Here is a 72,089-nt window from a genome sequence, read left to right as displayed (position 1 = left end):
TCTATCTCTTGGGAAGTACAAGAAGTTATCCCCCAGATATTGTGGGCCATATCTGATTACAAAGAAAGTAGGTGACTTAGCCTACGAGCTTCTTCTGCCTCCTCATCTCAAAGTTCATAATGTATTTCATGTAAGCCTTCTAAAGAAATATGTGCCAAGCCCAAATCATGTACGTGATGATGAAATCCTAACCTCTTCAAAACCCAAGGGTAGATGGAACTCCAACCTGAAGAAATTCTTGATGTTCGAGAAAAGATTCTCAGGAACAAAATTCTCAGAGAATTATTGGTAAAATGAAAGTTCTATCCTTTTAAAGATGCCACCTGGGAGAATGAAGCCGATCTGTGCGGGATTACCCGTAGTTTACGAGATGAGGGCATCTCGTGTTTTTCAAGTGGGAGAGAATGTAAGATTCCTCCCCAGCCTCTCAAGATGTCCAGCATCTTTTTCTGTAATCAAATCCCTCTTCAGAAATATAAAAGATCTTGTTTCTACCAGCTTTTGCCTAGAGAGAGAAAATCTTCTAGAGAAAGGTTATTCAATTTTTAAATATTTTTGGATGAAAAAATATCTCTTCTTATTAAAATAAGTTCCCCCGAAACAAAAGTTCAAAAAGATTTTCAGAAGGTGCATTAGAAATTAAGTCTAATCTGTTCAAGAGGCATTATCCTAGGGGTCAAGATTTTTTTAAAATTTTAAATTAAGGTTCCTATGGACCAATAAGATTCATCCAAATGTAGGGAGGAGATAAATAGAAGAATAAAAGGAAAATCCCCCAAAAATGAGTAAATACTCACATATATGAAGAGTTGACTAAGGACATGGTTAATAGTTAAAAAAGAGAGATATTTAGATGAAATGATGCATTTTTGACACCTCGGTATGGGGGAATCACCCTCATGAAGGAGGCGTCTATTTCACATGTATGGGAGAGTTTTAAACTCCCAAATAATGAGATATTTTTATCTCTCCTCTCTCCTGTTTCAACTAAATCCAAAAAGTGGACTAAACTGACCCAAAAATAGTCAAAAATTGACCAAACTGATCTGGAAAATTCTAGAATTAGTTGGCTTGGTTAGAAGCTCACTTTTTCCTATAAATAGAAGCCTTCCCCATTGTTGAAGCTTAATAGTGTTTTTGCACTACCTACTTCTCCCAAGCGCTAAAAATTGTGAACTTACTCATAATTCATTAGTTTTTGACCTTCCCTCTTCTAAAGATTGGTGTGGCCACTCTTGTTTCAAACAAGAGTTGAACCCTCAAACCATCAAGCCAAAGGAAAGCTCTCAAATTCCTTCGTAAGTTGAAAATTCTCTCTTTTTTCTATTCATTTTATGATTTTTTATAATTTTTATCTTCTCTAAATTGAATATGATGCTATGCCTCATTGAAAAAAGGCATTCCCCTCGCTTCTTTAGTAAATCCAACCATTCTTTATTGTAGATGAATGATTAATGGATAAAATCAAGTTTTTCATAATGTTTCTCTTTGATAAGTAGAAAATGTTTACATTAGAATGATTTAATTCTCTTGGTGAACTTCTAATTAATTTTAGAGAGTTAAAAATTAAAAAATGGTCAGCCATACAAAGGAGGTTATGGCAATTTTTTTTAAAATTGTGTAAAATAAGTTTTACTTTTTTTTAAATTCAAAAAGAGTAATCCCCATCGTATATGTATTCTTAAAGTGTTATTTTTCATCCTAGGTATAGGAAAATGCATACTAAAAATATTTTAATAAAAAAATATTACTTTCTTTAGAATTAAATTCTATGTATAGAAGGAAGCATATTGAAATTTTTATTTTGATTAGAAAAGTATTATTTTCATCATAAATGATTTTTATGCATAAATGGAAGCATAAAAGAAATTCTTTTATATTAAAAGAGTGATTTTCATCATAAATGATTTGTATGCATAAACATATGCATAAAAGATATTTTTTATATTAGAAGTGTGATTTTCATCATAAATGATTTTTATGCATAAATGGATGCATAAAAAAAATTCTTTTATATTAAAAGAGTGATTTTCATCATAAATGATTTGTATGCATAAACATATGCATAAAAATATATTTTTTATATTAAAAGTATGATTTTTATTAAAAATTATTTTTATACATAAATAGATGCATAAAAGAAATTCTTTTATATTTGTATGCATAAACATATGCATAAAAGATATTTTTTTATATTAAAAGTGTGATTTTCATCATAAATGATTTGTATGCATAAACATATGCATAAAAGATATTTTTTATATTAAAAGTGTGATTTTCATTAAAAATGATTTTTATGCATAAATAGATGCATAAAAGAAATTCTTTTATATTAAAAGAGTGATCTTCATCATAAATGATTTGTATGCATAAACATATGCATAAAAGATATTTTTTATATTAAAAGTGTGATTTTCATCATAAATGATTTGTATGCATAAACATATGCATAAAAGATAATTTTTTATATTAAAAGTGTGATTTTCATCATAAATGATTTTTATGCATAAATGGATGCATAAAAGAAATTCTTTTATATTAAAAGAGTGGTTTTCGATCTGTATGCATAAACATATGCATAAAAGATATTTATCAAAAGTGTGATTTTCATCATAAATGATTTTTATGCATAAATGGATGCATAAAAGAAATTCTTTTATATTAAAAGAGTGATTTTCATCATAAATAATTTGTATGCATAAACATATGCATAAAATATATTTTTTAATATTAAAAGTGTGATTTTCATCATAAATGATTTTTATGCATATAAATGGATGCATAAAAGAAATTCTTTTATATTAAAAGAGTGATTTTCATCATAAATGATTTGTATGCATAAACATATGGATAAAATATATTTTTTTATATTTAAAGTGTGATTTTCATCAATGATTTGTATGCATAAACATATGCATAAAAGATATTTTTTATATTAAAAGTGTGATTTTCATCAATGATTTTTATGCATAAATGGATGCATAAAAGAAATTCTTTTATATTAAAAGAGTGATTTTCATCATAAATGATTTGTATGCATAAACATATGCATAAAAGATATTTTTTTATAAGTGTGATTTTAATCATAAATGATTTTTTTGCATAAATGGTTGCATAAAAGAAATTCTTTTATATTAAAAGAGTGGTTTTCATCATAAATGATTTGTATGCATAAAAGATATTTTTTAATATTCAAAGTGTGATTTTCATCATAAATGATTTACATATGCATAAAAGATATTTTTTTATATTAAAAGTGTGACTTTCATCATGAATGATTTCTATGCATAAATGGATGCATAAAAGAAATTCTTTCATATTAAAAGAGTGATGATTTTGATGATGATAAAAGTGTGACTTTCATCAGAATTAGATTTTATGCATAAATAAATGCATATAGAATTTTTATATTTAAATAAGGGTTCTCTTAGTCCTCTGTTTAATTTTTGCAAAAATTGAAAAAATGAATAAGTAGATAATCTGTGAGAAGAAATGCTACTGTTTCAAAAAAATTTATATGGTAATGAGAAAATTCAATTAAACTATTGAAGTCGGAGATCGAGATAATTATTTTATTCCTCATAGGAAATTCATGTTTTAGAAATCTGTAAGCAAATATTTGACGAACGAAATTTAGAAAAAGAGAAATTGAAATATTACCTTTCGAGAAAGATAGTTTAGGAAGAACCTTTCCAGACCCAAACTCTGATTCAGACTATTGACCAAGACCTAATTCCTTCGTCAGTTTCAATCAATGATGATGTACCCAGTTCAGGAAAAATGCTCTCAAATCTCCCACCGAATCTGAAACTAAGTTAAGACTTTTGATTTTGATCTGAGGATCAAGTTAACAGAATTAGAGGAATTCTGTTTGGAATTTAGATCTGGATCTAGAAGTATTGGGATACGGATTTAAGATTTATTCATGGTATTCAATCAAAATCAAAACTGAAAATTTGCATAGAAACCCTGTTTTCTTAAAGGACTGTCTTACGCCAGAATGCTGGGAGGGAGCATTTGGCATATATGTTTATCTAAGGGAAGTTTGGTTGCAACAGCTGGCGGGGAGTGTTGAAGGGACAGCTCACGCGACAAAAACCTGGTCTTGACCAGCCTCGGTATGGTGAAAAATGGTGTGGTTCCGGTACGAGCTTCCGGTACGATGGTGGGCGAGGGCTGACGAAGCGGTCCCTGAGTGAAGTACCAGGACACCTAAGGAGGATCATGGAGGGTTCTGACCAGGTGATGCACGGGCTCGCGGTGCTTAGGACACCCATACGTATGTCGAGGAAGATATATATATGTATGTTGACAAAATGATTATTGTAATCTGTTTACTGGATCTTGTTGTTGACCAGTTGGTCCCAACGGAGAGTCCAGAGTGGTACTGTTTTTGTGAAACAAGGGATTGAATGGAAATTTTGAGTTATGAAATCTGTGACCATATCTGTTTTGTCAATGGATTATTTTTATATTAAAGTTTTAAAGAGGAGTGTGTGCGTATCTGTTTTCTAAAGCTAAAGTTAAGAAAGGCATTCAATTATGAGTGGGTGAGTACTTGTTTGGTTCTACCGATTCCAGCGGTAGGGTGGTGGCCAACCCATAGGCCGGATGGCTGGATTCAGTAGAGTTTTAATAATCAAACTGAAAAATCTCAGGATTATGTTAGGATTCGAGTAGTTAGTTAATTCCCTGACAAATTTCTCAATTGAGTGGATCAACGGCTATGCCTGATCTTGATTAGGAAAAAAGCGTTGAAATCGCTCAGATGATCAAATTATATCAGTGATAGTATCCTTCTATCTGGTTTATTCAGGTGAAGGATAGTTTAGATTTGATCTCGTTATAGAAAAATTCGTTAAGAAAATTCAAAAAGGTGGAATTGTCCCCGCTTTTCGGGCATGGGAAATTTTCCCAGTTTCAGTTTTCAGAGTGACCACCAGCCTAGTCTCGTGCCCGGACATTCGTGGGGGCGAGGCCCCGACGAGTGAGAAACCCTGTCCCGTGCATGAGGGGACTGCTTCCACTGTCTGTTAGCAAAACCGGGAGTTCCGGTGTGCGGAGGGGGCAGAGGGATCCTACAGTTGGTATCAGAGCAGAAATTGCCTAAATTTTTAATAGATTTCTGGGAAAGAAATGTTTTTCACTTGTTAATACTATGTGAATGAACTTCAAAAATTAAAAACTTATAAATTGAATTGGAAATTTATAGATGGACACCCCGAACCTATCTGGAATTCCTAGACTCTCTCAGAGTTAGGATATGATAGCTTTTGCATTTGATCACCTCATCAACTCTGCTACGACCCGAATGAGCAAAGTGAGACTCGCTCGCCATTTTGAGAGTCTTTACTTTCCTGATCCTCTTGAGCGACGTCAATATATGTGGTTCTGGAGGACGGTGGCGTATTAATATCAGTACCAGTCAGCGTCAGAGGCTCAGGCAAAATATTCCTTGGCCATGATTCTGATAAGACTAGGGCTTGTTCAGCATGGTCAACTCTTTGATCATTCACCCAGGAACTTCAGAACTTCATGCCGATTTTTTAGATTTCTTAGCCGCTTTATCCGGAGAAATAGAACTACAGCACATCTTTGTGTAATGAATCATGTGTACAATGGTATGTCTTCTTCACAGTTTCGCTTCTTTATATGATTACGACTGAGGCAGTGATTCTGGAGCCGAGCTGCTCTATGTACATATTGCAACTTTTATATAAATATAGAAATGTTTTCTAGAGAAAAATTCCCTGTTGTATAAGTGATTGTTTTACGGACGATCTGATAAAGAAAAATCTGTTAATCGGACATATGTCATAGATCTCCAATAAGATCATTGTCTTGTTTAAGAAATTGTTTTTCGAACCTCTTAAGTCTTAGGATCTCGTGGATGATATCAAAATAAAAATTTAATAATATATAAATTTTTGGCAGAATCATGAGAGGAGAAAACCGTGGCCGTCAGCCAGACCCTCTCTCTAAAGATGACGAGCTTGACCCTGATGTTTGCAAGGTTCTTGGACTCTCAGCCAGGACCAAAGGAGAAGGGGAGAACCTGGGCGAGGCTGTGGAGAAATGGGTGGAAGCCATGGAAGAATATTTTGACAATGAGCAGAGAAAAATGGCTCTTGCCCGGCTGAAAATAGTGGAGACAGCCAGGGTAGCATGGAGGAACCACTGTGACACCAACCGTTTGGATAGAAATACTCAGTCCTGGAACGACCTAAAAACCTATTTAAGAAAGAGATTTTGTTCCCCTAGATTTTTGGAAATCAAAATGAACGAATTCATAGAGCTAAAGCACGGGAGAAAAACCATCGAGGAATATCACCAGGCCTTTGCTCTTCTACTCAAATATTCACCACCTCTATGAAGAACAACTCATGACCAGGTTCATTCGAGGAATGAACGAACCCTTGGACACAATGGTCAAAAATGCCAAGCCAGTGTCCATGACTGAAGCAGTAAGAATGGCAAAGGATTTTGCCAAAGCCTTTGTAGTAAAGGTCCCGCCAAAGCCTGCACCCTCTAACTTTAAAAGATTCCAAGCCCAGGGAGGTACTTTAAAATTTCCACCCCCGAAGAGGCAGCAAGGCCCGAATCAGAATCAGGATGCAGGAAGATTCCGAAGTGAAGGAAGACCCTTCCCCCAGAATACTTTCTCAAGAGCCCCACCTCTTTCAAGAAATCAGAGGGATGAACTCAAAAGTGAAAACCGATGTTTTGGATGCCAAGGTTTTGGTCACCAACTGAAAGACTGCCCGACTCCTGCCATGTCAAGGGGACAGGGAAGTCAAGGACCCCGAATTCAGAGACCAACCCCTTCATACCACTAGTCTAATCAGGGTCGGTCTTGCCCCCCAAGCCAGGGAAACCCCAGAAGAACTCTAGCTCAGCCATCTGCCTCTGTCCAAAGTAACCTCAAAACTCCTTCCCAGAATTGGGGCAACCAAAGAGAAAGAGTTCCTTCTGAAACTGCAGCAGCCAGAGCAGTCACAATTTCAGATGTAGTAGAAGAGGAAAGAGGGCAGATCTATGCTGTAATTGAAAACCAAGGACCTAACCGTCAGTTCTCAGTCATCCATACTCCAACAGAATATCAGGGTAAGCCTTTTAAGCTTTTTATTGATTCAGGCAGTTCTCATTCATTCACTGAAGCACTGGGTTTGAAGAACTAGGGGTAGCTGCCGGCTGGGGTCCGTGTGGGAGCTGAGCTCACCCCACGGAAGCTGTGGAGGCAGCGGCGCCACGTAAGCTAGTCTTAGAACACAAATCAGGAAAACAATTGGCCAGTGGGAAGACTCTTTTCACTCACCATGAGACAGATCTTATCCAGTTCAATCTAGATGGTAATGTAACCGAGTTCAAAGTCTTACCTCTGGAAGTTTTTGACGGGATCCTTGGAATGGATTGGCTCCACAAAAATCAAGCTGATATACACTGTCACAATGGAACCATTTCCTTCCATGACCCTCATGGAAACAAAGTTCAAGGAACTGGAGTTTCCGGATCCCCAGACCTTCAGATAGTAAAAGCTTCTAGGTTGCTGAAAGGACTTAGAAAGAAGCAGCAAATTTATGTTGTCAAAATGAACCCAGTAAACTCAAAGCTTAAGGCTAAAGAACCAGAATGGTTAAATGAATTTGATGATCTATTCCCAGCAGAGCTATTTGAAATGCCTCCAATTCGGGAAGTAGATCATGTAATTGAATTGACCCCTGGAGCTCAGCTAGTAGCCCTGCGCACGTACAAAATGCCAGTTCTTGAAGCCATCAAACTCAAGGAACAGCTTAGATAGCTGTTAGAACAAGGGTTTGTAAGACCCAGTGTTTCACCTTGGGGTGCGCCAGCTCCCTTTCAGAAAAAGAAAGATGGAACGCTTAGACTCTGTGTGGACTACAGAGGTCTAAATCAGCTGACAGTCAAGAATAAGTATCCTATCCCAAGAATTGATGAGCTTCTGGAAAGGCTAAATGGAGCCCAGATCTTCACAAAGATAGATCTCAAATCTGGGTATTACCAGATCAGGATCAATGAGATCAAGATATACCGAAAACAGCCATCAATACTTGCTATGGACATTATGAATTTACTGTCATGCCGTTCGGATTAACTAATGCCCTAGCTACATTCAATCGCCTAATGCGCAGGTTATTCTCAGAGAATACTTGGATGATTTTGTTCTAGTTTTCTTTGATGACATTCTGATTTACTCAAAGAATGCAGCTGACCATGAGACTCATGTCCGAAAAGTTCTTGAGATTCTAAGGAAGCACCAAAGCAAATGCACTTTCTCTACTGACCACGTTGAATACTTGGGATTTCTGGTATCCAAAGATGGAATTTCTCCAAATTTTGCAAAAGTCCAAGCAGTTATAGATTGGCATGAACCAAAGAGAGTGAAAGAAGTTAGAGGATTTTTTGGATTGACTGATTGGTATAGAATTTTTATACCAAAATATGCTCTCATAGCTTCCCCTTGACTAACCTTCTCAAAAAGAATACCCCATTTCAGTGGTCTGCCAGGTGCCAGAGTACTTTTGATAAGCTGAAGACCGCCTTGGTAACCAGTCCCGTTCTGAAGCTGCTAGATTTCTCTCTACCCTTTGAGGTAGTAACTGATGCAAGTGGTTTTGCCCTGGGACTTGAGTCTGGCTTTTTTGATATCACAACAATTTTTGGGTCACGATATGGAATTACTTTCAGTAGTCTATGCCTTAAAGTTGTGGAGACATTACCTACTGGGAAAAAGATTCACTTTGATGAGACAGACCATCTGAGTTTAAAGTGGATCTTCACTCAGAAGGACCTTAACATGTGCCAAAGAAGGTGGATGCAGACCTTACAGGAGTTTGATTTTGAAATCAAGTACTGCCCAGGAAAAGAAAATGTGGTAGCAGATTCCCTCAGCAGAAAAGCCTCCTTGCTTGCAATTACTGTGGTATCAAATCCTTAGATTATTGAAGCAAGAGAGAAGATCATGCAGGATAGATTCTCTGGCCCTATTGCTATCCTACTTATGCAGGAAAGCAAAACTCCATAGGAGTTAAACAGAGTTCAAGGGTACAGCCTGGATTATGTATTATAATCGCAGGCTATGCATTCCCAATGATGAGGGAACCAAGGATCAAATTCTGAATGAAGCCCATGACAGCCTTAAAAACCTACATGTCTGTAAAGAAAAGCTTCTTTTGGCCTGGTCTGAAAAAGGATGTACTGAATCATGTACGTCAATGTATGACATGCCATAAAGTCAAAGCTGAAAGAGTAAAAATGCATGGGAAGTTACATCCATTGGACATCTCCCAGGTGAAGTGGGAATGTATCAATATGGACTTTATTCTGGATTACCTTCAGTGCAATCAGGTTAGTGTAATCAGGTTACAACTCCATTTTTGTGGTAGTTGACAGACTAACCAAAGTTGCCCATCTGATCCCAGTAAAAGAAACCTACACTGTAGTGGATATGGCCAGAGTGTTCCTCAAAGAAATCTTCAGATTGCATGGCCTACCCAGGAGAATAGTAAGTGATTGAGATCCCAAGTTTACTTCAAGGTTTTGGACTGCATTTTTCGAAGCAGTGGGAACTTTCTTAGATCTCAGCACAGCTTATCACCCTAAGACCGATGGTCAAACTGAAAGGTAAACTAAGTAATCGAAGATATACTTCGGTCATGCTGTGGGCAGGGAACCCAAGAAGTGGCTAAGCTATCTGCACCTAGTCGAGTTCGCCTACAATGCTTCTTATCACCGAAGTATCGGGATGAGCCCTTTTAAAGCTCTGTATGAACAAGATTGCTTAACTCCATTAACTTGGTCCGACCCATTGATTAGGGTCGAGATGTCCAGACAGATGCTTGACGACATGGAGCAGCAGATGCTGTCAATTTGTAAAGATATTAAAGCTGCCTAGGATCAACAGAAGAAGTATGCAAATAAGAAGAGGACAGACAGAAAGTTTGAAGAAGCAGATATGGTCTTCATCATTAGAGTACGGCCCAAAAGAAGTTCTCTATCTCTTGGGAAGTACAAGAAGTTATCCCCTAGATATTGTGGGCCATATCTGATTACAAAGAAAGTAGGTGACTTAGCCTACGAGCTTCTTCTGCCTCCTCATCTCAAAGTTCATAATGTATTTTATGTAAGCCTTCTAAAGAAATATGTGCCAAGCCCAAATCATGTACTTGATGATGAAATCCTAACCTCTTCAAAACCCAAGGGCAGATGGAACTCCAACCTGAAGAAATTCTTGATGTTCGAGAAAAGATTCTCAAGAACAGAATTCTCAGAGAATTATTGGTAAAATGGAAGTTCTATCCTTTTGAAGATGCCATTTGGGAGAATGAAGTTACGGGACTACCCCCAGTTTGCGAGATGAGGGCATCTCGCATCTTCAAAAATATAAAAGATCTTGTTTCTACCAGCTTTGGCCTAGAGAGAGAAAATCTTCTAGAGAGTAATAATTCAGTTTTTAAATATTTTTGGATGGAAAAATATATCTTCTTATTAAAATAAGTTCCCCCAAAATAGAAGTTCAAAAAGATTTTCAGAAGGTGCATTAGAAATTAAGTATAATCTATTCAAGAGATCTGTTCAAGAGGCATTATCCTAGGGGTCAATTTTTTTTGAAATTTTAAATTAAGGTTTCTATGGACCAATAAGATTCATCCAAATGTAGGGAGGATATAAATAGAAGAATAAAAGGAAAATCTCCCAAAAATGAGTAAATACTCACATAAGATGAAGAGTTGACTAAGGATAAGGTTAATAGTTAAAAAAGAGAGATATTTAGATGAAATGATGCATTTTTGACACCTCAGTATGGGGGAATTCCCCTCATGAAGGAGGCACCTATTTCACATATGTGGGAGAGTTTTAAACTCCCAAATCATGAGATATTTTTCTCTCTCCTCTCTCCTGTTTCAACTAAATCCAAAAAGTGGACTAAACTAACCCAAAAATGGTCAAAAATTGACCAAACTGATCTGGAAAATTCTAGAATCAGTTGGCTTGGTTAGAAGCTTACTTTTTCTTATAAATAGAAGCCTTCCCCTTTGTTGAAGTTTAATAGTGTTATTGCACTATTACCCTACTTCTCCCAAGAGCCAAAAACTGTGAATTTACTCATAATTCATTAGTTTTTGACCTTCCCTCTTCTAAAGATTGGTGGCCACTCTTGTTTCAAACAAGAGTTGAACCCTTAAACCATCAAGCCAAAGGAAAGCTCTCAAATTCCTTCGTAAGTTGGAAATTCTCTCTTTTTTCTATTCATTTTATGGTTTTTTATGATTTTTGTCTTCTCTAAATTGAATATGATGTTATGTCTCATTGAAAAAAGGCATTCCCCTCTCTTCTTTAGTAAATCCAACATTTCTTTATCCTAGATGAATGATTAATGGATAAAATCAAGTTTCTCATAATGTTTCTCTTTGATAAGTAGAAAATGTTTACATTAGAATGATTTAAATACTCTTGGTGAACTTCTGATTAATTTTAGAGAGTTAAAAATTGAAAAATGGTCAGCCATACAAAGGAGGTTATGGTGATTTTTTTTAAAATTGTGTAAAATAAGTTTTACTTTTTTTTAATTCAAAAAGAGTAATCCCCATCGTATATGTACTCTTAAAGTGTTATTTTTCATCCTAGGTATAGAAAAATGCATACTAAAAATATTTTATGTAAAAAAATGTTACTTTTTTTAGAATTAAATTCTATGTATAGAAGGAAGCATATTGAAAAATTTATTTTGATTATAAAAGTGTTATTTTTATCATAAATAATTTTTATGCATAAATGGATGCATAAAAGAAATTCTTTTATATTAAAAGAGTGATTTTCATCATAAATGATTTGTATGCATAAACATATGCATAAAAGATATTTTTTATATTAAAAGTGTGATTTTCATCATAAATAATTTTTATGCATAAATGGATGCATAAAAGAAATTCTTTTATATTAAAAGAGTGATTTTCATCATAAATTATTTGTATGCATAAACATATGCATAAAAGATATTTTTTTATAATAAAAGTGTGATTTTCATCATAAATGATTTTTATGCATAAATAGATGCATAAAAGAAATTCTTTTATATTAAAAGAGTGATCTTCATCATAAATGATTTGTATGCATAAACATATGCATAAAAGATATTTTTTTATATTAAACGTGTGATTTTCATCATAAATGATTTGTATGCATAAACATATGCATAAAAGATTTTTTTTTATATTAAAAGTGTGATTTTCATCATAAATGATTTTTATGCATAAATGGATGCATAAAAGAAATTCTTTTATATTAAAAGAGTGGTTTTCGATCTGTATGCATAAACATATGCATAAAAGATATTTATTAAAAGTGTAATTTTCATCATAAATGATTTTTATGCATAAATGGATGCATAAAAGAAATTCTTTTATATTAAAAGAGTGATTTTCATCATAAATAATTTGTATGCATAAACATATGCATAAAATATATTTTTTTAATATTAAAAGTGTGATTTTCATCATAAATGATTTTTATGCATATAAATGGATGCATAAAAGAAATTATTTTATATTAAAAGAGTGATTTTCATCATAAATGATTTGTATGCATAAACATATGCATAAAAGATATTTTTTATATTAAAATTGTGATTTTCATCATAAATGATTTGTATGCATAAACATATGCATAAAAGATATTTTTTAATATTAAAAGTGTGATTTTCATCAATGATTTTTATGCATAGAAGTTCTTTTACATTAAAAGAGTGATTTTTATCATAAATGATTTGTATGCATAAAAGATATTTTTTTTATAAGTGTGATTTTCATCATAAATGATTTGTATGCATAAACATATGCATAAAAGATATTTTTTTATAACTGTGATTTTCATCATAAATTATTTTTATGCATAAATGGATGCATAAAAGAAATTATTTTATATTAAAAGAGTGGTTTTCATCATAAATGATTTGTATGCATAAATATATGCATAAAAGATATTTTTTATATATTAAAAGTGTGATTTTCATCATAAATTACTTGTATGCATAAAAGATATTTTTTATATTAAAAGTGTGATTTTCATCATGAATGATTTTTATGCATAAATTGATGCATAGAAGAAATTCTTTCATATTAAAAGAGTGATTTTCATCATAAATGATTTTTATGATGATAAAAGTGTGACTTTCATCAAAATTAGATTTTATGCATAATAGATGCATATAGAATTTTTATATTTAAATAAGGGTTCTCTTAATCCTCTGTTTAGTTTTCGTAAAAATTAGAAAAATGAATAAGTAGATAAGAAATGCTACTGTTTCAAAAAATTTTAAATGGTAATGAGAAAATTCAATTAAACTATCGAAGTCGGAGATCGAGATAAATGATTATTTTATTTGTTATAGGAAATTCATGTTTTAGAAATCTGTAAGTAAATATTCGACGAACGAAATTTAGAAAAAGAGAAATTGAAATATAACCTTTCGAGAAAGATAGTTTAGGAAGAACCTTTCTAGACCCAAACTCTGATTCAGACTATTGACCAAGACCTAATTCCTTCGTCAGTTTCAATCAATGACGATGTGCTCAGTTCAGGAAAAATGCTCTCAAATCCCCCACCGAATCTGAAACTAAGTTAAGACTTTTGATTTGGATCTGAAGATCAAGTTAACAGAATTCGAGGAATTCTGTTTAGAATTCAGACCTGGATCTAGAAGTATTGGGATACGGATTTAAGATTTATTCATGGTATTCAAACAAAATCAAAACTGAAAACTTGCATAGAAACCCTGTTTTCTTAAAGGACTATCTTACGCCAGAATGCTGGAGGGAGCATTTGGTATATATGTTTATCTAAGGGAAGTTCGGTTGCAACAGCTGGCGGGGAGTGTTCAAGGGACAGCTCACGCGGCAAAAACCTGCCTAGGTCTTGACCAACCTGGGTATGGTGAAAAATGGTGTGCTTCCGGTACGATGGGCGAGGATCGACGAAGCGGTCCCCGAGTGAAGTACCAGGACACCTAAAGAGGATCCTGGAGGGTTCTGACCAGGCGATGCACGGGCTCGCGGTGCTTAGGACACCCATACGCATGTCGAGAAAGATATATATATGTATGTTGACGAAATGATTATTGTAATCTGTTTACTGGATCTCGTGACTAGCTGGTCCCAAACGGAGAGTCCAGAGTGGTACTGTTTTTGTGAAACAAGGGATTGAATGGAAATTTTGAGTTATGAAATCTGTGACCATATCTGTTTTGTCAATGGATTATTTTTATATTAAAGTTTTAAAGAGGAGTGTGTGCGTATCTGTTTTCTAAAGCTAAAGTTAAGAAAGGCATTCAATTATGGGGGGTCGGTGATGAGTACTTGTTTGGTTCTACCGATTCCAGTGATAGGGTGGTGGCTAAACCATGGGCCGGATGGGGTTAGGCTGGAATCAATAGAGTTTTAATAATCAAACTGAAAAATCTTAGGATTACGCTAGGATTCGAGTAGTTAGTTAATTTCCTGATAAATTTCTCAAATGAGTGGATCAACGGCTATGTCTGATCTTGATTTAGGAAAAAAGCATTGAAATCGCTCAGAAGATCAAATGATATCAGTGATAGTATCCTTCTATTTGGTTTATTCAGGTGAAGGATAGTTTATTCAGGTGAAGGATAGTTTAGATTTGATCTCGTTATAGAAAAATTTGTTAAGAACAAAAAGGTGGAATCGTCCTCGCTTTTCGGGCATAGAAAATTTTTCCGGTTTCGGTTTTCGGAGTGACCACCAACCTAGTCTCGTGCCCAGACATTCGTGGGGGAGGCCTCGAGTGAGAAACCCTGCCCCGCGCATGAGGGGGCTACTTCCGTTCTCAGCAACCACGGGAGTTCCGGTGCGGGGAGGGGATCCTACAGTTGGTATCAGAGCAGCAATTGCCTAAATTTTTAATAGGAATCTAGGAAAGAAATGTTTTTCACTTGTTAATACTATGTGAATGAACTTTAAAAATTAAAAACTTATAAATTGAATTGGAAATTTATAGATGGACACCCCGAACCTATCTAGAATTCCTCGACTCAATCAGAGTCAGGATATGATAGCTTTTGCATTTGATCACCTCATCAACTCTGCTATGACCCGAATGAGCAGAGTGAGACTCGCTCGCCATTTTGAGAGTCCTTACTTTCTCGATCCTCTTGAGCGACATCGGTATATGTGGTTCTGTGGAGGACGGTGGTGTATTAATATCAGTACCAGTCAGTGTCAGAGGCTCAGGCAAAATATTTCCTTGGCCATGATTCTGATAAGACTAGGGCTTGTTCAGCATGTTCAACTCTTTGATCATTCACCTAGGAACTTCAGAACTTCATGCCGATTTTTTAGACTTCTTAGCCGCTTTATCCAGAGAAATAGAATTACAACACCTCTTTATGTAATGAATCGTGTGTACCATGGTATGTCTTCTTCACAGTTTCGCTTCTATATACGATTACGACTGAGGCTGTGATTCTAGAGCCGAGCTGCTCTATGTACATATTGCAACTTTTATATAAATATAGAAATGTTTTCTAGAGAAAAATTCCCTGTTGTATAAGTGATTGTTTACGGACGATCTGATAAAGAAAAATCTGTTATCGGACATATGTCATAGATCTCCAATAAGATCATTGTCTTGTTTAAGAAATTGTTTTCCAAACCTCTTAAGTCTTAGGATCTCATGGATGATATCAAAATAAAAATTTAATAATATATAAATTTTTGGCAGAATCACGAGACGAGGAAACCATGGCCGTCAGCCAGACCCTCTCTCTGAAGATGACAAGCTTGACCCTGATGTTCACACACAGGAGAAGGGGAGAACTTGAGCGAGGCTGTGGAGAAATGGGTGGAAGCCATGGAAGAATATTTTGACGTCACAGGCTACAATGAGCGGAGCAAAATGGCTCTTGCCCGGCTGAAAATAGTGGAAACAGTTAGGGTAGCATGGAGGAACCACTATGACACCAACCGTGTGGATAGAAATACTCAGTCCTGGAACGACCTAAAAACCTATTTAAGAAAGAGATTTTGTCCTCCTGGATTTTTGGAAATCAAAATGAACGAATTCTTAGAGCTAAAGCAGGGGAGCAAAACCATCGAGGAATATCACTAGGCCTTTGCTCTTCTACTCAAATATTCACCACCTCTATAAAGAACAACTCATGGCCAGGTTCATTCGAGGAATGAACGAACCCTTGGACACACTGGTCAAAAATGCCAAGCCAGTGTCCATGGCTAAAGCAGTAAGAATGGCAAAGGATTTTGCCAAAGCCTTTGTAGTAAAGGTCCCGCCAAAGCTTGCACCCTCTAACTTTAAAAGATTCCAAGCCCAGGGAAGTACTTCAAACTTTCCACCCCCGAAGAGGCAGCAAGGCCCGAATCAGAATCAAGATATGTAGGAAGATTCCGAAGTGAAGGAAGACCCTTCCCCCAGAATCCTCTTTCAGAGGGATGAACTCAAAAGTGAAAACCGATGTTTTGGATGCCAAGGTTTTGGTCACCAACTGAAAGACTGCCCGACTCCTGCCATGTCAAGGGGACATGGAAGTCAAGGACCCCGAATTCAGAGACCAACCCCTTCATACGAGTCCGTCTCGCCCAAGCCAGGGATACCCCAGAGGAACTCCAGCTCAGCTATCTGCCTCTGTCCAGAGTAACCTTAGAATTCCTTCCCAGAACTGGGGCAACCAAAGAGAAAGAGTTCCACCTCAGACTGCAGCTAGAGCAGTCACAATTTCAGATGTAGTAGAAGAGGAAAGAGGGCAGATCTATGTTGCAATTGAAAACAAGGGACCTAACCCCGTCAGTTCTCAGTCATCCGTACTCCAACAGAATATCAGGGTAAGCCTTTTAAGCTTTTGATTGATTCAGGCAGTTCTCATTTATTCATTTCCCCTGGATGCTTGCATAAGCTAGTCTTAAAATAGAAATCAGGGAAACCTATGCAAGTTGAATTGGCCAGTGGGAAGACTCTTTTCACTCACCACCATGAGACAAATCTTATCCAGTTCAATCTAGATGGTAATGTAACCGACTGTCAGTTCAAAGTCTTACCTCTGGGAGTTTTTGACGGGATCCTTGGAATGGATTGGCTCCACAAAAATCAAGCTAACATACACTGTCACAATGGAACCATTTCCTTCCATGACCTTCATGGGAACAAAGTTCAAGGAACTGGAGTTTCTGGATCCCCAGACCTTCAGTTAGTAAAAGCTTCTAGGTTGCTGAAAGGACTTAGAAAGAAGCAGCAAATTTATGTTGTCAAAATGAACCGAGTAAACTCAAAGTTTAAGGCTAAAGAACCAGAATGGTTAAATGAATTTGATGATTTATTCCCAGCAGAGCTAAAATTGAAATGCCTCCAATTCGGGAAGTAGATCATGTGATTGAATTGACCCTTGGAGCTCAGCCAGTAGCCCTGCGCACGTACAAAATGCCAGTTCCTGAAGCCATCAAACTCAAGGAATAACTTAGACAACTGTTAGCACAAGGGTTTGTAAGACCTAGTGTTTCACCTTGGGGTGCGCTAGTTCTCTTTTAGAAAAAGAAAGATGTTAGACTCTGTGTGGACTACAGAGGTCTAAATCAGCTCTGATAGTAAAAAATAAGTATCCTATCTCAAGAATTGATGAGCTTCTGGACAGGCTAAATGGAGCCCAAATCTTCACAAAGAGGCTAAACGGAGCCCAAATCTTCACAAAGATAGATCTCAAATCCGGGTATTACCAGATCAGGATCAATGATCAAGACATACCGAAAATAGCTAGCAATACTTGCTATGGGCATTATGAATTTACTGTCATGCCGTTCGGATTAACTAATGCCCCAGCTACATTCAATCACCTAATGCTAGACATCCTCACAGAATACTTGGATGATTTTGTTCTAGTTTTCTTTGATGACATTCTGATTTACTCAAAGAATGCAGCTGACCATGAGACTCATGTCCGAAAAGTTCTTTTGAGATTCTAAGGAAGCACCAACTCTTTGCCAAAAAGAGCAAATGCACTTTCTCTACCGACCACGTTAAATACTTGGGCTTTCTAGTATCCAAAGTTGGAATTTCTCCAGATTTCGCAAAAGTCCAAGCAGTCATAGATTGGCCTGAACCAAAGACAGTGAAAGAAGTCAGAGGATTCTTGGGATTGACTGGTTGGTATAGATTTTTTATACCAAATTATGCTCTCTTAGCTTCCCCCTGACTAACCTTCTCAAAAAGAATACCCCATTTCAGTGGTCTGCCAGGTGCCAGAGTGCTTTTGATAAGCTAAGACCGCCTTGGTAACCAGTCCCGTTTTGAAGCTACCAGATTTCTCTCTACCCTTTGAGGTAGTAACTGATGCAAGTGGTTTTGCTGTGGAAGGTGCACTCATGCAGGAAGGTCATGCAGTGGCCTATGAATCCCGAAAGCTCAGAATGCATGAGAGGAATTATGATGTTCATCACATGACCTGGAATTACTTTCAGTAGTCTATGCCTTAAAGTTGTGGAGACATTACCTACTGGGAAAAAGATTCACTTTGATGACAGACCATCAGAGTTTAAAGTGGATCTTCACTCAGAAGGACCTCAACATGCGCCAAAGAAGGTGGATGCAGACCTTACAGGAGTTTAATTTTGAAATCCCTGATAAATTTAGTTAATTCCCTGATAAATTTCTCAATTGAGTGGATCAACAGCGGCTGTGCCTGATCTTGATTAGAAAAAAAGCATTGAAATCGCTCAGATGATCAAATTATATCAGTGATAGTATCCTTCTATCTGGTTTATTCAGGTGAAGGATAGTTTAGATTTGATGTCGTTAGAAAAATTCGTTAAGAAAATTCAAAAAGGTGGAATCGTCCCCGCTTTTCGAGCATGGAAAATTTTCCTGGTTTCGGTTTTCGGAGTGACCACCAGCCTAGTCTCGTGCTTGGACATTCGTGGGCGAAGCCCCGAGTGAGAAACCCTACCCCGTGCATGAGGGGGCTGCTTGCGCTGTCAGCAAAAACTGAGAGTTCCGGTGCGCGGAGGGGACAGAGGGATCTTACAATTACTGACAACTTTTAATATTTTTGAAAAGAATAAGACTTAGTAATGTAATTATGATAGTATAACTATCTTTTAACCTTAAATCCAATTTATGGATCTAACTCATAAGATTACCATAATTTACTAGTATATAAGTATAAAAAATCATTTTCTTAACCTCTAGCTTCACAAGCCTAGAGTTTGATTTGTGAATTGAGAATTTCTGCATGAGAAGCATCAATTGAATAGAGAATTGGTCATAGGAATGACCATTCTTTGGGGGAGAGAGAGATAAACATAAAAAGCATCCTAATTAATGTAAATGACCATTCTTTGGGGGAGAGAGAGATAAACATAAAAAGCATCCTAATTAAGCATAAATGTAAACTTTTCTTAATTATTCATTACAACTCTTAAGAAAAGCTTGATTTGCATTATAAACACTCAATTTAGAAACTTCTCAAGCTTGAGAGGGGTTGAGAAGTGAAAACATCGAGAATAGTAGAGAAAAAAACCATGAAATTACACCTTACCTCTTGATTTTGCTTGCTTCTCTATCTTAGAAGAAGCCCCCAACCAATCAATTGGTTAGTGTGTTGAGAGGAAAGCTCCAAGGATGGTTGAAGAGAGAGAGAAGCTCCACTCTCTCCAAAAGTAGAGGATTTTTAATATCATTATTTTAATGTAATACTGGCATGGTATAGCTCAAAGATGAGAATACAAAATAATGAGGGTCTATTTACAGGTGAGAGAGGCCACTAATTGAGTCCAACTAAGTTCTAGAATTTTTCAGCTTCAGTTTGGCTAAATTTGGACAAGATTTGGACCAGTTTGGCTCCCTTTTTGATCTAGTTTGTTCTAGGAGAGAGGAGAGATAAAAATATCAACATTTTTTGAATTAAAAACTCATCCACATGTGTGAATTAGGCATCTACCTCAAGAATCTCCCCCTTCTTACCAAGGTGTCAAAAATTCATCATTTCTCCAAAATATCTTATTTGTTTTAGTAATATCTCATAGCTTTTAACTAATAAACCTTGTACTCAGTCAACTCTTCATCTTATGTGAGCATTTACTCATTTTTGGATATTTTCTTTTATTCTTTGGATTTATCTCATCCCCACACTTGGATTAATCCAATTGGTCCATACGAACCTAAATTGGACCATAATCTAGAAATTTCTAAATCTTGACCCTTAGGCTAAGGTCCTTTATACATATTTTAAATTAATTCCAATTGCACATTGGAAAGTTCTTTTTGAATTTCTATTTCAGGGGAAACCATTTTAGACGCTAGGAGGATTTTTATATCCAAAAATATCTCAATTTTGGATTACCTCTCTCTCTAGATATTTTCTCTCTCCAGGCAAAAATAGAGTAAAACAGGATCTTTCTTCTATTTCAGAGAGGGGAATAATTACAAGATTAGAAGGGGAGGTTCTTACAGCTGTACACCTCAAAAAACTGGAGGGAGGAATCTTACACGCTATTCATTTACATCACATTCTTTCATATACACATCCACATCCATTTACATCACATGCTGAGAGATCCCTGCACCCGAAAAGCACGGGCGATTCTTCCACGGATAATTTTATTTTGACTTAGTCAAGAGCCTTAACTAAACAAATTGATCCGACCCAACCCGTAAGTCACATGGTCATATCAAGGAAAAGACTTGCACTTGGACCATAGAGACCAACACTTTTTTCCTCATCGAGAGGTACAGTCGTTGATTCTTTTCCATAGAACAAGGACTGTCCGGGATTTTCTTCATCTATCGTATCATAACAGAATTGAGTCTCATTTTAGGGATCCACTAGTCCAACCTAACCCCATCCAGTCCTGTGGGTTAGCTAACCATCGAACCACTGTAGTGATGGGATCCATTTAGGAATTTGGTTAGGTTTTGTCCCGGGTACCAGGGAAAAGAGTTCCCAGGCCCCCTAGCCGGAACTTCATCAACATTTAAGGCTAGTCACACGACTTACACACCCAATATGAAATTTTCTTTTTTATAGATTCAACTGTCTTTAAAACAATCTTTTAATGAAACCATAGTGTCACTGATCATAATCCTCTAGAATATCCGGTTGAATTCTAATTTCCAATCATTCCTTCATCGGTGTACCTATGGCATCATTGGCAACCAGAACGCTCACCACCTGTCCACTCAGAGGCCTTTTCAATAGTTCCTAGCTCATAGTACCCGAAAATATATTCACTTATAAAAATCCAGATGGACTCTCCGTTTAAGATCAGCAAATTCAACCAACAGGTCCATATAAAAGAGCTATGGACTCATCCGTTGAGGAACAGCAAGGTTAATCAACTAGATCCATGCACGAATTCAAAAAACATCTCTTACTCCTTGTTACACTATCTTCCTCGACGCACGTGTGGGTATCTTTGGTGACCCAGAGCCCGAGCACCGTATGGTCAGCACTCTCTAGGTCACCTAGCGCTTCACTCATAGGCTGCTTCCTTGGTCCCTCATCCTTCATACCGGAAGCTCACCATTTAAATCAAACCGAGGTTTGTCAAGACCTCGATCGACCGTGCTAATGCTGCGAGACGTCCTCCATTGACTCTCTGCCAAGTGTTGCAACTTTATCAGTTAGGTCTACGACCTCATTCACAAGACGCTCAAAATGCTTCCCCAACATTATTGACATAAAAGAGTCATTTAAAAATAGGTTATAAATACAATTTCTATAATGAACTCTCGTCTTTCCACATTGTTCCACATCAGTCCACATTATTTAATCCACGTCTAATTCATATGTATTCCCATTCTCAATCAATCACAGCATTTTCCATCTCATCACATCTTTCCTCATTTATCCTCATCACATCATTCCCATTCTCATCCAATCACATCATTTTCCCATTCTCATCCAATCACATCATTTTCCATCTCATCACATCTTTCCTCATTTATCCTTATCACATCTCATCCACTCGCATCTATCCATATCCACATCTCATCACATCACATTCATTCACATCTCGTCCATTCATATCTACCCCGATCCACATCACATCACATCTATTTCACATCACATCTCATCCATTCACATCTATCCTGATTCACATCACATCACATCACATCCAATCACATCACCATTCACATCACATCTCATCCCATTCACATCTTATCACATCCATTCACATCCTAATTTCTCAAATGAATTAAATTCAATAGTCCTCTTTTGAATGAAAGAATTCATGGGATTTACAAAAATCAATTCTACCCATATTTCCACTTTTGATAAATATTCATAAATTGAATTATACTAAAAATTTCTCTTTTTTCCATTTAATTTCTTGAATCTCAAATATCATGGGAATTCCTCTATTTACATTTAATTGTTTGAATTCTAAATGTCATGGGAATTCCTCTTTTATCATCAAATAAATTTATCTAAAATTCCTCTTTTCTTTAATAAAAATTTCCATTAATTCAATATGCCAAGAATTTCACTTTTACTATTTAAATGATTGAATTCCAAATGTCATGGGAATTTCTCTTTTATCATTTAAATATTTCTCATGCATAAAATAAATTTATCTAAAATTTCTCTTTGAATTTAAATAAAATATCCATTAATTCCAATATGCTAAGAATTTCATTTGTACTATTTAAACAATTGAATTCCAAATGTCATGGAAATTCTTGTTTTATCATTTAAATAAAATTACCATAATTTTCTCTTTTCTTAATTATTTAATTATACACAAACCTTAAAAATTAGTTTTCCATTGAATGTGATGAAAATCATTCTTTTAGCCTAGGATCTTCAATCATAGAATTTGGTAGGAAGTCCTCTTTTCACGTTATGCATAAGAATGCATAATGTATTAATTTCTTAAAAAATTTACCATAGCTCCGTTATTACTGATAATTTTTAATATTTTTGAAAAGAATAAGACTTAGTAATGTAATTATGATAGTATAACTATCTTTTAACCTTAAATCCAATTTATGGATCTAACTCATAAGATTACCATAACTTACTAGCATATAAGTATAAAAAACCATTTTCTTAACCTCTAGTCTCACAAGCCTAGAGTTTGACTTGTGAATTGAGAATTTCTCCATGAGAAGCATCAATTGAATAGAGAATTGGTCATAGGAATGACCATTCTTTGGGGGAGAGAGAGATAAACATAAAAAGCATCCTAATTAATGTAAATGACCATTCTTTGGGGGAGAGAGAGATAAACATAAAAAGCATCCTAATTAAGCATAAATGTAAACTTTTCTTAATTATTCATTACAACTCTTAAGAAAAGCTTGATTTGCATTATAAACACTCAATTTAGAAACTTCTCAAGCTTGAGAGGGGTTGAGAAGTGAAAACATCGAGAATAGTAGAGAAAAAAACCATGAAATTACACCTTACCTCTTGATTTTGCTTGCTTCTCTATCTTAGAAGAAGCCCCCAACCAATCAATTGGTTAGTGTGTTGAGAGGAAAGCTCCAAGGATGGTTGAAGAGAGAGAGAAGCTCCACTCTCTCCAAAAGTAGAGGATTTTTAATATCATTATTTTAATGTAATACTGGCATGGTATAGCTCAAAGATGAGAATACAAAATAATGAGGGTCTATTTACAGGTGAGAGAGGCCACTAATTGAGTCCAACTAAGTTCTAGAATTTTTCAGCTTCAGTTTGGCTAAATTTGGACAAGATTTGGACCAGTTTGGCTCCCTTTTTGATCTAGTTTGTTCTAGGAGAGAGGAGAGATAAAAATATCAACATTTTTTGAATTAAAAACTCATCCACATGTGTGAATTAGGCATCTACCTCAAGAATCTCCCCCTTCTTACCAAGGTGTCAAAAATTCATCATTTCTCCAAAATATCTTATTTGTTTTAGTAATATCTCATAGCTTTTAACTAATAAACCTTGTACTCAGTCAACTCTTCATCTTATGTGAGCATTTACTCATTTTTGGGTATTTTCTTTTATTCTTTGGATTTATCTCATCCCCACACTTGGATTAATCCAATTGGTCCATACGAACCTAAATTGGACCATAATCTAGAAATTTCTAAATCTTGACCCTTAGGCTAAGGTCCTTTATACATATTTTAAATTAATTCCAATTGCACATTGGAAAGTTCTTTTTGAATTTCTATTTTAGGGGAAACCATTTTAGACACTAGGAGGATTTTTATATCCAAAAATATCTCAATTTTGGATTACCTCTCTCTCTAGATATTTTCTCTCTCCAGGCAAAAATAGGGTAAAACAGGATCTTTCTTCTATTTCAGAGAGGGGAATAATTACAAGATTAGAAGGGGAGGTTCTTACAGCTGTACACCTCAAAAAACTGGAGGGAGGAATCTTACACGCTATTCATTTACATCACATTCTTTCATATACACATCCACATCCATTTACATCACATGCTGAGAGATCCCTGCACCCGGAAAGCACGGGCGATTCCTCCACGGATAATTTTATTTTGACTTAGTCAAGAGCCTTAACTAAACAAATTGATCCGACCCAACCCGTAAGTCACATGGTCATATCAAGGAAAAGACTTGCACTTGGACCATAGAGACCAACACTTTTTTCCTCATCGAGAGGTACAGTCGTTGATTCTTTTCCATAGAACAAGGACTGTCCGGGATTTTCTTCATCTATCGTATCATAACAGAATTGAGTCTCATTTTAGGGATCCACTAGTCCAACCTAACCCCATCCAGTCCTGTGGGTTAGCTAACCATCGAACCACTGTAGTGATGGGATCCATTTAGGAATTTGGTTAGGTTTTGTCCCGGGTACCAGGGAAAAGAGTTCCCAGGCCCCCTAGCCGGAACTTCATCAACATTTAAGGCTAGTCACACCACTTACACACCCAATATGAAATTTTCTTTTTTATAGATTCAACTGTCTTTAAAACAATCTTTTAATGAAACCATAGTGTCACTGATCATAATCCTCTAGAATATCCGGTTGAATTCTAATTTCCAATCATTCCTTCATCGGTGTACCTATGGCATCATTGGCAACCAGAACGCTCACCACCTGTCCACTCAGAGGCCTTTTCAATAGTTCCTAGCTCATAGTACCCGAAAATATATTCACTTATAAAAATCCAGATGGACTCTCCGTTTAAGATCAGCAAATTCAACCAACAGGTCCATATAAAAGAGCTATGGACTCATCCGTTGAGGAACAGCAAGGTTAATCAACTAGATCCATGCACGAATTCAAAAAACATCTCTTACTCCTTGTTACACTATCTTCCTCGACGCACGTGTGGGTATCTTCGGTGACCCAGAGCCCGAGCACCGTATGGTCAGCACTCTCTAGGTCACCTAGCGCTTCACTCATAGGCTGCTTCCTTGGTCCCTCATCCTTCATACCGGAAGCTCACCATTTAAATCAAACCGAGGTTTGTCAAGACCTCGATCGACCGTGCTAATGCTGCGAGACGTCCTCCATTGACTCTCTGCCAAGTGTTGCAACTTTATCAGTTAGGTCTACGACCTCATTCACAAGACGCTCAAAATGCTTCCCCAACATTATTGACATAAAAGAGTCATTTAAAAATAGGTTATAAATACAATTTCTATAATGAACTCTCGTCTTTCCACATTGTTCCACATCAGTCCACATTATTTAATCCACGTCCAATTCATATGTATTCCCATTCTCAATCAATCACAGCATTTTCCATCTCATCACATCTTTCCTCATTTATCCTCATCACATCATTCCCATTCTCATCCAATCACATCATTTTCCCATTCTCATCCAATCACATCATTTTCCATCTCATCACATCTTTCCTCATTTATCCTTATCACATCTCATCCACTCGCATCTATCCATATCCACATCTCATCACATCACATTCATTCACATCTCGTCCATTCATATCTACCCCGATCCACATCACATCACATCTATTTCACATCACATCTCATCCATTCACATCTATCCTGATTCACATCACATCACATCACATCCAATCACATCACCATTCACATCACATCTCATCCCATTCACATCTTATCACATCCATTCACATCCTAATTTCTCAAATGAATTAAATTCAATAGTCCTCTTTTGAATGAAAGAATTCATGGGATTTACAAAAATCAATTCTACCGATTTTTCCACTTTTGATAAATATTCATAAATTGAATTATACTAAAAATTTCTCTTTTTTCCATTTAATTTCTTGAATCTCAAATATCATGGGAATTCCTCTATTTACATTTAATTGTTTGAATTCTAAATGTCATGGGAATTCCTCTTTTATCATCAAATAAATTTATCTAAAATTCCTCTTTTCTTTAATAAAAATTTCCATTAATTCAATATGCCAAGAATTTCACTTTTACTATTTAAATGATTGAATTCCAAATGTCATGGGAATTTCTCTTTTATCATTTAAATATTTCTCATGCATAAAATAAATTTATCTAAAATTTCTCTTTGAATTTAAATAAAATATCCATTAATTCCAATATGCTAAGAATTTCATTTGTACTATTTAAACAATTGAATTCCAAATGTCATGGAAATTCTTGTTTTATCATTTAAATAAAATTACCATAATTTTCTCTTTTCTTAATTATTTAATTATACACAAACCTTAAAAATTAGTTTTCCATTGAATGTGATGAAAATCATTCTTTTAGCCTAGGATCTTCAATCATAGAATTTGGTAGGAAGTCCTCTTTTCACGTTATGCATAAGAATGCATAATGTATTAATTTCTTAAAAAATTTACCATAGCTTCGTTATTACTGATAATTTTTAATATTTTTGAAAAGAATAAGACTTAGTAATGTAATTATGATAGTATAACTATCTTTTAACCTTAAATCCAATTTATGGATCTAACTCATAAGATTACCATAACTTACTAGCATATAAGTATAAAAAACCATTTTCTTAACCTCTAGTCTCACAAGCCTAGAGTTTGACTTGTGAATTGAGAATTTCTCCATGAGAAGCATCAATTGAATAGAGAATTGGTCATAGGAATGACCATTCTTTGGGGGAGAGAGAGATAAACATAAAAAGCATCCTAATTAATGTAAATGACCATTCTTTGGGGGAGAGAGAGATAAACATAAAAAGCATCCTAATTAAGCATAAATGTAAACTTTTCTTAATTATTCATTACAACTCTTAAGAAAAGCTTGATTTGCATTATAAACACTCAATTTAGAAACTTCTCAAGCTTGAGAGGGGTTGAGAAGTGAAAACATCGAGAATAGTAGAGAAAAAAACCATGAAATTACACCTTACCTCTTGATTTTGCTTGCTTCTCTATCTTAGAAGAAGCCCCCAACCAATCAATTGGTTAGTGTGTTGAGAGGAAAGCTCCAAGGATGGTTGAAGAGAGAGAGAAGCTCCACTCTCTCCAAAAGTAGAGGATTTTTAATATCATTATTTTAATGTAATACTGGCATGGTATAGCTCAAAGATGAGAATACAAAATAATGAGGGTCTATTTACAGGTGAGAGAGGCCACTAATTGAGTCCAACTAAGTTCTAGAATTTTTCAGCTTCAGTTTGGCTAAATTTGGACAAGATTTGGACCAGTTTGGCTCCCTTTTTGATCTAGTTTGTTCTAGGAGAGAGGAGAGATAAAAATATCAACATTTTTTGAATTAAAAACTCATCCACATGTGTGAATTAGGCATCTACCTCAAGAATCTCCCCCTTCTTACCAAGGTGTCAAAAATTCATCATTTCTCCAAAATATCTTATTTGTTTTAGTAATATCTCATAGCTTTTAACTAATAAACCTTGTACTCAGTCAACTCTTCATCTTATGTGAGCATTTACTCATTTTTGGGTATTTTCTTTTATTCTTTGGATTTATCTCATCCCCACACTTGGATTAATCCAATTGGTCCATACGAACCTAAATTGGACCATAATCTAGAAATTTCTAAATCTTGACCCTTAGGCTAAGGTCCTTTATACATATTTTAAATTAATTCCAATTGCACATTGGAAAGTTCTTTTTGAATTTCTATTTCAGGGGAAACCATTTTAGACACTAGGAGGATTTTTATATCCAAAAATATCTCAATTTTGGATTACCTCTCTCTCTAGATATTTTCTCTCTCCAGGCAAAAATAGGGTAAAACAGGATCTTTCTTCTATTTCAGAGAGGGGAATAATTACAAGATTAGAAAGGGAGGTTCTTACAGCTGTACACCTCAAAAAACTGGAGGGAGGAATCTTACACGCTATTCATTTACATCACATTCTTTCATATACACATCCACATCCATTTACATCACATTCTTTCATATACACATCCACATCCATTTACATCACATGCTGAGAGATCCCTGCACCCGGAAAGCACGGGCGATTCCTCCACGGATAATTTTATTTTGACTTAGTCAAGAGCCTTAACTAAACAAATTGATCCGACCCAACCCGTAAGTCACATGGTCATATCAAGGAAAAGACTTGCACTTGGACCATAGAGACCAACACTTTTTTCCTCATCGAGAGGTACAGTCGTTGATTCTTTTCCATAGAACAAGGACTGTCCGGGATTTTCTTCATCTATCGTATCATAACAGAATTGAGTCTCATTTTAGGGATCCACTAGTCCAACCTAACCCCATCCAGTCCTGTGGGTTAGCTAACCATCGAACCACTGTAGTGATGGGATCCATTTAGGAATTTGGTTAGGTTTTGTCCCGGGTACCAGGGAAAAGAGTTCCCAGGCCCCCTAGCCGGAACTTCATCAACATTTAAGGCTAGTCACACCACTTACACACCCAATATGAAATTTTCTTTTTTATAGATTCAACTGTCTTTAAAACAATCTTTTAATGAAACCATAGTGTCACTGATCATAATCCTCTAGAATATCCGGTTGAATTCTAATTTCCAATCATTCCTTCATCGGTGTACCTATGGCATCATTGGCAACCAGAACGCTCACCACCTGTCCACTCAGAGGCCTTTTCAATAGTTCCTAGCTCATAGTACCCGAAAATATATTCACTTATAAAAATCCAGATGGACTCTCCGTTTAAGATCAACAAATTCAACCAACAGGTCCATATAAAAGAGCTATGGACTCATCCGTTGAGGAACAGCAAGGTTAATCAACTAGATCCATGCACGAATTCAAAAAACATCTCTTACTCCTTGTTACACTATCTTCCTCGACGCACGTGTGGGTATCTTCGGTGACCCAGAGCCCGAGCACCGTATGGTCAGCACTCTCTAGGTCACCTAGTGCTTCACTCATAGGCTGCTTCCTTGGTCCCTCATCCTTCATACCGGAAGCTCACCATTTAAATCAAACCGAGGTTTGTCAAGACCTCGATCGACCGTGCTAATGCTGCGAGACGTCCTCCATTGACTCTCTGCCAAGTGTTGCAACTTTATCAGTTAGGTCTACGACCTCATTCACAAGACGCTCAAAATGCTTCCCCAACATTATTGACATAAAAGAGTCATTTAAAAATAGGTTATAAATACAATTTCTATAATGAACTCTCGTCTTTCCACATTGTTCCACATCAGTCCACATTATTTAATCCACGTCCAATTCATATGTATTCCCATTCTCAATCAATCACAGCATTTTCCATCTCATCACATCTTTCCTCATTTATCCTCATCACATCATTCCCATTCTCATCCAATCACATCATTTTCCCATTCTCATCCAATCACATCATTTTCCATCTCATCACATCTTTCCTCATTTATCCTTATCACATCTCATCCACTCGCATCTATCCATATCCACATCTCATCACATCACATTCATTCACATCTCGTCCATTCATATCTACCCCGATCCACATCACATCACATCTATTTCACATCACATCTCATCCATTCACATCTATCCTGATTCACATCACATCACATCACATCCAATCACATCACCATTCACATCACATCTCATCCCATTCACATCTTATCACATCCATTCACATCCTAATTTCTCAAATGAATTAAATTCAATAGTTCTCTTTTGAATGAAAGAATTCATGGGATTTACAAAAATCAATTCTACCCATATTTCCACTTTTGATAAATATTCATAAATTGAATTATACTAAAAATTTCTCTTTTTTCCATTTAATTTCTTGAATCTCAAATATCATGGGAATTCCTCTATTTACATTTAATTGTTTGAATTCTAAATGTCATGGGAATTCCTCTTTTATCATCAAATAAATTTATCTAAAATTCCTCTTTTCTTTAATAAAAATTTCCATTAATTCAATATGCCAAGAATTTCACTTTTACTATTTAAATGATTGAATTCCAAATGTCATGGGAATTTCTCTTTTATCATTTAAATATTTCTCATGCATAAAATAAATTTATCTAAAATTTCTCTTTGAATTTAAATAAAATATCCATTAATTCCAATATGCTAAGAATTTCATTTGTACTATTTAAACAATTGAATTCCAAATGTCATGGAAATTCTTGTTTTATCATTTAAATAAAATTACCATAATTTTCTCTTTTCTTAATTATTTAATTATACACAAACCTTAAAAATTAGTTTTCCATTGAATGTGATGAAAATCATTCTTTTAGCCTAGGATCTTCAATCATAGAATTTGGTAGGAAGTCCTCTTTTCACGTTATGCATAAGAATGCATAATGTATTAATTTCTTAAAAAATTTACCATAGCTCCGTTATTACTGATAATTTTTAATATTTTTGAAAAGAATAAGACTTAGTAATGTAATTATGATAGTATAACTATCTTTTAACCTTAAATCCAATTTATGGATCTAACTCATAAGATTACCATAACTTACTAGCATATAAGTATAAAAAACCATTTTCTTAACCTCTAGTCTCACAAGCCTAGAGTTTGACTTGTGAATTGAGAATTTCTCCATGAGAAGCATCAATTGAATAGAGAATTGGTCATAGGAATGACCATTCTTTGGGGGAGAGAGAGATAAACATAAAAAGCATCCTAATTAATGTAAATGACCATTCTTTGGGGGAGAAAGAGATAAACATAAAAAGCATCCTAATTAAGCATAAATGTAAACTTTTCTTAATTATTCATTACAACTCTTAAGAAAAGCTTGATTTGCATTATAAACACTCAATTTAGAAACTTCTCAAGCTTGAGAGGGGTTGAGAAGTGAAAACATCGAGAATAGTAGAGAAAAAAACCATGAAATTACACCTTACCTCTTGATTTTGCTTGCTTCTCTATCTTAGAAGAAGCCCCCAACCAATCAATTGGTTAGTGTGTTGAGAGGAAAGCTCCAAGGATGGTTGAAGAGAGAGAGAAGCTCCACTCTCTCCAAAAGTAGAGGATTTTTAATATCATTATTTTAATGTAATACTGGCATGGTATAGCTCAAAGATGAGAATACAAAATAATGAGGGTCTATTTACAGGTGAGAGAGGCCACTAATTGAGTCCAACTAAGTTCTAGAATTTTTCAGCTTCAGTTTGGCTAAATTTGGACAAGATTTGGACCAGTTTGGCTCCCTTTTTGATCTAGTTTGTTCTAGGAGAGAGGAGAGATAAAAATATCAACATTTTTTGAATTAAAAACTCATCCACATGTGTGAATTAGGCATCTACCTCAAGAATCTCCCCCTTCTTACCAAGGTGTCAAAAATTCATCATTTCTCCAAAATATCTTATTTGTTTTAGTAATATCTCATAGCTTTTAACTAATAAACCTTGTACTCAGTCAACTCTTCATCTTATGTGAGCATTTACTCATTTTTGGGTATTTTCTTTTATTCTTTGGATTTATCTCATCCCCACACTTGGATTAATCCAATTGGTCCATACGAACCTAAATTGGACCATAATCTAGAAATTTCTAAATCTTGACCCTTAGGCTAAGGTCCTTTATACATATTTTAAATTAATTCCAATTGCACATTGGAAAGTTCTTTTTGAATTTCTATTTCAGGGGAAACCATTTTAGACACTAGGAGGATTTTTATATCCAAAAATATCTCAATTTTGGATTACCTCTCTCTCTAGATATTTTCTCTCTCCAGGCAAAAATAGAGTAAAACAGGATCTTTCTTCTATTTCAGAGAGGGGAATAATTACAAGATTAGAAGGGGAGGTTCTTACAGCTGTACACCTCAAAAAACTGGAGGGAGGAATCTTACACGCTATTCATTTACATCACATTCTTTCATATACACATCCACATCCATTTACATCACATGCTGAGAGATCCCTGCACCTGGAAAGCACGGGCGATTCCTCCACGGATAATTTTATTTTGACTTAGTCAAGAGCCTTAACTAAACAAATTGATCCGACCCAACCCGTAAGTCACATGGTCATATCAAGGAAAAGACTTGCACTTGGACCATAGAGACCAACACTTTTTTCCTCATCGAGAGGTACAGTCGTTGATTCTTTTCCATAGAACAAGGACTGTCCGGGATTTTCTTCATCTATCGTATCATAACAGAATTGAGTCTCATTTTAGGGATCCACTAGTCCAACCTAACCCCATCCAGTCCTGTGGGTTAGCTAACCATCGAACCACTGTAGTGATGGGATCCATTTAGGAATTTGGTTAGGTTTTGTCCCGGGTACCAGGGAAAAGAGTTCCCAGGCCCCCTAGCCGGAACTTCATCAACATTTAAGGCTAGTCACACCACTTACACACCCAATATGAAATTTTCTTTTTTATAGATTCAACTGTCTTTAAAACAATCTTTTAATGAAACCATAGTGTCACTGATCATAATCCTCTAGAATATCCGGTTGAATTCTAATTTCCAATCATTCCTTCATCGGTGTACCTATGGCATCATTGGCAACCAGAACGCTCACCACCTGTCCACTCAGAGGCCTTTTCAATAGTTCCTAGCTCATAGTACCCGAAAATATATTCACTTATAAAAATCCAGATGGACTCTCCGTTTAAGATCAGCAAATTCAACCAACAGGTCCATATAAAAGAGCTATGGACTCATCCGTTGAGGAACAGCAAGGTTAATCAACTAGATCCATGCACGAATTCAAAAAACATCTCTTACTCCTTGTTACACTATCTTCCTCGACGCACGTGTGGGTATCTTCGGTGACCCAGAGCCCGAGCACCGTATGGTCAGCACTCTCTAGGTCACCTAGCGCTTCACTCATAGGCTGCTTCCTTGGTCCCTCATCCTTCATACCGGAAGCTCACCATTTAAATCAAACCGAGGTTTGTCAAGACCTCGATCGACCGTGCTAATGCTGCGAGACGTCCTCCATTGACTCTCTGCCAAGTGTTGCAACTTTATCAGTTAGGTCTACGACCTCATTCACAAGACGCTCAAAATGCTTCCCCAACATTATTGACATAAAAGAGTCATTTAAAAATAGGTTATAAATACAATTTCTATAATGAACTCTCGTCTTTCCACATTGTTCCACATCAGTCCACATTATTTAATCCACGTCCAATTCATATGTATTCCCATTCTCAATCAATCACAGCATTTTCCATCTCATCACATCTTTCCTCATTTATCCTCATCACATCATTCCCATTCTCATCCAATCACATCATTTTCCCATTCTCATCCAATCACATCATTTTCCATCTCATCACATCTTTCCTCATTTATCCTTATCACATCTCATCCACTCGCATCTATCCATATCCACATCTCATCACATCACATTCATTCACATCTCGTCCATTCATATCTACCCCGATCCACATCACATCACATCTATTTCACATCACATCTCATCCATTCACATCTATCCTGATTCACATCACATCACATCACATCCAATCACATCACCATTCACATCACATCTCATCCCATTCACATCTTATCACATCCATTCACATCCTAATTTCTCAAATGAATTAAATTCAATAGTCCTCTTTTGAATGAAAGAATTCATGGGATTTACAAAAATCAATTCTACCCATATTTCCACTTTTGATAAATATTCATAAATTGAATTATACTAAAAATTTCTCTTTTTTTCATTTAATTTCTTGAATCTCAAATATCATGGGAATTCCTCTATTTACATTTAATTGTTTGAATTCTAAATGTCATGGGAATTCCTCTTTTATCATCAAATAAATTTATCTAAAATTTCTCTTTTCTTTAATAAAAATTTCCATTAATTCAATATGCCAAGAATTTCACTTTTACTATTTAAATGATTGAATTCCAAATGTCATGGGAATTTCTCTTTTATCATTTAAATATTTCTCATGCATAAAATAAATTTATCTAAAATTTCTCTTTGAATTTAAATAAAATATCCATTAATTCCAATATGCTAAGAATTTCATTTGTACTATTTAAACAATTGAATTCCAAATGTCATGGAAATTCTTGTTTTATCATTTAAATAAAATTACCATAATTTTCTCTTTTCTTAATTATTTAATTATACACAAACCTTAAAAATTAGTTTTCCATTGAATGTGATGAAAATCATTCTTTTAGCCTAGGATCTTCAATCATAGAATTTGGTAGGAAGTCCTCTTTTCACGTTATGCATAAGAATGAATAATGTATTAATTTCTTAAAAAATTTACCATAGCTTCGTTATTACTGATAATTTTTAATATTTTTGAAAAGAATAAGACTTAGTAATGTAATTATGATAGTATAACTATCTTTTAACCTTAAATCCAATTTATGGATCTAACTCATAAGATTACCATAACTTACTAGCATATAAGTATAAAAGACCATTTTCTTAACCTCTAGTCTCACAAGCCTAGAGTTTGACTTGTGAATTGAGAATTTCTCCATGAGAAGCATCAATTGAATAGAGAATTGGTCATAGGAATGACCATTCTTTGGGGGAGAGAGAGATAAACATAAAAAGCATCCTAATTAAGCATAAATATAATCTTTTCTTAACTATTCATTACAACTCTTGAGAAAAGCTTGATTTGCATTATAAACACTCAATTTAGAAACTTCTCAAGCTTGAGAGGGGTTGAGAAGTGAAAACATCGAGAATAGTAGAGAAAAAAACCATGAAATTATACCTTACCTCTTGATTTTGCTTGCTTCTCTATCTTAGAAGAAGCCCCCGACCAATCAATTGGTTAGTGTGTTGAGACGAAAGCTCCAAGGATGGTTGAAGAGAGAGAGAAGCTCCACTCTCTCCAAAAGTAGAGGATTTTTAAGAGATAATAGAAAATATCATTATTTTAATGTAATACTGGCATGGTATAGCTCAAAGATGAGAATACAAAAGAATGAGGGTCTATTTATAGGTGAGGGAGGCCACTAACTGAGTCCAACTAAGTTCTAGAATTTTCCAACTTCAGTTTGGCTGAATTTGGACAAGATTTGGACCAGTTTGGCTCCCTTTTTGATCTAGTTTGTTCTAGGAGAAAGGAGAGATAAAAATATCACAATTTTTTTGAATTAAAAACTCATTCACATGTGTGAATTAGGCACCTACCTCAAGAGTCTCCCCCTCCTTACCAAGATGTCAAAAATTCATCATTTCTCCAAAATATCTATTTTTTTTAGTAATATCTCATAGTTTTTATCTAATAAACCTTGTACTCAATCAACTCTTCATCTTATGTGAGCATTTACTTATTTTTGGGTATTTTCTTTTATTCTTTGTATTTATCTCATCCCCACACTTGGATTAATCCAATTGGTCCATAGGAACCTTAATTGGACCATAATCCATGAGTTTTTGAAAATCTTGACCCTTAGGCTAAGGTCCTTTATACATATTGTCAATTAATTCCAATTGCACATTGGAAAGTTCTTTTTGAATTTTTGTTTCAAGGGAAACCCTTTTAGACACTAGGAGGATTTTTATATCCAAAAATATCTCAATTTTGGATTACCTCTCTCTAGACATTTTCTTTCTCCAAGCCAAAACAGGATCTTTCTTCTATTTCAGAGAGGGGAATAATTACAAGATCAAAAGGGGAGGTTCTTACACCTTTACACCTCAAAAGCTGGAGGGAGAAATCTTACACCCTATTCATTTACATCACATTCTTTCACATACACATCCACATCCATTTACATCACATTCTTTCACATACACATCCACATCCATTTACATCACATGCTGAGAGATCCCTGCCCCCTCCGCGCAACGAATTTGGGGGTGCTAGTAGTGGAAGTAGCACTTCTTACGAAGGGCAGAGCCTCTCACTCGGGGCCTCACCCACGGCGGATGCCTGGACAAGAGACTAATCCCTCGGTTCTTTCAAAATCGAACCCGAAAAAAACTTCCCTCGCCCAGAAAGCAGGGGAGACCCCTCCAGGGAATATTTCTATTCTGACGTAGTCAAGAGCCTTAACTAAATAAACTGATCTGACTGAACTTGTAAGTCACATGGTCAGATCAAGGAAAAGACTTGCACTTGGATCATAAAGAGCAACACTTTTTTCCTCATCGAGAGGCACAGCCGTTGATTCTTTTCCATAGAACAAGGACTCTCCGGGATTTACTTCATCTATCGTATCATAATAGAATTGAGTCTCATTTTATGGACCCATCAGTCCAGCCTAACCCCATCCAGCAGTCCCGTTGGGTTAGCTAGCCGCCCAACCACTGTAGTGATGGGATCCATTTAGGAATTTGGTTAGGTTTTGTCCCGGGTACCAGGGAAAAGAGTTCTAAATACCAGGGAAAAGAGTTCCCAGGCCCCCTAGCTGAAACTTCATGCTAATTTTAAGCTAGTCACACCATTTACGAATTTGGTTAGGTTTTGTCCCAGGTACCAGGGAAAAAAGTTCCCAGGCCCCCCAGCCAAAACTTCATGCAAATTTCAAGCTAGTCACACCACTTACACACCCAATATGAAATTGCCTTTTTCACAGATTCAGCTGTCTTCAAAACAATCTTTTAATGAAACCATAGTGTCACTGATCATAATCCTCTAAAATATCCGATTGAATTCTAATTTCTAATCATTCCTTCATCGATGTACCTATGGCATCATTGGCAATCAGAACGCTCATAACCTATCCACTCAGGGGCCTTTTCAATAGTTCCTAGCTTATAGTACCCGAAAATATATTCACTTATAAAAATCCAGATGGACTCTCCGTTGAAGATTAGCAAGATCAACCAACAGATCCATATAAAAGAGCCATGGACTCATTCGTTGAGGACTAGCAAGGTCAATCAACCAGATCCATGCCTGAATTCAGAAAACAACTCTTACTCCTTGTTCCAATATCTTCCTCGATGCATGCGTGGGTATCTTCAGCGACCCAGAGCCCGAGCACCATATGGTCAACACCCTCTAGGATCCTTCGCAGGTCACCTAGCGCTTCACTCATAGGCTGCTTCCTTGGTCCCTCATCCACCGTACCGGAAGCTCACCATTTAAATCAAATCGAGGCTGGTCAAGACCGACCGTGCTATGCGAGACGTCCTCCATTGACTCTCCGTCAACTGTTGCAACTTTATCAGTTAGGTCTCCATGACCTCATTCACAAGACGATCAAAATGCTTCCCCAGCATTATTGACATAAAATAGTCATTTAAAAACATGTCATAAATACAGTTTCTATAATGAACTCTTGTCTTTCCACATTGTTCCACATCAGTCCACATTATTTAATCCACATCAGTCCACATTATTTAATCCACGTCCAACTCATATGTATTTCCATTCTCATCCAATCACATCATTTTCCATCTCATCACATCTTTTCTCATTTATCCTCATCACATCTCATCCACTCGCATCTACCCATATCCACATCTCATCACATCAGATTCATTCATATCTCGTCCATTCATATCTACCCCGATCCACATCAAATCACATCACATCTATTTCACATCACATCTCATCCATTCACATCAAATCACTCACATCAAATCACATCCATGCACATCTATCCCGATTCACATCACATCACATCACATCCATTCACATCACATCTCATCCCATTCGCATCTTATCACATCCATTCACATCCTAATTTCTCAAATGAAATATATTCAATATTTCTCTTTTGAATAAAAGAATTCTTGGGATTTACAAAAATCAATTCTACCCATATTTTCACTTTTGATAAATATTCATAAATTGAATTATACTAAAAATTTCTCTTTTTTCCATTTCATTTCTTGGATCTCAAATATCATGGGAATTCCTCTGTTTACATTTAATTGTTTGAATTCTAAATGTCATGGGAATTCCTCTTTCATCATCAAATAAATTTATCTAAAACTCCTCTTTTCTTTAATAAAAATGTCCATTAATTCAATATGCCAAGAATTTTACTTTTACTATTTACATGATTGAATTCCAAATATCATGGGAATTCCTCTTTTATCATTTAAATATTTCTCATGCATAAAATAAATTTATCTAAAATTCCTTCCATTAATTCCAATATGCTAAGAATTTCACTTTTACTATTTAAACGATTGAATTCCAAATGTCATGGGAATTTCTCTTTTATTATTTAAATAAAATTACTATAATTTTATATTTTCTTAATTATTTAATTATACATAAACCTTAAAAATTAGTTTTCCATTGAATGTAATGAAAATCATTCTTTTAGCCTAGGACGTTCAATCCTAGAATATAGTAGGAAGTCATCTTTTCATGTTATGCATAAGAATGAATTATGTATCCATTTCTTAAAAAATTTGCCATGGCTCCACTGCTACTATTACTGATAATTTTTAATATTTTTGAAAAGAATAAGACTTAGTAATGTAATTATAATAGTATGACTATCTTTTAACCTTAAATCCAATTTATGGGTATAACTCATAAGATTACCAATTATGAAAGTATAACTATCTTTTAATCTTAAATCCAATTTATGAATATAACTCATAAGATTACCATAATTTACTAGCATATAAGTATAAAAAACCATTTTCTTAACCTCTAGCTTCACAAGCCTAGAGTTTGATTTGTGAATTGAGAATTTCTCCATGAGAAGCATCAATTGCATAGAGAATTGGTCATACGAATGACCATTCTTTGGGGGAGAGAGAGATAAACATAAAAAGCATCCTAATTAAGCATAACTGTAAACTTTTCTTAATTATTCATTACAACTCTTAAAGAAAAGCTTGATTTGCATTATAAACACTCAATTTAGAAACTTCTCAAGCATGAGAGGGGTTGAGAAGGGAAAACATTGAGAATAGTAAAGAAAAAAACCATGAAATTACACCTTACCTCTTGATTTTGCTTGCTTCTCTATCTTGGAAGAAACCCCCAACCAATCAATTGGTTAGTGTGTTGAGAGGAAAGCTCCAAGGATGGTTGAAGAGAGAGAAAAGCTCCACTCTCTCCAAACGTAGAGGATTTTTAAGGGATAATAGAAAATATCATTATTTTCATGTAATATTGGCATGGTATAGCTCAAAGATGAGAATACAAAAGAATGAGGGTCTATTTATAGGTAAGGGAGGCCACTAACTAAGTTCAACTAAGTTCTAGAAATTTTCAACTTCAGTTTGGCTGAATTTGGATAAGATTTGGACCAGTTTGGCTCCCTTTTTGATCTAGCTTGTTCTAGGAGAGAGGAATATAAAAATATCACAATTCTTTTGAATTAAAAACTCATCCACATGTGTGAATTAGGCACCTACGTCAAGAGTCTCCCCCTCCTTACCAAGGTGTCAAAAATTCATCATTTTTCCAAAATACCTCATTTGTTTTAGTAATATCTCATAGCTTTTAACTAATAAACCTTGTACTCAGTCAACTCTTCATCTTATGTGAGCATTTACTCATTTTTGGGTATTTTCTTTTATTCTTTGGATTTATCTCATCCCCACACTTGGATTAATCCAATTGGTCCATAGGAACCTAAATTGGACCATAATCTAGAAATTTCTAAATCTTGACCCTTAGGCTAAGGTCCTTTATACATATTTTAAATTAATTCCAATTGCACATTGGAAAGTTCTTTTTGAATTTCTGTTTCAGGGGAAACCATTTTAGACACTAGGAGGATTTTTATATCAAAAAATATCTCAATTTTGGATTATCTCTCTCTAAACATTTTCTTTCTCCAAGCCAAAACAGGGTAAAACAGGATCTTTCTTCTTTTTCAGAGAGAGGAGTAATTACAAGATCAGAAGGGGAGGTTCTTACACCTTTAGATCTTAAAAGCTAGAGGGAGGAATCTTACACCCTATTCATTTACATCACATTCTTTCACATACACATCCACACCATTTACATCACATGCTGAGAGATCCCTGCCCCCTCCGCGCAATAAATTCAGGGGTGCTAGCAGTGGAAGTAGCACTTCTTGCTCTGGGCAAAGCCTCTCACTCGGGGCCTCGTCCACGTATATTTGGACAAGAGACTAATCTCTTGGTTCTTCCAAAACCAAACCCCGAAAAAATCCCTTGCCCGGAAAGCACGGGTGATTCCTCCACGGATAATTTTATTTTGACGTAGTCAAGAGCCTTAACTAAACAAATTGATCCGACCCAACTCGTAAGTCACATGGTCAGATCAAGGAAAAGACTTACACTTGGATCATAGAGACCAACGCTTTTTTTCTCATCGAGAGGCAGAGTCGTTGATTCTTTTCCATAGAACAAGGACTGTACGGGATTTACTTCATCTATCGTATCATAACAGAATTGAGTCTCATTTTAGGGATCCACCAGTCCAGCCTAGTCCCATGGGTTAGCCAACCGCCCAACCACTGTAGTGATGGGATCCATTTAGGAATTTGGTTAGGTTTTGTCCTGAGTACCAAGGAAAAGAGTTCCCAGGCCCCCTAGCCGGAACTTCATGCAAATTTCAAGCTAGTCACACCACTTACACACCCAATATGAAATTTCCTTTTTCATAGATTCAACTGTCTTTAAAACAATCTTTTAATGAAACCATAGTGTCACTGATCATAATCCTCTAAAATATCCGGTTGAATTCTAATTTCCAATCATTCCTTCATCGGTGTACCTATGGCATCATTGGCAACCAGAACGCTCACCACCTGTCCACTCAGGGGCCTTTTCAATAGTTCCTAGCTCATAGTACCCGAAAATATATTCACTTATAAAAATCCAGATGGACACTCCGTTGAAGATCAGCAAATTCAACCAACAAGTCCATATAAAAGACCCATGGACTCATTCGTTGACGACTAGCAAGGTCAATAAACCAGATCCATGCCCAAATTCAGAAAACATCTCTTACTCCTTGTTCCAATATCTTCCTCGATGCACGCGTGGATATCTTCGGCGGCGACCCACAGTCGGAGCATTGTATGGTCAGCACCCTCTAGGATCCTTTGCAAGTCACCTAGCGCTTCACTCATAGGCTGCTTCCTTGGTCCCTCATCCACCGTACCGGAAGCTCACCATTTAAATCGAACCGAGGTTGGTCAAGACCTCGCCCAACTGTGCTAATGCGAGACGTCCTCCATTGACTCTCCGTCAACTGTTGCAACTTTATCAGTTAGGTCTCCACGACCTCATTCACAAGACGGTCAAAATGCTTCCCCAACATTATTGACATAAAATAGTCATTTAAAAATAGGTCATAAATACAATTTCTATAATGAACTCTCGTCTTTCCACATTGTTCCACATCAGTCCACATTATTTAATCCACGTCCAATTCATATGTATTCCCATTCTCATCCAATCACATCATTTTCCATCTCATCACATCACATCATTTTCCATCTTATCACATCTTCCCTCATTTATCCTCATCACATCTCATCCACTCGCATCTACCCATATCAACATCTCATCCACTCGCATCTACCCATATCAACATCTCATCCACTCGCATCTACCCATATCCACACCTCATCACATCACATTCATTCACATCTCATCCATTCATATCTACCCCGATCCACATCACATCACATCTATTTCACATCACATCTCATCCATTCACATCAAATCTCATCCATTCACATCAAATCTCATTCACATCTATCCCGATTTACATCACATCTCATCCCATTCATATCTTATCACATTAATTCACATCCTAATTTCTGAAATTAATTATATTCAATAGTCCTTTTTTGAATAAAAGAATTCATGGGATTTACAAAAATCAATTCTACCCATATTTTCACTTTTGATAAATATTCATAAATTGAATTATACTAAAAATTTCTCTTTTTTTTATTTAATTTCTTGGATCTCAAATATTATGGAAATTCCTCTATTTACATTTAATTGTTTGAATTCTAAATGTCATGGGAATTCCTCTTTTATCATCAAATAAATTTATCTAAAATTTCTCTTTTCCTTAATAAAAGTATCCATTAATTCAATATGCCAAGAATTTCACTTTTACTATTTGAATGATTGAATTCCAAATGTCATGGAAATTCCTCTTTTATCATTTAAATATTTCTCATACATAAAATAAATTTATCTAAAATTCCTCTTTGAATTCAAATAAAAATCCATTAATTCCAATATGCTAAGAATTTCACTTTTACTATTTAAACGATTGAATTCCAAATGTCATGGGAGTTCCTATTTTATGATTTAAATAAAATTACCATAATTTTCTCTTTTCTTAATTATTTAATTATACATAAATCTTAAAAATTAGTTTTCCATTGAATGTAATGAAAATTATTCTTTTAGCCTAGGATGTTCAATCCTAGAATATGGTAGAAAGTCCTCTTTTCACGTTATGCATAAGAATGAATTATGTGTCATTTTCTTAAAAAAATTGCCATAGCTTCGCTGCTATTACTGACAATTTTTAATATTCTTGAAAAGAATAAGGCTTAGTAATGTAATTATGATAGTATAACTATCTTTTAACCTTAAATCCAATTTAGGGATCTAACTCATAAGATTACTATAATTTACTAGCATATAAGTATAAAAAACCATTTTCTTAACCTCTAGCTTCACAAGCCTAGAGTTTGATTTGTGAATTGAGAATTTCTCCATGAGAAGCATCAATAAAATAGAGAATTGGTCATACGAATGACCATTCTTTGGGGGAGAGAGAGATAAACATAAAAAGCAACCTAATTAAGCATAACTGTAAACTTTTCTTAATTATTCATTACAACTCTTAAAGAAAAGCTTGATTTGCATTATAAACATAAAAAGCATCCTAATTAAGCATAACTGTAAACTTTTCTTAATTATTCATTACAACTCTTAAAGAAAAGCTTGATTTGCATTATAAACACTCAATTTAGAAACTTCTCAAGCTTGAGAGGGGTTGAGAAGTGAAAACATCAAGAATAGTAAAGAAAAAAACCATGAAATTACACCTTACTTTTTGATTTTGCTTGCTTCTCTATCTTAGAAGAAGCCCCCAACCAATCCATTGGTAAGTGTGTTGAGAGAAAAGCTCCAAGGATGGTTGAAGAGAGAGAGAAGCTCCACTCTCTCCAAAAGTAGAGGATTTTTAAGGGATAATAGAAAATATCATTATTTTAATGTAATACTGGCATGGTATAGCTCAAAGATGAGAGTACAGAACAATGAGGGTCTATTTATACTCGAGGGAGGCCACTAACTGAGTCCAACTAAGTTTTAGAATTTTCCAGCTTCAGTTTGGCTGAATTTGGATAAGATTTGGACCAGTTTGGCTCCCTTTTTGATCTAGCTTGTTCTAGGAGAGAGGAATATAAAAATATCACAAATTTTTTGAATTAAAAACTCATCCACATGTGTGAATTAGGCACCTACCTCAAGAGTCTCCCCCTCCTTACCAAGGTGTCAAAAATTCATCATTTCTCCAAAATATCTCATTTGTTTTAGTAATATCTCATAGCTTTTAACTAATAAACCTTGTACTCAGTCAACTCTTCATCTTATGTGAGCATTTACTCATTTTTTGTTATTTTCTTTTATTCTTTGGATTTATCTCATCCCCACACTTGGATTAATCCAATTGATCCATAGGAACCTAAATTGGATTTATCTCATCCCCACACTTGGATTAATCCAATTGATCCATAGGAACCTAAATTGGACCATAATCTAGAAATTTCTAAATCTTGACCCTTAGGCTAAGTCCTTTATACATATTTTAAATTAATTCCAATTGCACATTGCAAATTTCTTTTTGAATTTCTATTTCAGGGGAAACCATTTTAGACACTAGGAAGATTTTTATATCAAAAAATATCTCAATTTTGGATTATCTCTCTCTAAACATTTTCTCTCTCCAAGCCAAAACAGGGTAAACCAGGATCTTTCTTCTTTTTCAGAGAGGGGAGTAATTACAAGATCAGAAGGGGAGGTTCTTACACCTTTACACCTCAAAAGCTGGAGGGAGGAATCTTACACCCTATTCATTTACATCATATTCTTTCACATACACATCCACATCCATTTACATCAGATGCTGAGAGATCCCTACTCCCTCCGCACAATAAATTCAGGAGTGCTAGCAGTGGAAGTAGCACTTCTTGCTCTGGGCAAAGCCTCTCACTCGGAGCCTCGTCCATGGATATTTGGACAAGAGACTAATCTCTCGGTTCTTCCAAAACCAAACCCCGAAAAACATCCCTTTCCCGGAAAGCACGGGCGATTCCTCCACGGATAATTTTATTTTGACGTAGTCAAGAGCCTTAACTAAACAAATTGATCCGACCCAACTCGTAAGTCACATGGTCAGATCAAGGAAAAGACTTGTACTTGGATCATAGAGACCAACGCTTTTTTCCTCATCGAGAGGCAAAGCCGTTGATTCTTTTCCATAGAATAAGGACTGTCCGAGATTTACTTCATCTATCGTATCATAACAGAATTGAGTCTCATTTTAGGGATCCACCAATCTAGCCTAGTCCCATGGGTTAGCCAACTGCCCAACCACTGTAGTGATGGGATCCATTTAGGAATTTGGTTAGGTTTTGTCCTGGGTACGAAGGAAAAGAGTTCCCAAGCACCCTAACCGGAACTTCATGCAAATTTCAAGCTAGTCACACCACTTACACACCCAATATGAAATTTCCTTTTTCATAGATTCAACTGTCTTTAAAATAATCTTTTAATGAAACCATAGTGTCATTGATCATAATCCTCTAAAATATCCGGTTGAATTCTAATTTCCAATCATTCCTTCATCGGTATACCTATGGCATCATTGGCAACCAAAACGCTCACCACCTGTCCACTCAGGGGCCTTTTCAATAGTTCCTAGCTCATAGTACCCGGAAATATATTCACTTATAAAAATCCAGATGGACACTCCGTTGAAGATCAGCAAATTCAACCAACAGGTCCACATAAAAGAGCCATGGACTCATTCGTTGGACTAGCAAGGTTAATAAACCAGATCCATGCCCGAATTCAGAAAACATCTCTTACTCCTTGTTCCAATATCTTTCTCGATGCACGCGGGGATATCTTTGGCGACCCACAGCCCGAGCATTGTATGTTCAGCACCCTCTAAGATCCTTCGCAAGTCACCTAGCGCTTCACTCATAGGCTGCTTCCTTGGTCCCTCATCCACCGTATCGGAAGCTCACCATTTAAATCAAACTGAGGTTGGTAAAGACCTCGGCCGACCATGCTAATACGACACGTCCTCCATTGACTCTCCGTCAACTGTTGCAACTTTATCAGTTAGGTCTCCACGACCTCATTCACAAGACGGTCAAAATGCTTCCCCAATATTATTGACATAAAACAGTCATTTAAAAATAGGTCATAAATACAATTTCTATAATGAACTCTCGTCTTTCCACATTGTTCCACATCAGTCCACATTATTTAATCCACGTCCAATTCATATGTATTCCCATTCTCATCCAATCACATCATTTTCCATCTCATCACATCACATCATTTTCCATCTTATCACATCTTTCCTCATTTATCCTCATCACATCTCATCCACTCGCATCTACCCATATCCACATCTCATCACATCACATTCATTCACATCTCATCCATTCATATCTACCCCGATCCACATCACATCACATCTATTTCACATCACATTTCATCCATTCATATCTACCCCGATCCACATCACATCTATTTCACATCACATCTCATCCATTCACAATCTCATCCATTCACATCTATCCCGATTCACATCACATCTCATCCCATTCACATCTTATCACATCCATTCACATCCTAATTTCTCAAATGAATTATATTCAATAGTCCTCTTTTGAATAAAAGAATTCATGGGATTTACAAAAATCAATTCTACCCATATTTTTACTTTTGATAAATATTCATAAATTGAATTATACTAAAAATTTCTCTTTTTCCTATTTAATTTCTTGGATCTCAAATATTATGGAAATTCCTCTATTTACATTTAATTGTTTGAATTCTAAATGTCATGGGAATCTCTCTTTAAATATCAAATAAATTTATCTAAAATTTCTCTTTTCTTTAATAAAAATATCCATTAATTCAATATGCCAAGAATTTCACTTTTACTATTTGAATGATTGAATTCCAAATGTCATGGAAATTCCTCTTTTATCATTTAAATATTTCTCATGCATAAAATAAATTTATCTAAAATTCCTCTTTGAATTCAAATAAAAATCCATTAATTCCAATATGCTAAGAATTTCACTTTTACTATTTAAACGATTGAATTCCAAATGTCATGGGAATTCTTATTTTATCATTTAAATAAAATTACCATAATTTTCTCTTTTCTTAATTATTTAATTATACATAAACCTTAAAAATTAGTTTTCCATTGAATGTGATGAAAATCATTCTTTTAGCCTAGGATGTTCAATCCTAGAATATGGTAGGAAGTCCTCTTTTCACGTTATGCATAAGAATGAATTATGTATCAATTTCTTAAAAAATTTGCCATAGCTTCGCTGCTATTACTGACAATTTTTAATATTCTTGAAAAAAATAAGGCTTAGTAATGTAATTATGATAGTATAACTATCTTTTAACCTTAAATCCAATTTATGGATCTAACTCATAAGATTACTATAATTTACTAGCATATAAGTATAAAAAACCATTTTCTTAACCTCTAGCTTCACAAGCCTAGAGTTTGATTTGTGAATTGAGAATTTCTCCATGAGAAGCATCAATTGAATAGAGAATTGGTCATAGGAATGACCATTCTTTGGGGGAGAGAGAGATAAACAATAAAAAGCATCCTAATTAAGAATAAATGTAATCTTTTCTTAATTATTTATTACAACTCTTAAGAAAAGCTTGATTTGCATTATAAACACTCAATTTAGAAACTTCTCAAGCTTGAGTGGGGTTGAGAAGTGAAAACATCGAGAATAGTAGAGAAAAAAACCAGGAAATTATACCTTACCTCTTGATTTTGCTTGCTTCTCTATCTTAGAAAAAGCCCCCAATCAATCAATTGGTTAGTGTGTTGAGAGGAAAGCTCCAAGGATGGTTGAAGAGAGAGAGAAGCTCCACTCTCTCCAAAAGTAGAGGATTTTTAAGGGATAATAAAAAATATCATTATTTTAATGTAATACTGGCATGGTATAGCTCAAAGATGAGAATACAAAAGAATGAGGGTCTATTTATAGGTGAGGGAGGCCACTAACCGAGTCCAACTAAGTTCTAGAATTTTTCAGCTTCTGTTTGGCTGAATTTGGATAAGATTTGGACCAGTTTGGCTCCCTTTTTGATCTAGTTTGTTCTAGGAGAAAGGAGAGATAAAAATATCACAATTTTTTTAAATTAAAAACTCATCCACATGTGTGATATTAGGCACCTACCTCAAGAGTCTCCCCCTCCTTACCACCAAGGTGTCAAAAATTAATCATTTCTCTAAAATATCTCATTTTTTAGTAATATCTCATAGTTTTTAACTAATAAACCTTGTACTTAGTCAACTCTTCATCTTATATGAGCATTTACTCATTTTTGGGTATTTTCTTTTATTCTTTGGATTTATCTCATCCCCACACTTAGATTAATCCAATTGGTCCATAGGAATCTTAATTGGACCATAATCCAGAAGTTTTTGAAAATCTTGACCCTTAGGCTAAGGTCCTTTATACATTTTTTCAATTAATTCCAATTGCACATTGGAAAGTTATTTTTGAATTTCTGTGTCGTCAGGGGAAACCATTTTAGACACTAGGAGGATTTTTATATCCAAAAATATCTCAATTTTGGATTACCTCTCTCTAGACATTTTCTCTCTCCAAGCCAAAACAGGATCTTTCTTCTATTTCAGAGAGGGGAATAATTACAAGATCAGAAGGGGAGGTTCTTACACCTTTACATCTCAAAAGCTGGAGGGAGGAATCTTACACCCTATTCATTTACATCACATTCTTTCACATACACATCCACATCCATTTACATCACATGCTGAGAGATCCCTGCCCCCTCCGCACAACCAATTCGGGGGTGCTAGTAGTGGAAGTAGCACTTCTTACGCAGGGGCAAAGCCTGTCACTCAGGGCCTCGCCCCCACGGATGTCCGGACAAGAGACTAATCCCTCGGTTCTTTCAAAACCAAACCCGAAAAAAACTTTCCTCGCCCAGAAAGCAGGGGGGAGACTCCTCCAGGGGATATTTTTATTCTGACACGTAGTCAATAGCCTTAACTAAACAAACTGATCCACCGACCGAACTCGTAAGTCACATGGTCAAATCAAATAAAAGACTTGCACATAGAGACCAACGCTTTTTTCCTCATCGAGAGGCACAGCCGTTGATTCTTTTCCATAGAACAAGGACTGTCCGGGATTTCCTTCATCTATCGTATCATAACAGAATTGAGTCTCATTTTAAGGATCCATCAATCCAACCTAACCCCATCCAGTCCCGTTGGGTTAGCCAGCCGCCCAACCACTGTAGTGATGGGATCCATTTAGGAATTTGGTTAGGTTTTGTCTCGGGTAGTACCAGGGAAAAGAGTTCCCAGGCCCCCTAGTCGAAACTTCATGCAAATTTCAAGCTAGTCACACCACTTACACACCCAATATGAAATTGCCTTTTTCACAGATTCAGCTGTCTTAAAAACAATCTTTTAATGAAACCATAGTGTCACTGATCATAATCCTCTAAAATATCCAATCAAATTATTATTTCCAATCATTCCTTCATCGGTGTACCTATGGCATCATTGGCAACCAGAACGCTCATCACCTGTCCACTCAGGGGCCTTTTCAATAGTTCCTAGCTCATAGTACCCAAAAATATATTCACTTATAAAAATCCAGATGGACTCTCCATTGAAGATCAGCAAGATCATCCAAGAGATCCATATAAAAGAGCCATGGACTCATCCGTTGAGGACTAGTAAGGTCAATCAACCAGATCCTTGCCCGAATTCAGAAAACATCTCTTACTCCTTGTTCCAATATCTTCCTCGACGCACGCGTGGGTATCTTCGATGACCCAGAGCCCGAGCACCGTATGGTCAGCACCCTCTAGGATCCTTCACAGGTCACCTAGCGCTTCACTCATAGGCCGCTTCCTTGGTCCCTCATCCACATACCGGAAGCTCACCATTTAAATCGAACGGAGGTTGGTCAAGACCTCGACCGACAGTGCTAACTGCGAGACGTCCTTTATTGACTCTCCGTTAACTGTTGCAACTTTATCAGTTAGGTCTCCATGACCTCATTCACAAACGGTCAAAATGCTTCCCCAACATTATTGACATAAAACAGTCATTTAAAAATAGGTCATAAATACAATATCTATAATGAATTCTCGTCTTTTCACATTGTTCCACATCAGTCCACATTATTTAATCCACGTCCAATTCATATGTATTTCCATTCTCATCCAATCACATCATTTTCCATCTCATCACATCTTTCCTCATTTATCCTCATCACATCTCATCCACTCGCATCTACCCATATCCACATCACATCTCATCCACTCGCATCTACCCATATCCACATCTAATTACATCACATTCATTCACATCTCGTCCATTCATATCTACCCCGATCCACATCACATCACATCTATTTCACATCACATCTCATCCATTCACATCAAATCTCATCCATTCACATCTATCCCGATTCACATCACGTCCATTCACATCACATCTCATCCAATTCACATCTTATCACATCCATTCACATCCTAATTTCCCAAATGAATTATATATTAAATATTCCTCTTTTGAATAAAAGAATTCATGGGATTTATAAAAATCAATTCTACCCATATTTCTACTTTTGATAAATATTCATAAATTGAATTAAACTTAAAATTTCTCTTTTTCTCATTTAATTTCTTGGATCTCAAATATCATGGGAATTCCTCTATTTACATTTAATTGTTTGAATTCTAAATGTCATGGGAATTCCTCTTTTATCAATCAAATAAATTTATCTAAAATTTCTCTTTTCTTTAATAAAAATATCCATTAATTCAATATGCCAAGAATTTGACTTTTACTATTTACATGATTGAATTTCAAATGTCACAGGAATTCCTCTTTTATCATTTAAATATTTCTCATGCATAAAAAAATTTATCTAATATTCCTCTTTGAATTTAAATAAAATATCCATTAACTCCATTATGATAAGAATTTCACTTTTACTATTTAAATGATTGAATTCCAAATGTCATGGGAATTTTTATTTTATCATTTAAATAAAATTACCATAATTTTCTCTTTTCTTAATTATTTAATTATACATAAACCTTAAAAATTAGTTTTCCATTGAATGTGATGAAAATCATTCTTTTAGCCTAGGATGTTCAATCCTAGAATATGGTAGGAAGTCCTCTTTTCACATTATGCATAAGAATGAATTATGTATCAATTTCTTATAAAAAATTTACCATAGCTCCGCTGCTATTATTGATAATTTTTAATATTTTTTAAAAGAATAAGGCTTAGTAATGTAATTATGATAGTATAACTATCTTTTAACCTTAAATCCAATTTATGGATCTAACTCATAAGATTACTATAATTTACTAGTATATAAGTATAAAAAACCATTTTCTTAACCTCTAGCTTCACAAGCCTAGAGTTTGATTTGTGAATTGAGAATTTCTCCATGAGAAGCATCAATTGAATAGAGAATTGGTCATAAGAATGACCATTCTTTGGGGGAGAGAGAGATAAACATAAAAATCATCCTAATTAAGCATAAATGTAAGAAAAGCTTAATTATTTATTACAACTCTTAAGAAAAGCTTGATTTGCATTATAAACACTCAATTTAGAAACTTCTCAAGCTTGAGAGGGGTTGAGAAGTGAAAACATCGAGAATAGTAGAGAAAAAAACCAGGAAATTACACCTTACCTCTTGATTTTTCTTGCTTCTCTATCTTAGAAGAAGCCCCCAACCAATCAATTAGTTAGTGTGTTGAGAGGAAAGCTCCAAGGATGGTTGAAGAGAGAGAGAAGCTCCACTCTCTCCAAAAGTAGAGGATTTTTAAGGGATAATAGAAAATATCATTATTTTTTAAGGGATAATAGAAAATATCATTATTTTAATGTAATACTGGCATGGTATAGCTCAAAGATGAGAATACAAAAGAATGAGGGTCTATTTATAGGTGAGGGAGGCCACTAACCGAGTCCAACTAAGTTCTAGAATTTTCCAGCTTTAGTTTGGCTGAATTTGGACAAGATTTGGACCAGTTTGGCTCCCTTTTTGATCTAGTTTGTTCTAGGGGAGAGGAGAGATAAAAATGTCACAATTTTTTTGAATTAAAAACTCATCCACATGTGTGAATTATAGATGATTAGACTCAGATAAGTGCCTTTGGCCTTACCTTAGATAGCAAAGTTGGCCAATGGTTCAGCTCTTTGAAAGAGGAAGATAAAGCTTCCTTTGAGGCTCTAAAAGAAGCTTTCAAAGTGGGGTATTCTCGTTAAGGTACCCGATGGAGCCCTGTTAAACAGCTCAATAATGTCAACCAAAATGAGGGCAAAACCATCAGAGATTACATAAACAGAGTCAGATATCTCCACTCACGTTGTACTATTGTAGACAAGTTCTTTGATGATGAGAGACTATATTTGGGAGATTTTTGGAGGGGCTTGAAGATATTCTCCTACATAACTCCTTCTTTGCCTTTGGGACATACCTCTTTTGAACAGTCCTGCGGAGTGCTCTAAAATTTGAGGATAACTTCAAGGGAACACGTTCCTGACAACTCCTCGAAGGTGTATCAAAAGCCTCCTTCAAGACCACCAGCACAAAGTCTAATGAAAAGGGTAAGGAGTCCATGTCTGGACAAAGTGTGGAGCAATTGGCTATTGCCCTAATGCAAAAAATGACCTAACAATGTAGAATCAACCACCAAGGTCGGGATCGAGGGGGCCATCCACATATCTATCCTAGAAGAGGTAACTTTATGGTGTGCTCAACCTGTCGAGAAAACCATACTGGCATTGAATGTCCTCATCTCAAACCCCGCCCAAGTCTCTATTGTACCTACTCTGTGTGAAGTAGGGCAACTAGGAGATCTCTAACTGCTACCATCACAAGGTTGCCTTAGCTCGAGCTATGCCTCAGGTACTGCCCGCCAACCCCAGGCAATGTTGGCTTTGCTAGCTCCTGCACATCACAACGCTCCTTAATATGGAAAAGAAGTGGCCTAAAGAGGAATCCTTAGGGTACCAGAAATACCCTTACCACCCCAGTTCTCCCACCACAGTGCCCCAGTTACGCAGAGTTGCACTAGTTCATTAGATAACCCTGACAAGACTCTTCGAGGATGGGAATGAGGGAGAAATCCTGGAGACTCACACTTATAAAACCCAAGAGCCCATGAGCCCACCCTCACAAATTCTTAGTCACTATGTCATGGAGGGTGATCAAATGTACCATGTGTACTTAGTAGCCTCGATATCACCGGGCAAGGGATATGAATCAAACAACGAGAACACAGCCCATACAGTGTTACAATTGTGGTGGACCTCACTGAGTGTGGCTGAGTGTCCAAACTATGAATAGAATGGCGAGTGCCCCTCCAGGTGCTCCCACCATGACTCCACTGTGCATTGGTGTGGTATCGATCATATGTATAAAGACTGCCCGCTAAGACTAGGAACAATGGGAAAGGGTCACAAAGCTAATGCCAGCACCAACCTTAACCTGTTGATGAGTGTTAGAAATGGTTTCGTTCAAGCAGTCCCCCTCAATGCACTAACCAGACTACAGAATTGGCAAAGGGCTGCATCACATGCTGCTATACAGAGGCATCAAACTCTCAAAGACAAGACCAAGCAAGAGCCCCTGAAATGAGCCTGAGTAACTCGGCGCTCAATGAAAGAAATCCACCAAGGTTGGGAAGGGTGAAAGCCGAGTGATTATTGAAAGCGGTTTTGACTCTGGCACAACAACTCATCCTTCAACTTCTTCATTTGAAGAAGAAGATATGCTACATGCCGTAGCCCACGCCCAAGAACTGATTAGATATTTTTATTTAATTTAAAAAGAGAAATTTTTAATAAATTTATTTTATGCATAAGAATTTTTAAATGACAAAAGAGGAATTCCCATGATATTCAAAATTCAATCATTTAAATGCAAAAAGAGGAATTTTTGGCATATTAAAAAATGGATATTTGTATTTAATTAAAAGAGAAATTTTCATGGTATTTTAAGTAGAAAAAGATTTTAATTAATTTTGATTTGACAAAAGAGAAATTTTCACCATAATTCCACCTAGAAAATTAGGGTATATTAAAGTTGATAATTAACTTGGTGGAAAGAATATTCTTAGACATTTATGTGGATAAATCACCGAATTGTTATATACCCAAAATTGGATTAGTGGAAGAAGAGTATTTTTTATAAAATCTTGATATTCTCATATAGAAATATTTCTTAATCTATTGTGGTTATTCTTAGGAAGGAATGAAATTCATAAAGTTAGAATTTTCTTACGGTTAGAAGTTCAGTAGATTTTTATCTGAAGAAAATCCTTAGGAATCAAAGTTAGAAGTAAATCGAATAATTTTGGTTAGACTACGACTATGAGAATGGCGGCTAGTAAACTACTTGCCCATCTCTCGAATCTGAATCAAGCAAAAACCTCGAGATCAATTCCAAATCTTGACACAAAGAATAGATTACCGTTGAATTAGAATAGTTTTCCCTTAACCGAAATTACCAAGAATCAAGTTGGAAATTCAGTCAAATGATGGGTAGATTACCCTCATGTGAGATCAATGATTCTCATTAAGAAAATCTGGATTATGGGAAAAAGGGTTTTGTGGAATCAAACTCAAACCGGGAATACTACTTGCATAGAACCCTTGTTTTTAAAGGACTATTTTATGCTAGAATGCTGGAGGAAGCATTTGGTTTGTGATTAACTAAGGAGAGACTCGTTGCAACAGCTGGTGGGGAGTCGTTAAGGGCAAAGCCTGCCGAGGTCTTGACCAGCCTCGGTATGGTTAAAATAGTGTGCTTTCGGTATGATAGGCGAGGACCAACGAAGCGGGCCCTGAGTGAAGTGTTAGGACACCTAACACTTCACTCAGGGCTTTCGGTATGATAGGCGAGGACCAACAAAGCGGGCCCTGAGTGAAGTGTTAGGACCAACGAAGCGGGCCCTGAGTGAAGTGTTAGAGGGTTCTAACCAGGTGATGCACGGGCTCGCAGTTGCTACGACACCCATGCGTATGTCGAAGAAGATATGGATGAGGTGGAAGGAATTACTTTTGTGAACTGAATTTTGATATTGGATCTTGTTGGTTGACCAGCTGGTCTTCAACGGAGAGTCCAGATGATAAATCTTTGTTGTAAAACAACGGACTCAATATTTTGGAGGACTATGATCAGTAATACTATGATTTCATTGGAAAGATTGTTTTAAAGACAGCCGAATCTGTTATAATGGCAATTTCATATTGGGTGTGTAAGTGGTATGCCTACCTTAAATTTTGCTTAAAGCGTCAGCTAGGGTGCCTAGGAACTCTTTTCCTCAGTCCCCGGGCAAACATAACTAAATTTTCATTAAGGAATCCCACCAATACAGTGGTTGGTAACCCATGGGATGGTGGTGTCTACAAATCTTCACATACCTCTTCCTTTGTCCCTGTTCCTTCTTCCTCTTCCTTACTTGTAAGCAAATCTGTAAGAGAGGCCCTAGTGGTGTTTTCTGTAATAAAATTGAAAGAGAATTCTTGAAGCTCGCAAAGCCACTTGGCAAACTTCCCTACGGGGTTGGGTTTGCGAACCAAGAATTGTAAATAAGGCTGAGATGTAAGGAAGAAGAAAGGGCGAGGTAGTAAGTATGATCTAAACTTCTTCACTGCAAAAACAAGAGACAACAACCCTTCTTTTTCCATTTCACCATACCTCTCCTCAGCATTAGTGAGTTGTCGGCTTGCATAATACACCGGTTGCATGCATCCTTGGTTCCCCTTTTGTAAGAGTATAGCTCCCATTGAATGTGATGAGCCACTTGGATTCACATAAAAGTCCTCCCCCCACCTGGGAGGTTGCACAATTGGACTCTGGCTTTTGCATTCCTTAAGCAAACAAAAAGACTGAGTTTGTTCTAGCCCCCATTGGAAGGAAACATTTTTCTTTGTTAACAGGTTTATGGGATACATCTTCTCAGAGAACATGTCAACAAAGCGCTAGTAGTACTTTGTCTACCCAAAATCCTTCTTACCTCTCTTACATTGGTTGGTGGTGGGAGAGCCAAAATTTCTTGCACTTTCTTAAGATCCATTTCTATGCCTTCCTCTGAGATGACATGTCGTAAGAGAACCGCCTTTTTATGGGCTGAGCGGCATTTTCCAAGATTAAGACACCCTTTTGCATCATCAACACTTTGCAAAGCCAACCTCAATTTTTCCAAATGATCCATGCGGCTCGAATAAATGCAAAAATCATCTAGGAAGACCCTTATAAACTTTCTCAAGTAGGGTGCAAATACCTGACTCATGAATCATTGGAAAGTTGCTGGTGCATTGGTCAAGCCGAATGGCATTACCCTATAGGCATACACTCCCCATGGGGTGAAAAATGAGGTTTTCCTTTGATCTTCTTCACAAATTCGGATTTGAAAGTATCCAGAGTATACATCACATACTGAATATAACTCATGGCCTACAACCTAATCCAAAATCTTATCTTGAAAGGGTAGAGGAAAATAATCCCTCTTTGTGCATGCATTTAAAGGACGGAAGTCCACACATACATGCAATTTTCCACCCTTTTTTGGAGTGACCACAACTGGAGAAATCCATTCTGAATTCTCTACAAGAAAGATGAACCCAGCTTCAAGTAAGTTAGTCACCTCTCTTTTAAGCACCTCTGCTTCTTGCACCACTCCCAATCGCCTGAGTCGCTGCACTACTAGCTTGCTTTGGGGTCTGAGGTCAATTTTGTGCTCCACTAAGGTGACTTGGTATACTTGTGAGTAGCTATTTGCAAAAATATTAGGAAATCCATCTAACATTTTCAAATAATCCTCCCTTTCATTACCTGTTATGGACTCATCAAGAAGAAGTTCACTTTGTTGGCGAATACTAGTGAGGTCCACACCGTCTCTCAAGATCATGGTTGAAGAATCTTCTCCTTCCAAGGTTCTATCTCTTTCAGTGTCCCCCTGATCTATTCCAAGGCAAATACCAAATGCAATTCCTTCCACCTCTCCTTCTGAGATGGAAATCTCTGAGCCCTCATTGGATGACTATGACTATGAACTTTCAGAAATTGAAGATTCATCTCTTACCATTCATTTGCATCGACTCTTGATGTTGTACCGTACCTTCTTGCTGCCTCCTTGAAGAATGAGATCACCTGTCTCCCATTTTTGAACTGCCTTCACTTTGCGGAGCCATGGCCTTCCCAAAATCAAAGGATAATCCCTAGCATCACGCTTGGTAGGAATCACTTGAAAAGTAGGAGGCACAGAAATTCCACAAATATCTACTTCCAAATCTCTTACTACTCCTAGGGTTTTCACCCTAGTGTTATCTACAAGTTTGATGCGGTATGGAGAATTAGCAAAGGATAGATTCAAACCCACATCCTTCATTGTCTTCTCACTCATCACATTGATAGAAGCACCACCATCAATGTATGCATTAGATATGGATTGCCCATCTATGATGACATCGACTACTGGAAGATCATCTCCTACATCAATGCCCACCTTCTGAGCTGTAGGAGTCTCTCATCACCCTTCTTCTTCTTTCTCTTTCCTTCTCTTGTGCTTGCTAATCTCCCCCACTCCTTTCTAAGCTTTGGGAAACGTGCAAGGAGTTGGCCAAATGTGATATGAGCATTTTGATCCCCCTTAAGTCAGTGAGAAGATCATAGCTAAGGGATCCTTGTCCAAGAGGAAAATCAAATTGGCTAATTTTTCTCCTAGATGACTTCTCTTCTTCCTATGATTCTCTTCCTCCTCCATCCTCTCATCTTCCTTAGCTTCTTTTCCCTCTTGACTCCTTGTTCCACGATCCCTTTTGGCTATTAGTGGCATCAAAATCTCATTATCTCCCTTTGAAGATGTATCCTCTAGTAATGCCACCCTCTTGTCCTCCTTCTATTTTAACTTTGGACACTCAAGGTGATAATGACCCTTCTCTTGGCACTCATAACAAGTGATCCCTTGTTGGCCTATCTTCCACTCTAGGGGGTCTAGGTGGGCGAGCATTTACTAAGTGAAGCTTAAAGTTATGTAATATTGTGATCTAATGGAGTGGATGAAGGTACCTTTGATGTTGATGAAGTAGTTGAAGGGACATCCACTTGAGAAGTTGGAATTGCCATAGTTATGGAAGCCTGAAGTGTTGACTCAATTTGAAGGGTAGCCTCCTTCTTCAAAGCAATCCGAAGGACTTCTTGAAAACTTTTGGGGTCTTTGCTTAAGAAATTTCCTCTCGCAAAGAAGGAGCCAAGGCCATGAAAAATTGGCTTATTTTTAGGTGCTCCATTGCCAAGGAGCTCTTATAATCCACCATGGAAGAAGAAGGAGAAGAAGCAACATGTAAGGAGGCGTGCAGGTATTTATTGAACAAGGCTTCATACCTCATGGAGAAAGCTAATCCAATTGTAGAAGCAAGGCATTTGGCGACTCCACTAACCCAAACCTCTCCTTCATTGCCTTAGTTAGCTCTTCCCAATCCTTTTGAGAATTTTCTGGCAAGCCTTCATACCATGCCAAAGCTGCACCTTCCAAGAAATCAGGAAGTATCTCTGCTCGCTGCTCCAATGTGACCAACTTGTTATCCTACATGCTTGACGAAATTCTTGCAGTAGGCCCTTGGATCTTCTCCTTCACCTCCATGGAATACTGGAATGTTAAGCATCTTTGCAATTGGGAAAGAAATGCACAAGCCTTGGCACTTTGTTACAAGCACAATACTAACTTGTGACTATGAATCCCTTCACAAATTCTTTCCACCATGTGATCTTTGACAATATCATTGAACCTAAATGACCCACAAGTATAAGGAATCCATTGGCTGGTGAATGCAATTCAAGTGAATCCTTCTTACAATGAACATAGTGACTTGAGAGCATGATACTCCTCCTTATTTGTATTACAAAAGAAGGAAAAAACATCAACATGTACATTCTCAAAGGTATCATCTACATTGACCCACCAACTTAACTGGTCTTCACACCATGAAGCTATTGTAGTCACCAAACCCCATGCTATCATGGTGTACCTTGTCGGCACATTGACAACTCATGAGGGTATTCAATAAGGAAAACATGAAAGCAATGATTATGATTACTAATCGAATTGCTTGATGATCTCCTTCACTTTATTCCAGTTCTCGAAGCCAGGTGGAAATCTCCTCCAATGGTGTCCTCACCATTATGAAGTCTTTATTGACCCATTCACAAAGACCGTTAGGTAAGGTGGGTTAAAAAAACACCAAAGCCAAACTTTCCCGCCACCTCCACCAAAAGATGTGACACAAAATTGGGGGTTTATTTCGGTCACTTCTTAAGATCTGGTGTTAAAGAAGGAAGAAGAGATTTTGGTGCTAAATAAGGACAAGAGACAATCTCACTTCCTATCTCCCTAGAGCAAAACAAAGATATAGACATCGAAAGTGAGGTTGTAATCCATAGATGAAAATAGAAATGTCTCAGGGGAAGCATTAATTTGGGCTAACCGATCAGCCCCAAAAGCAAGGGCAAGTCTCTGCTGGAAGAAAATCTTTCAGCAGCTTAGCACTATGTGAATAGAGGTGAAAGGGGTGTATTGATATGGCTCATTTGGATGTATTGGGTGATTTGGATGCAGCAGTGGAATCATCTCATTCATGATACAAACTACAGAGTAAGGGTTAACATTGCACTACCCATGGTTCCCAAGGTCTTTCCACATGCTCATTACTGCTAAAACCATTAGTACCTCCAAAGGAGGGCGACAATAAGGCAAGGGCTACCTTGAGAAGTCATAGGCCCATCGAGATAATAACTCTTTATCTCCCTTAGTTTAGATCATCAAGAGTTCCAATATTAGGGTAAGGCCTTGGAAGCTAATGCTAAGTAAGCTTACATATGCAAAGAGAGTATCTTGGGAAGAGGATTAAGAGAATTGGGAGAGTGATAATGACACAAGAATGCTCAAAAGCTCAATTGTAGAGGCTTCATTCATTGATTTGAAAGGGAGAGGAGGGATCATTTTATAGATGGAAAAGTGACCCCCTCTCAACTTGTTACAAGTTACAATTGTAGAATCCTTCCACCTCCCATGACACATGTGAGGAGGTCACATGAAATGTCTCTTTAGGCAAAGTCTTTTTTCTAATTTTTTATTTGGAGATCTTTGACTAAACAAACTTGCATGAGACAAGGTTGTAGCTAAGTTGGCACCTATGTGGTACTTTCACTTTACAAATGTCAAAAGGCTCCTCATCCATGTAGGATTTCTAGAAGAATTTTCCCTAATTATGCACCTACACACACTTCTTCACATGCCTTCCACATGCTATCTTGTGGTGGCAAATAGCATTTAAATATTACAAGGGTGAGCCATGCATACATTTAGGCCCACTTTTATTTTCCACATCACTCACCTATACAACCATACCAAAGCATTTATAGAACATACTTAGTATTTACAATGGGCACATTCACACATTACACAAACTTTAGGAAATGCAAAATATTGATGAGAGACGCCATCGGGGTAGCCACCGCCATGATGCCATTTTATTACGGGCCTGCCACAATCTTCTTGGACAAGATTCCACCTTATTACCATTGCAAAGCCACAAAACTATATACAAAGTTGAAAATGAAAGATATTATTTTTTCATGTCACAATACTTCCAAGATGCACAAGCACCCGATTTGCTATAGTAGCTATATGAGAAATAAACAACGTCCCTCTACATGCTAAAAGCATTGTATGTATGCCCGAAGTCACAAGTCATGAGCCTGAGAATGATAATAAGGAGGAACCATTACAGGGAAACCATTTGTGGAGAACTCATAAACCCAATGGTTTTTCCAAAAAAGAGACATATGTCTTGCCTATTAACTTGGAAACACATTGGCTAAAATATGTAGGGGTTGTCTCGATGCACATGCATACTTCAGTCAAGTTTGGCAAAAGGAGATCGCCAGTGTCTCCATTCCAATCAATACGGTCACCTCTGAATTGAAGGAACCTATTGATTCCCAACGACAACCACAAGCTTTGCCACTCCGCGCGCAAGGCATGTAACAAAAAGTTAGTGTTCATAGAAAAAGAAGCCAGAAAACTAATAGAAGAAGAAAGCGCTAAAGAAGCTGAGGAGACTAAACAAGTCCCTAAACATTTCAAGACCTTCAAGATGGCCGATCATTTTGTACAATATGACTTGACCCAAAGAACCCATGATGGAGAGCCACGGACCTCTTATGATGGTCCAAACAAAGTTAAAGAAGTTAACTTGGCAAGCCTAGGTGAGAATCCAAGCCCCATCTACATAGGGGAAGACCTCTCAACAACAGAAGAAGAAAAAGACCTAGTTGCTCTTCTCATAGAATTCCAAGATTGCATTGCATGAAAGTACAGACATGAAAGGTGTACCTCTAGAAGTGGTTAAACATACCATCCCCATGGTAGAGGGAGTGAGACTAGTAAAGTAAAGGGCGTACCCTGTAAATCCCAAATACTCCAAGATGGTCCAGGAGGAAGTAGAAAGACTTATAGATGTTGGATTCATCTACGAGATAGAGCACATAGAATGGGTTTCACCCATAGTGATACTGTCCAAAAAGAATGGAAAAGTGAAAGTGTGTATAGACCTTAAATAGGTCAATACCGCAGTATGGGATCACTATCCATTTCCCTTCATAGAGCATGTGGTTGAGAGAGTCACAGGAAAGGAAGCCTACAGCTTCCTCAATGGATTCTTTGGATACAATCAAGTGTTGATCGATCCAAAGGATCAACATAAAATAGTCTTCACCTACTAAATGGGGCATGTATACATACCGTGCCATGTCATTTGGGGGGGCTGACCAATGCCCTAGACACCTTAATGTGCATGGCCTACAAGGAATATCTTCAAAAATTCCTTGAAGTCTTCATGGGGCATGTATACATACCATGCCATGTCATTTGGGGGGGCTGACCAATGCCCTAGACACCTTCCAACGCTTAATGTGCATGTCATTTGGGGGGGCTGACCAATGCCCTAGACACCTTCCAACGCTTAATGTGCATGGCCTACAAGGAATATCTTCAAAAATTCCTTGAAGTCTTCATGGATGATGTCTGTGTCAATTTTACTTTGGAAGGCACACTTAGAGTAGTGCTACGAAAAGTGCTCGAGAAATGTCGACTCTACCGAATCTCTCTCAATCCTCTTAAATGCCAATTTTGGGTTTGGCACGGAGTAATCTTGGGAAACATTGTCTCAAATCATGGAATCTCCACGGACAAAAGCAAGGTGCGTCTCATTCTTGGGCTGCCCCACCGCTGACCAATTTCAAAGGACTCTAGCACTTCATGGAACCTGTTGGGTATTATCGACGTTTCATCTTCAAGTATGACGACATTGCTTATCCCCTCTATGGAATTCTAATCATTTTTAAATGGACAGAGGAGTGCCAACATGCATATAATACTGTGAAAAAAGCCTTGGCAAAGCGCTCCCACCTTGAGATCCCCCAATTGGGACATCATATTTCATGTTCACATCAATGCCTTTGAAGTTTGCAATTGGGTTTGTACTGGCACAGCTAGGCAAACACAATATGGATTTCCCTATTAGCTTTGCTATTCGCTAACTAAACGAGGTAGAACAAAACTATACCACCACAGAGAGGGAGGGGCTAGCCATGGTCTACACTGTTAAAAAGTTTCGCCATTATCTTTTGGTGGCAACTAAGTTCATTTCTTTGTAGACCATCAAGCTCTCTTTTACCTTGTAAATAAACCATGTACCACTGGGGTAGAATCACCAGATGGCTGCTAATTCTGCTAGAGTTCGACTTCACTATTACGGTGTGAAAAGACTCACAACATGTTTTGGCAGACCATATGTCACGCATCCCTAATGGAGAACCACCGATGGGTATTGATGATGACCTGCCAGATGCCACCTTGTTCTAGTTATGCTTAATCCCTAAATGGGGAGAGGAAATTACACACTTCCTTGCCAATGGCCTATCCACTAAGGCGACTTGTAGCTAGTGCCTTTTGCAAACCCAAAAAGTTGAGGGCGACCTGTAGCTAGTGCACATATTTCAATACCTTGTCAGATCCATTTTTTTATAACTTGCGATAGTTTTTTGCCAAGTACACATTTAATGAGGGTATCTTTTAAAAAAATTCTAGAGAGAGAAAATACGAGTTTGTGAATTTCTTACAAGGCCCTAGAAATGACCTCCAAAATTTCGTAATGGGTGTCATCTTGAGCTGGTTAGTGACAATGGCACACACTTCACAAATGAATTGATACAATTCTTGCTAAAAGAATTCCTAGTCACCTATAGGAAATCCTCCCCTTACTATCTCCTTTTCAAGAATCCCTAGTCACCCCCCCACAGGAAATCCTCCCCTTACTATCCCCAAGCTAATGACCAAGCTGAAAGCACAAATAAAGTCCTTTGTGCCATCCTGATCAAAATAGTTGAGGCTAACCAAAATGATTGGGAATAAAATTTGCCAGCTGCACTTTGGGCGTATTGCACAGCATACATGAGAGCCACAAATGCAACACCCTTCAGTTTAACCTATGGTCTTGAAGCAGTCATGCCTATGGATTTCCTAGTACTTACCCAGTCTAAGAGTTGCGGTACATGAGAAACTCATGGGCAATCTCTTGAGCTACCACCTTTTTGAACTTGAAAGGCTGGATGAAACATGCGGTGTGCATAGTATGATTGTGGAAAAGCTAAGGCATAAACAATGGTTTGATGACCAACTCAAAGACAAGGAAATGAGTGAGGGCGATATGGTCCTCCTCTACAGCACCAAAAACCACAAAAATAAGCTTAAATTTAGAGGCTTAGGACCTTTCCTAGTCAATGAGATAACCTTGCAAGGTGCAGTGTGCATAGAAACACTCGACAACATCGAGATGGCGGGATCTTTCAATGTAGAAAACTAAAACGCTACTATGGTCCACTCATTGAAACCACCTTAAGGGCCACCCATTCATGCCAAAAAAATAACAAAAGAAACAGCATGAGGAAATGAAAGAAATGTCTCAACGCAAAGAAAAAGAGCGACAGGCAAACCTTAGGGGCAAAAACATCGTGGTAAACATGGCCCAAGTAGTGGACCTCGAAGAAGAGGACATGGAGGTGAAACCTGCACAGTTGTGGTTAGAAATAACCACCCTAGCAAGTTTCACACAAAAGTTGGCTCTTGTTGATACATGAGCTAATTAGAATTTGATGTCATGTGACACATGGCACTCCCTCCGCCGGAAGCCACCATTAGTGAACACCTAGCCATGGTCACTACTGTTTCTTCACAATTGGTTCAATGTTTAGGCATAATTACAACTTTGTTTCACATTGGCAATAACCCCTTGGAAGGAAATTTTTATGTGATGCTTGCAAGAACAATAAGCAAAGAGATCTTTCTAGGGCATGGATGGATGGGACACAACTGGTGTCAAATTGATTGGGATGCAAGGACGACAACCCTTGAACTGGCCTCAGGCCAAGTTACAGTCCTAGTGACAAATGAAGAACCCTTGTCACCCAACCACCTACCCCAAGTCAATCACTCCCTTCCACTAACCACCATCACTCTGCTCTCCAGCCACATAAAATTGTGCCAGCCACCAAGAAGAGGCCTCTCCCCATACTAAGTACCCAAACCTCATCTACACCAAGCTCTGCCTCGTAGCCCAAGCCCACATCAAAGAAGCTACTACCACTGCTAACCCCACTAACAAAAATAACCAACACTAGGTACAACTTCGGCCCCGATACACAAAACCGAAGAACCCTCACACGTGGGTGTCCAAGAAGCTCCTTGTATCCCAATGCTATATAGGCACTACAACTCTGTGGATTCCCCAAATATCCACTTGCCCAACTCACGCCTCAGCAAAGCTAACTCCTTGTACCTCTCTCGTTGATCTCCAATTAAATAGCCACAAGCCCACAAGATACATGAGAACCTCAAGCGCGCAGACCTTCAAATGAGGCCCAACCATCATCACCACCAACCTTGCCCTCACACCCCGACCACCTATACAGGTGGATCCCTAAGCCTCTCTTACGAGCTCAACACTTCTATGAAGGCAATCAGTAAATCTGTGTACTGCACCAACCACAGTGCACTATTCTTACTCTCATGATTCTGAAATCGCAACAATTCTAATGGCAGCCCAAGATAGCCTCCATTGCCACCACCACTCCTACCGCGTGGGATAAAGGGAAAGAAAAAATTCAGGAGGATACCATGCCCATACAACCCCCATCACTGTCCCCGACAGTGATGTATCTTCAACTTCGGCTACTCCACCACCCCTTATCATCCGACTCCCTTGGTGAACCCCCACTCAATCCCTTCCTCTTCGACCCCCCTTTACCCAGATGCTCCCTCCAATGAAGCCTCCAAGCTTCCAAAGGAGCTACCAACCTTGCCAAAAACTAATTGGAGTTGCCTCCACACTCTTGTAAACCAGGCAAGGAGTCAATACAAAACCGAAATTGGGGTGCTAGCTATATAGCCCTAGGATACAAAACCTGAATTGGGGTGCTAGCTATATAGCCCTAGGATACAAAACCTATTTACAAGGTGCCCAAAAAAATACTCTCTCTCAAGATGCAATTGTACCTTCACTCTGTTTAGCCATGGTCGTACACTCCTAAGACAAGGCCTTTCCCTCATGAAGCCAAGGTTGTTCCCTTGCAAAATGCTAAGCCACGGCCGTTCCTTCATCATTAGCATGGTCATTCACTCATGAAGACACAGTCGTTCCCTTGTAAAATGTTCAGCCACCATGGCCATTCCCTTGTCCTTTTCTTAGATATGGCCGTTCACTCATTGAAGGCATGGCAAGACGCTCCTTAGCTAGGGCCGTATCCCCATGAAGCCACGGTCGATCCTTTCCTAGAAATCTATAAAAAGGGCCCACTGCTTTAATTTCACTTACTTTTTTCTCTCTCCCCTACCCAAACTCTTGCCATTTTTTCTCCTGAGCCTTCACACTCCCATACTAGTTTTTTATCCTCAACAACAACATGACAGCCCCAGCCCACTCTAACTCTTCCTATGAGGTTCTCCCTCATACACCAGAAGAAGAAGAAGAAGAAGAAGAAGAAGAAGCGACATGTCGGTCCCCGTTTCAAGGAGTATAGGAAGCACCCCGCCTAGTTCTCCCACCTAGGTGAGAACCTTATGCACTAGGTCAACAGCCCCACAGTGTCCACATCCTCATAAAGAACAACCACAAGGTAGAGCACAAGTTGTTTTATTATACAAAACTTTGCGCCAAGTCAGAGGAGGCCACACTATCCACAGCCTCACAAAGAACAACCACAAGGTTGAGCACAAGTTATAGGGCCATAACTTATCCTACCAATAGTGGCCCGCTTTTGGAGCAGATAGGGCTCGACGGTTTACCCACTCTTCAGCCACACGGGGCTTGGACCTTCTTAACTTTCTCTTCTTCATCGAAACATAAGATGCAAACTAGCCTATAGCCAAAAGTTATCAACCATGAGGGCCATCCACCTTAGTCTGGACCTCGTTTGGGAGGCACTACATCTCCCCCCCGCATGGAGCATCCCTATGTCCTACTAGCCAATGTGATGCATCACGTCCGGGATACATACTAGTTTCCCTCAACCAAGGACAGGGTGGAATGGCAGAATATTTCCCACCTAGAGCTTATTATGCCAGCGCGCATCCTTTCCTTCCTCCTCACCACCCGTTGGACCAATCGATTCAACAAGTGCCACCTTTCCACCCGCACCCGCGTTCATCAAGGGGTGCATCAGGCCATTTGGGTAGAGTACATCCATAAAGAGCTCCATGCAGAGTTTGCGCCAACCCCCATGGCAAGTACATCATTTGGGTAGAGTACATCCATAAAGAGCTCCATGCAGAGTTTGCGCCAATCCCCATGGCAAGATCACAGTCTTCTCCCTTCTCACCAAGGTGATCTACCATGCCACGGGTTGGTCAGAACTCTCCATTCAACTCCAGGGTGCCGCCCCCATTCCCACTCCTTTGCCAGAACCCCGACCTCTCCACCCCCCAAACTCCATCACCCTGACACCCAAGAACAGGAGGCTACCCTCCACCAAGATGTTGTTGTGCTTGAGGCCCACCCAACTCAAGGAGGACCAGGAAGCCAAATCCCACCGCAGAGAAGAGAACAAGAAGAGGAAGATCTTCGGCACACAGCCCAATTTTTTGAATACAAACCTTGTTGAAACCCCCCGTCCTACTTTCTCGTCTCTTCCCCCTCCCTTTTCTAAAGTAGATCCGTCCTCCCCCATCTCCTCTCAAAACGAAATACTATGGACATGCTATGCTGAACTCACGGGGGGAATTTTTTATGCCAAGCTACCTACTCTGAGGGCATTCGTTCGACTCATGGTGTGGTCTCAAATTTTGCCCCACAGGGCTTTTCCAACCTTTCTGGGAGCTTCTCACATCCATGATAGACTACATGCAGCGATAGCAGGGAGCAGGTCACTGCTATCCAACAATAAATTCTCATTGTCAAGGCCAACTAGTAGCAGTGGACCTAAGAATCTCTCCTCAAACCTACGTAGAGATTTAAATATTGGGTTGTGCTATATGGGGGTGTGAATGGGGGATTTAGTGGAGTAATGACTATTGTAAAAATTATCTTAAAGCCTAATATTGTAGCAAACCACCCTAATGGTAGGATTTTGATTGTGGAAATACTAATAGATGGGGAAATAGTGTGGATAGTGAACATTTATGGAGCCCATAATCATAAATTAGAAGTCAGATGTGGGAGTGGATGAGGTGAAGAACTACAAGGAAGTAATGGGAAGGGTATTGGATGAAAATGGGCAAGGGGTAGAGGGAATTAGCTTGATTTTGCTAAAAAATGAGTGGCATTCTTGGGCTCAACTCTCAGTCTTAAAGAGGGTTCCTTAGGCAGAAGATTATAAGTTAAGAGCAAACTATTAGGACTAGTTAACAATAAAGTGGATCCTAACAATGCCAAGTGGCTTGAGAGAGATATTGAAGCTAATGAATGTTGGGATGCCCTTCAAAAGCTGGGAAGAGAGAAATAACCTGGGTGGGATGGATTGCCAGTAGAGTTCTTCCATTGCTTTCTGGCCATCACTAAAGGAGTTAGTGATGGAAAATTTATAGAGAGGCCTTCATCTTAGTTAGCCTAGATAAGGATCTGAAGGAGGGGCTGGTGAAACTCATTCCTAAACAAGTAGCCTGTGAGAACATGTTCAACCATTGGAGACCCATTACCCTGATGACTGTTATATACAAAATCTTGGCCAAAATTATTTCCATAAGGATCACCCCTATTCTCTAGAAAGTCATTTCCAATAGGCAATATGGTTTCATAAAGGTCAATCTATGACAATATTTATGCTGCTATGCTAGGGAGAGATCTTGACTTGAGGATGCATCAAAATTGCATTTTATTACAACTTGACCTTGAGAAGGCTTATGATAGGGTGCATTGGTAATTTTTGGCTAGGGTGATGGAAAAATTGGGATTTGGAGTCAGGATGACCACTTGCATATACACCCTTACTTTGGGAGGACATTCCAAGTTGATGCTGAATGGAAGGGTGGGGGGTTTGAGGTGAACATGTCAATAAGACAGGGCTTTCCTCTTCCTCCCTTAGCTTCTCATCCTTTGATAGTGGCATTGGAACATGATTATGTTGAAGGGAGGGTAACTGGCTTGAAGTTAAGCAATGGTAAGCAGTTGATTATACAATGCTTTACAGATGACTCTCTACTCTTCCTAAAAACTGATAAAATGACAATGTGAGACAAGCTTTATGCATTATTCAAGATTTTGCAGATCCCTTTGGGTCTAAATGTAACATTCATAAATCCAAAATAATAAGTTTGTCTGAGGACAAACTGTCTGAGGACAAACTGTCTGAGGACAATTACTTTGATCTAGAAAGATGGGATTGTGAGGTTATTAAGAGGGGACAGATTGTCAGACATCTAGGGTTTCCTTTTGTTATTTAAGTAACTAACAAATAGTTGACTAACTAGGCCCTGGACAGATTTTGCTAGAAGCTTAACAAATGGGAAGGTATCAGAGTCCCATTTCATGATAGGGTGGCCATATGTAATATAGTTTTGAATGTTTACATTATGTTTTTGTGCCCTATGCTGAAATTTGGGAAGGCATAAAATTGTGAGACCCATAAGGGATTCTCTATGGAGAAATGGGAGCTCTAGTAAAAATGTCTCGGATTGGCTTGCATGGGATAGACTAAGCTTACCAAAGGCTGAGGGAGTCATTAGTATTTTGCATCTTCCCTCTCAGATTGTAGCAAGGATGGCTTTACTTCTCCCCAAGTGCCTTCAATAGAAGGAGGTATGGGCAAAGATGTTGAAAGAGCTTGTGGATAACTCCTACATTTATTTTGAGGGTAGATGGCAAGGACTAGAATGGAAGGATAAACTATTTTCTTATGCCCCTCTTAAGATTACAGGTTCCTCCTTTTGCAGAATGCTCTATAGCAAATGGAAAGAGACTTTAGGGCTCATGGTTTGGGATGGATGCTACAAAGTTTTAGGAAACTCTCTCTTAAGCCTGAGGATTTTGTGGACTCACAAATTCAACCCTCCTTTAGCTCTTCAAGATCCAGAATAGCTAAGAACTTGAATAAAAAAGGACTAAGGAGGTTTTCTGACTGTTGAGATGTGACCTCAGTGGGATGGAAGGAACTTGGTGGACAGCTAGAAGGGGAATTTGGAGTGTCTTCTAGGAAGGGCAATTAGTTAGAAAAAGTGATGGAGGAGGTACAAAAGGGATGGACATCTATAGCTTTTGATGAATCTTGTTGGATAAAGGATTGGGTTTAGTACAATGGGGTAAAATGGGATAGAGGGTCAACAAAGGACTTGTATAAGGAAATGAGAAAAAGTGAGGAAAATGTAATTTACTGTAATAAAATCTGGAGGGTAAGTTGGAATTCTAAGAGTTGGAGAAAGAGATGGAAAGCAATATGGGAAATTTGTATCCCTACAAAATCCCACAAGTATTCCTTTGGAGAGTATGCATGGGGGATTTACCCCTTGGAATTAAGCTTCTCTACAAAGAAACTTTACCAACGGTTGCTATCCTAGGTGTGCAAGACTGCCCTTTAGGATAGGAAACATGCCTTTTGGGACTGTCTTGCTATCAGAGGTACTTGGACAAGAATTGGGAAATGGGTCTTTTGTAATACAGGGATACAAGGCCAATGGGGGGACTGGATCGTATAGGGAGACAGTCAACTAATGATGAACATGTTGATTTTATCTTCAATATAATTAGATTATGTTGTCTTTGGGAGATATGGAATACCAAGAATTATATAGTTTTTAAAAAGTAATTGACACAGGGATAGATGTGATAAAGTTGATGCACAAATGTATATACATGTGTTGGTCCATATACTATGTAAACAAGTTGAATAAGGATGAGATGATGCAAATGATTCAAGCTTTGTAGAGACAGTCATCACTTGACTCCTATTCATGAAAGGGAGACCTTCATTCATACTGGGATGAACCTAACATGTTGTTTGTTATGCTTCGAGAAATTACAGGGCTAAACTTGAAGTCAAAGCCATTAAAGTTTGGACCAAAGACTAGAAGATGAACCTAACATGTTGTTTGTTATGCTTTGAGGAAATTACAGGGCTAAACTTGAAGTCAAAGCCATTAAAGTTTGGACCAAAGACTAGAAGATGGTACCGTAAAGTGAAATAGATGGATTATACTTTTGTGGCTTTCACAGAGAACCTAGTTGGAACCATACTAGTAGTTAAAATCTAGACTAGGAAGGGTGATGTTCTGGAGAAATAGTCTCCTAAAGGATGTACCACTGAAGCCACATGATTGAAGCTTGCATTCAGTTAGGGTATCATATTTCGTGGGAAAAGTCTTCTTTTGCACTAGTCTCCTAAAGGATGTACCACTGAAGCCACATGATTGAAGCTTGCATTCAGTTAGGGTATCATATTTCGTGGGAAAAGTCTTCTTTTGCACTAGAGGATGATAGATGGTGTTTGGTTTGCGATTTACTAAACAGGGCTTGAATGATGTAAAATTTGATTTGATGTAAATATGTAAATCTGATTTTTGTTCGATAAATATATATATCTATTGGTCCCAAAAGAAAAAGGCATAAAGAGAAGCTACTTTGACTAGTTTAGAGGGAGAAAAGCAGGGCTGAATGAAGGATTTTAGAGACAACGCTACCAACAAGAAGGTGGTATTTGCCATAAGGAGAAAATTGTGAGGATAATTTCAGAATCCCACATGCTTGTGTGAGGATGCAAATAAGGAATGCTTCAAACTATTTGTTTGCATCATCAAAGAAGAGTTAGTGGTTTGTGAGTTTTACCTTTTATGATAAATATGGTATATTTCAAAATCCATAAGATGTATATACATTGGTTGAAGAGGGACTACTTAGATGTGTATATAGGAGGTGCTATTTGTGGGTCAAAAGGAGCAGTCAAAGGAGATATCCATGTGTGTTGTGTTCACCTAATCTTTCATCACAAGGATTTTACCGTGTCCTAGTTCCACATATGTGTTTTTTTAACTCTCCTACACCCTATGACATGACACTTAGATAAGCCAATTGACAAGATCCAATGCCCCTTTATTAAATGGATGTAATTCTCTTCACAAGGTATAAAATTTAAATCACACAATATATGCCATGTAATCCATCCTACTATGTCATCAACTTGAATTTCCATGTCATCATCACCCCATGCATGGGTGCATCCAATCATATTTCACATGCATATAAGATATATATTTTAAATTTATTTGCTAATCGATGCATATGTATGTAAAATACTCTTATGAATCCAAAATATTTTAAATAAAATATATAGTAATTAAAAATATATTATTACACCTATATGAATTATTAACATTTTATTCAATTATAGCTTATTATTTAGTAATAAATATAGGAAACCTCCCATTTATAATAAGGAATAGGAAACCTCCCGTTTATAAGGAATAGAAATAAATATATTAGGAATAGGAAACCTCCCATTTATAAGGGTCAAGAAGCTGAGAGACAGAGGATAGCTCATGAGCAAAAAAAAGAGTGGAGAGCATGCCAACAAGAAGCCTCTAATGTTGGAACACCACCCTCACCTCCTCCACATGAGCCTCCTCTACCTCTCCCTCTACTATTACCCCCCTTGGTTTGAATGAAGCATGTGAGACTCCATGTCCTCTTCCACCGTCTCCTCCTCCTAGTGAGAGTGTGGATATAAGATCCACCATAGGCAAGCTAAAGATATGTCTTCATGTGTCCAAGATTATTCATAACTTTTTTTATGATCTCACTCGCTTGTCATAACCTATTGTTCTTCACATCCCTTATTGACAATCCTAACCTAGCCGAGCATAGGGTTATTGTTGGGATTGGTGAGCATTGAGACATGAGAGAGCGGGTGGTGCTGAGGGTTAGTGAGCGTTGAGAGAGGACAGTGTGTGTTGAGGTCCTCAATAGTGTTTATCGCTCATATACTGTCATCAAGAAGAGGAATACTTTGGATGGCATTGTGTCTGATCGTGCTATTATAG

This window comes from Cibotium barometz, chromosome 60 (assembly GCF_041138505.1).
Source record: "Cibotium barometz isolate CiBa-2024 chromosome 60, ASM4113850v1, whole genome shotgun sequence".
NCBI lineage: Eukaryota > Viridiplantae > Streptophyta > Polypodiopsida > Cyatheales > Cibotiaceae > Cibotium > Cibotium barometz.
The sequence above is the reverse complement of the archived record's forward strand: the minus strand, read 5'-3'. Positions refer to the sequence as shown.